Source organism: Akebia trifoliata, chromosome 11 (assembly GCF_017979445.1).
Source record: "Akebia trifoliata isolate Shusen 1 chromosome 11, ASM1797944v1, whole genome shotgun sequence".
In the NCBI taxonomy this organism is placed as follows: Eukaryota; Viridiplantae; Streptophyta; class Magnoliopsida; order Ranunculales; family Lardizabalaceae; genus Akebia; species Akebia trifoliata.
The window spans coordinates 12908486-12980574 of record NC_141385.1 but is presented as its reverse complement, the minus strand read 5'-3'; the positions used below and the strand labels follow the sequence as shown (position 1 = coordinate 12980574).

Here is a 72089-nt window from a genome sequence, read left to right as displayed (position 1 = left end):
TTCTGTGAGAGGGTAAGATTTGATCCTAGGTCTATGATATCACCACACAGACTTTACCATCTCACCAAAGTGGCAGCTCAATTATAGAAATCAGCATTTGCTTTTTAGAAAGAGGAATTGTGCTAGGCCAGTTGGAAGTCCTCCTCCCAATATCTAGTTACATGGCACATGTGAGTCTTCAAGATCCGACAATTTGATGACCCCAGCAAAAAGATTTATTGGTTGACCCCATCAAATAGATTTATATGTCAAGGTCTAGAAACAAGGAAAAAATTGTTACAAACACCCAATCAAGAGACGCTTACAGTCATCCAAGTCAAGTGTTCACCAAGAAGATCTCTATTGTGGGCCTAGTCAAATTGTAATCCCATCCCCATCTCCATGTAAGGGACAGGATGGGAGTCATGCAACAACAACATCTTTCCATTCAACATGACAATAGGACCAAATCTAGCATAAGCCTTGTAGCACATTTGCATATTTAGCATAACCCTCGATGTATGTGTGTGTATGAGATTGGGTTACCAATGGACCACCTATCTATATGGACTGAACATCCATGTAGCACCCAAAAACATGATCGAGTGCCACATGGATGTAGAACATAAACGTTTATGAACACGAAAGGAAAATCTTAGAAAGACACTTTTCACTACTAGATTTAACTTTAGATTTGGGAGTTCTATGGCTGTCCATTTTCAAAGTCTTAGATCATGCCAATTTAAAAAAAAAAAAAGAATCTAGACCATGAACTAAAGTTGTCTAAGATCTCATTTGGACCAATGCGGCAGTTCACTTGGCCCAAATGAGGACCTCAATCCATGCTCTAAATGGTCCTTCGATCAATGCAACCTATTATTGGAAATAATGTAGTTTTCCTAATTTTCTTTTATTTCTATGTAAGGGTATTTATGTCCATTCCCACATTAATTAATATAAATATTTGTCAAACTCTCATTATGAGACTTGACAATTTCTCTTTTACAATTCTTCTAAATATCAGAGCTCCAGAAGACCCATTGCCCCCCCCCCCCCCCCTTTAGGTTTTCCTCTTCATTTTCGGATCTTGAAGTTCCATCTCCTCTCGTTTCTTCCCTCATAAATTCTCTAGATCTTGAGACTTAATCACCTAATAGCAGCTTCATTAGAAGATCTTCCCTTCAAGATTTTTTTTTATTCATGTTCCCTTAATCGCATGTTGCGATAGGGATTTTATCAATTATCACATGCTAAGATAGATTTTTTGTGTTGTGTTTCTGCCCTACGATAGGGATAGGTTGTTTGATTTGATTTCTACCCTACGTTACGGTTTGTACCTGTGATAAGGTTGTTGGCGTATTGTTGGGTACCTACGATAGGTTTCTACCCAACTACTACCCGATGAAAGTGCTACAGGGTAGTGCGACATTACTGCTAGGATGTGTGCTACCTTGCGATAGCAATAGAGCTGCTGCTGGGCATTGTTACATTACTATTGGGTTGTGTTCTACTCTACGATAGCAACTGTTGGGTTGTGTTCTGCCCTGTGATAGCAACAAGGGCACTGCTAGTTATTGCAGTAGTGTTGTTGGGTTGTGTTCCACCCTACGACAGCAAGATGGGTGTTGTTGGGAGTTGAGACAAGGCTTTTTGGTACTGTGAACTGTTGTTGGGGCTGTGTGTTGCCTTCCGACAGCGACATAGGTGACTGTTAGGCTGTGTGTTGCCCTGCGAAAGTAACTGATGTGCTGTTGGGTGTTGCAACAAGGCTGAGGTATTGAATTTCTAGGTATTGGGTTGAGTTTACAAGAGATCTCCATCAAGCTAAAAATTATTAATTTCTTGTTCGTTGTGAGGGATGACATCAAATCAAGATATCAAGGATTCCAATACTATTTTTGAGAAAAATTCCTTAGACCAACAAATTACTAGTGCCCTATTAGATAGTCAAAATTTTTAGCATGGTCTCGATCTGTGAGACTTTATTTGAGTAGTAAAAATAAATCTGGATAGCTTTTGAGCACTATTAATAAGCCACCCCTCACTGATCCCAAAATTGAACAATGGGAGATTGACAACTGTACTATTCTTAGATGGCTATTTAATTCCATGAAGTAGCATATCCATACCATGTTTATGTACCATGTGACTGACTCATTTTTATGGTCAACCTTCACTTGGACATATACGTAGGCTAGGAATGACTCAAGGATTTATGAGCTTTATCGAAACATTACCCAAGCTACCCAAGGGACTTAGATTCTAGTTAATTATTTTGGGTTTTTTCAGTCTTGTTGAAAGGAGCTCTTTCATTATGAGCCTATGGCTAGGTTGTTTGCAAAGGTAGCCGAGTATGTGATTACGAGGATTGCTCGACATCAGACATACCAATTTCTCATGGGTTTACATCTTAAGTTTTAGACACTTTAGACCCAAAATTTTAACACCACTCATTTACCTTCTTTATTTGAGATATTTACGATCATTGATAGTAATGAGTGTCGCCGTCATATAACTCCTTCTTCAGGCCCCTACTATTCTTTCTACTTCAATTACAGATTAGATGGCTCTAGTAGTCAATTCAGTTTCTTTTAACCCTCGTGCCCAAGGATCTGGGAGTTGTGCCAGTAGAGGTCGTGGTTGTGGTAAAAGGAGTAATCTTACTTGTAGTCATTTGTTGCGAACTACTGCCACTTCTTCTTTGAGGCATTCTACTTCCCGTTCTGCTACTATGGAGTCATTTCCAATTCATCCCACTGATCCTCCTATTTCCCTTGATACTATTGATTTGCAATAGCTTCAGACCTAGATTGCCACTATTGTACAGGATCAGATTCATGTTCATACTCACCCATATTTGATTGTGACCTCAAGTACCACGCCTCCAGGTATATCCTCTACACTTCATGTTACTCAATTTGATTTTTCTTCCCTGACATGGGTAATTAATTTTGGTGCCTCTAATCACATAACCTGTGAGTCTAGCCATTTTACTTTTCCTATTTTTCTTATTACTCATAGGAATTTTCGCATTGTTGATGAGTCTCTTACACCTATCCACAGCAAGGATACCATCCGTTTATCTTTTGATTTTTTCTTTGATTCTATGTTTCATGTTCCTCACCTATCTCTTAACTTTTTGTTTATGAGTAGTATTACCAAATCTCTAAATTGCTCAGTAATCTTTTTCCTACTCAAGGTATTTTTCAAGACCTGACTTCAAGGAGGATTTTAAAAAGAGGTATGAGAGGGATGGGTTGTATTTGTTTGGGTCTTAGCCAACTGCTGCTCAGATTTCTATGTTTCCACTCTCTAGGAGTGATACTTTTTCTTCTCAGTCTTTATATTTTTTGGCATGCTAATTTTCAATTCTTATATTCTTTATTTCCTATTTTAAAAAATTCTTATTGTGGACACAAATTTCAATGCTCTGTGTGTAAACTTTCTCAACACACACGTATTTCATATATTCCTGGCATGCATCAATTTAATGCAATGTTTGATTTAGTTCACACTTGTAAAAATCTTGATTTTATTGAGAATTCTTGGATGAATATTACATGAACCATGACAAGATATTATAGAGATTACATCAACCAAGATAAGGAAACTAGCCAACATAAATATACTAATTTATTAGAATTTCCTAATGTAGAATATTCTAATTGATATTACTACATAGATTATTCTCCAACACTATCTTCATTTTGGGATGAGATACATAGACATGATACAATGTATCTCATTTATCATAATATGATGTATCATATTTTCTTACAACTCTGATATGTGAGGGGGCTTTCTATTGTTACTATTTTTACTGTTCATCGATATTATGTTACATTTAGAGATGACTATTCTAGTTGTACTTAAGTTTACTTGATTCGTTTTCACTCTGAGGTGCTTCATATTTTTGTTAATTTTTTAAAAATGATTCAGACTCAGTACAACATCACTATTAAATCTCTTAAGTCTGCTAATGGTTGGGAATATATTTTTGATGGGATTCGTTCTCACCTTCATGAACATGGTATGCTCCACCAGTTGACTTCTCCTTACACTCTTTGAGTAGAACGGGGTGGTGGAACACAAGAATAACCACTTGATGAATATTGCCCACTGCCTTCTTTGAGGAATGCATATTTCCAAGTTATATTGGAATATAGTAGTCCTTATTGCGATTTTCCTTCTTAACCGATTCTCAAATCGTACTTTAGGGAAACATGTTTCCCTTCATGTTCTTCGTCCTGATAACACCCTCTTTCCTATTACATCCAAAGTCTTTAGGTGTACTTGTTTTGTTCACGACAAAATCTCTCATTGCACGAAATTAGATGACAAGGTCATTAAATGTGTATTTTTGGATTACTCATTTGTGTCAAAGGGGTATCGATGTTATGATCCCATTTTTCATCATGTTATACATTTTCTTCATGTCACTCTTTTTGAAAATGTTCCCTATTTTCTTACCACATTTGTTTTGTAGGATTTTTTTCCTTTTTAGGATCCTTCCCTTATAATGTTATTTCTTCCAATCTTCTCTTTATCTTCATCGACGTTTCAGATTTACTCTCGCCCCTCTCCCCTTAGCCAACCTCTTCTTTGGACTCAGGTATATTCTCTCTTACACCTATTCATATCCCTTCTATATCTAACTCTCACTTGCCTATTGCACTTCGCAAAAGTAAGTGAGGGTGTGTTGTCATCCTATTACCCAATTTGTTTCCTATCAAGGATTCTCTCTTTCTTATCATACCTACCTTACTGCCCATTGATCCTATTCGAGTTATTCAATTTGTATCAAAGGCTTTACGAGATCCTCAATGGATTGGAGTCATTACTACTGAGATGGATGTTTGGTAGAAGAATCACACCTAAGAGATTGTTTTCCTTCCCTTTAGAGAGAAGATAGTTGGTTGCAAATGGGTTTTCACTGTCAATATCTCACGGATGACACAATTGATCGATACAGTTGCTAAGAGATTTACATAGACTCCTCGAAAGGATTTTAGTATTATATTTGTCCCTGTCACTAAACTTTCCATTGTTTGCCTCTTCATCTTTCTAGTTGCATGTTACTCATGGCCTTTTTACCAACTCGATGTGAAGAATACCTTTCTAAATGGTGATCTGACTGAGGTTATTCACAAAAATCCCCTCCTAGGTTTCTTCGTCAAGGGGAGTATTCTGGGAAGGTATGTTGTCTTTTCAAATATTTGTATGACCTAAAACATTCTCCACGGGTCTGGTTTCATCATTTTTTTGAGATCATTTTATCTATGAAAATTTTCAAATTCCATTTAAATCATACTTATTTTATTCGTTGAGGATTAGATGGGCATTACGCCATTGTTCTGGTTTATATAGATGATATTATCTTGACTGAAGATGATGTCTAGTGGATTGACAGGGTAAATATGATATTAGGTCGTGTTTTTGAGGTTAAGGACTTGGGTCCTCTCAAGTACTTTTTGACTATAAAATTGGCTCCCGCTCACCATGGTATTTCTCTATCTCAATGTAAATACACATTGGATTTTCTATAGGATACTGATAAACTTTCTCTCTTATGGATCAGAATCATCACCTTCATACAAAATCTAGTGATTTATTATTTGATATTTTTTCTTATCAAAGACTCATAAGCCATCTGATTTATCTGACTAACATTATACCAGATTTGAATTTTGCGGTTAGTGTGGTCAGTTAGTTCATGTATGCTCCACACACATCTTATCTTGACGTCGTTTATCATATTCTTCACTACTTGAAATTGCACCCTGATCTTGGACTATTCTACGCGTCTACTGCTCAATCTCAGTTGTCCCGCTTTACTAAGACTGATTATGTTAGTTCTATTATAGACAAGAGATCTACTATTGATTTTTGTACTTTCCATGGTGGTAACCTAATCTACATAGTGTAATTTCCCATTCTTCTACTGAAGTTGAGTATCTTATGATGGTCCTTGGCACATGTGAGCTTATTTGACTTCAATTTATGCTGATAGAACTGGGATTCCTGTTTCTGGTTTCTCACATTATTTTATGACAACAAGTCTCTATCATGCTTACTTTTAACTCAATTCTTCGTGAAAGAACCAATCATATAGAGGTTGATGTTCACTTTGTTAGGGAAAAAGTTTGATCTAGTGCCCTTCAGACAGTATTTGTATCTTCTTCAGATCAGGTTGTCGACATGCTTACGAAGTTTTTTGGTCCTTATGTCACTCATTAACTCTCATCTTGTCAAACTGGACTTAGTTGATATATTTGTCCCAGCTTGAAAGGGAATATTGGAAATAATGTGGTTTTCTCAATTTTTTGTTATTAATTTTCTATTATTTCTATGTAAGGGTATTATGTCCCTTCACACATTAGTTGATATAAAGATTTTTCAAGTTCTCATTATAAGATTTGACAATTTCTCTTTTTCAATTTTTCTCTTATATAATTTACTAGAGTTTGTCATTGTCGTCCTTTTTGGGGTTAAAGGAGTAAAAGAGGAAAGATAGTAAAGTTAGAGCGATATGATTGAAAGGGGGGGAGAAAAGGAAATGTAATAAAGTTGAAAGGGGAGAAGAGGAAAGGCAATAAAGTGCGATTATATGGATCTCACTCCTTTACCCCAATCTTAATACCCCACAAAATTGCAACTGAGAGGGTCCACCATTGTGTTTATTATATAAATATATTCATTGCAATAACAAAAGACAGTAAAATATATTGGATATGGTTGTACCTGTGGAAGGGGAAGAACTGCAAGAATGTCAATCAGAAAGTAGGACGACAAGTATCGTTTAGCAATTGTCGAAAGATCTTCAACTAATTCACCCCTTCCAAATACTCGAGAAGAAGGGGCAATAAAACCAGTATGGAACTGAAAGATGATATGAAGTATATAAAAGATATCATTAAAGGAACGCATAACACAGGTGATGATCATCAACTTCTTATCCAAACCGAGGCAATTCTTTTTGACATCAAGAACTGGGGTGTAAAAGAACAAGGCATCCAGGGTCACCGCAATTCCACATGATAGAAAAAACATCTTATTCCACCTTTGCAGCCATGCACTTTGCGAGTCAAGAATTGGCTTCCCAAACCACTTGCTTATAAAACGGGAGTTGAATAGTTTCCAAATACTTCTAATACATTCAGAACCCTGCAGAAAGCCTCTTTGTTTCCTTTTTGAATCTGAGCTTAAGTTTTTTCTCATTTTTCCAGAGTGCACTCCATCAGGTAGATTTGACCTTACTACAGCAGACATGATATCTTCTTCTACGGGCTCCTTTAAGTTATCTTTAGATGATTGACTCACAAACTGCCCCAACTGCTCACTAGCATTTGCAGTCCTTGTCGTGCACTCCGCTTGATATCCTAATCCTTGAAGTTCTGGTCCGGTGTCTAACTCCAATATTTCCTCTGACCGGTATTCAAGTGCACCACTCCTAACGAAATAATTTAGAAAAAAACGTGAGCGTTAATGTGATGTGATACCAATGATAAATATATAAATGTCTGCTTAGATGTAATACCTAGGCAATGATGAAGGAACATTGGATGCACTGGAGTACACGTTGATGACAATGGATTCAATGCCACTTGCTGAGTTGTTTTTGATTGCATTTCTTTCTGCTGGTATACTAGCCATGTCATGCAAAGATCTAACACTCAATGAGGAGGATGCTGTCTCGTGCCTAAGAGCATCATAAATTTATTCATTTTTTATTGTTTATAGATAGCATCATAAATTTATTAGATAGAGCAATATACTTTTTTTTCATTGTAAAACAAACAATACTGTTAAGTGTATGTCACACCTATGAACCGATATGTGCTGAATTCCATCACAATTCTGTAGATCATCGTGTGTTACAGAGTCACTGGTGCTTCCAAAAACTGTTCTATTAAAAACTTCCCCTGAAACTTCTCCATTATCATGTCTTGGCCATAAATCAGATGGATGATTGCTGGATAGAGTTCAATGCATGTTAATCATATGGTATAAGAACCCACCCCTAAGGGAACAAAGAAAAAAAGTAAAAGGTTCATAATACCTTTGGGTTGTGGTGATTGACTTTTGAGCTGATTGTTTTTCGATATAGGCGACAATAGCATTACAAAGATGAGGGTACAAATCCATTATGATACTTAATGAGTTTTCATCATCCATGTGCATGGCAATTGCCGTGTGTTGGTCAAGAAGATACCGACATTTGATATTGATAGTCATCTCCTTGGGTGATGACTTGCATAATTCATATATCTTAAGAACGAATTCTGGGAAGCTAATATCCTTACTGATCCGATCTACTTTCATGTGCCCGCCAACATATATAGGATTTCTAGTATCATGTTCTAGCTCTCCATCATAATAGCACATTAATGGCACATAAGTTGTTCCCATGTCTGCAGTCATAGTAATCTATCAAACATCAACAGCCTTGACATAGTATATGATACTTGACACATGAATTTCAGTAACTTAAAAATCATTTACAGAATTATTTTTTCAACGTTAGATCATTTACTAGTTTCCAGTTTGTTGCCCATTGAGATAGAGATTCTGAAAAGCAAATGATTTTGGCAGCAGGTTACATGACAAACTTAATATCAATGATTGGTTATAAATATAATACAGTGGATGAAGTAACACAGCAAACTCTGGAAAGTTTCAATTTATAAAGTAGAAAAGAAGTGGAACAAAGAAATGAAAAAAAAATGCAAAACTATAAGAATTGTGCCTCCCACCATGACTTTTACTTCTTCCATCTTGGAAAAAGTTTAAAATTAACAAATACCAAAATTCTTTCTCAGCCTTTTATTTGGGCACATGTAGGTTGTCAATGGATTAGCAGGCCAACTAATGACCCAGTCCATAGTTTTAAAATAAGTTTGGGGCATATACATCAAAGCCTGCTTTAGGATGCGGCTTCCTCAAATGCCCATGCCTAATTAGAAAAAAGTTTTGAAGTTCATTAGACACATGTCTCATCTACTAGAACCAAGGCTTTAAAAAACATAGTTCTTCATGCATTCTACACTTTTTCTAAGCCTTGTGTCATGGGGAGTAAGTTCCCTGCATTTGTTGGTGGGTCTATGTTTTGGAAACTTAAATAGTTTAGGACCAATCCAAAACATATGTAATGCAACTTTTATCAAAACACTTCGAAGGATGAAGCACTAGTTAAGATTGGCTAACAAGCAACCCTCCAAAGGGACAACTTTCATTGTTTAGGTTCATTTATATATAAATATGAAGCAATTGGTGAAGTGTGAACCATAGAATTACTGTTGGATGGATAAAATGGAAGAGTAATTTTAGAGGATTATATGATCATCATATACCGATCAAACTAAAGGACACAATGAGATCAACCGTGTTTTATGGAACTGATATTTTATTTTCATGGAGCAAAAAGTTCATAACATGAGCATAGCAACAATGAGGATGTTGATATGAATAAACAATAAGGCTAAGAATTACATTGAAGTAGAATTGCGAGGATTAAAACAAAAAAAATATGTTGATTAGGACTGGGCATACTATATTTAATGATTGGATCATTCATGATAAATAATAATAATTAATTATTTAATAATTAAAAGGTAAGACAATTCCGTTTCGACAAAAAACATACACCCAATCTTTGGGTTTGCTATCCTGATCAAGATTTTCCTACCCCCAGATTGTGAACTATTTGCGATTTGTGTCGATAAAAAGTCCATAGTTTCTTAAAATGTTTTGATAGAATCGTTTAACGGCTTTCTTATTTTTATATGCATCTCCACCTATATAATATTTCTCTTACATGTAAGGTTAGTCCCGAACTCAAACTAGGTAAGAGTTAATGTAAAAAAATTTGCCTCCCCCAATATGGATCTAATCCATTGTTTTATTTGTTCATGATGATTAAATGAGATTTTTTTAGGAGGGCGGACACCAAACTTAACTATTATTCACAAATTCGCTCATAAACTTCATAAGACTCTCCATTTCCAACTTTTTCAAATTCATTATTCTTTTATGTGGCCCCATTGCGTTATTTATTTTACATGACATGTGTCCCTTCTAATCATATTTGACATGTGTCCCTTCTAATCATATTTGACGGAATTAAAGAATAGGGCATGGAAAGGGGAAAGTAATTTGAGATTATTTGGGCATCAGCAAAGAATATCGACAACAAGACCTATGAGAAATGTTTTGTTGCAAATCGAGCCAAAAATGACATTGATGCAGTACATAAGATGTGAAGGAATATGCCTTGACTGAATATATACTTGGTGATAGAGTTAGTGGTGAAATAGGACTCAGGCACCGATGCTGATTGAAATAAGGTGAACATGATGCTTGTTCGCTTTGTACTCTTCTAGTTGGCCTTGTCAACCACTTTATTAATAAATTTCATTATCTATCAGAAAATAAATAAAAAAACAAAAAAACATGATGCTTCTTTCGTAATACCTTATTAATGATAAGTTAATCTAGATTATAAAACATTAATAGAAATATTTCTTTTCTCCTAAATCAACTTTTGATTTTCAATATTTTTGTCGAATTCTTTTTTTTTTTTTTTGTCAAATTCTTTCATCTACTAAATTTATCTCAATTATGTGCTAATTTTTTTGATGAAATTATCAAAAAAGTAGAAGACAATTTTTTTGGGGGAAATTATCAAAAAAGTAGAAGACAAGTGTGAAATTCCTATAAAAATGCACTATTCATTTTAATTACATAAACGGAAAATTAGTATGTTTTTTTAATTTCAGTTTTTACCTAATATGACAAAAAAAAATACTTTATTAAAATACCCCTTATTAGACATCATATTTTGAGAAGGGTATTTTTGTAATTTAACTTAATTTTTTTTCCTTGTTTGGTAAAAAGTTTGAGGCCCTCCATCAAATAGACGATTGAGACATTTGGAAATCCCAAGAAAAAGTATCTGTACATACATATAAATTATTTTAATTTCTGAAAAAAATGAATCTCTAAGAAAAAAAAATTGGAGAGTAGAAAATTTTATTTTTCCTCTTATCTCAAACATGGTTTTAAATATCATTCGAGACTGAAATGACTTGGCATCGTCCATGAGTTAGACGATGGACATGGTGTCCCACGTTTGCATAATCAAGCGAGACAAATGGGATGATTCTGTATTTTGAAAGTCTCATATGAGTCAACCGGAATTTTCTATATTTTAAGTAAAATAATTATTTTTAAAAAATTTAATTAATTATTACCTAAATAAAATATGATTTTATCACTAAACATTTTCTAATCTACTTTATTTTATAAAAAAATTACAATTATATATATATATAATAATGCATAAGCATGGTTTTTAAACTCGTCCAAGATCGAGGAGTATAACTCGGTATCGGAGCTGAATGAGACCAACTCACAAAGTATTTTGAGACGACTACGTATCGTGAGATAAGCGAGTCGTCTCAGAAGATATTTTCTAATATCTCGGGCGATACAAATGAGACAGCACAGAAACTAATTAACTCATGAGTTAAACGGCACATATCGAACAAGATTTTCAAAATCTCGTTCGAGTTAATTGAGACAAACTAGTTAAAGCCTCAACCCTCTATTCTTTCATCCTCAAATCGATTCTTTTTAATTTTATATTTTTTTGGTTTCATTTTTTAATAGGAATCATTTTTGAATTTTTTCATAAATTTTCAGATTTTTTTAATGGTTAAAAACCATTGTCTCCATGTCGAACGAGACGGCACGTATCATCCATGTCAACTCAGTATTGGAGTTGAATGAGATGAGACGTGATACTGAGTTTCAAAACCATGTACATAAGTGACTGAGTTAAATGATTTATATCATCTTAGACAACTCGGTCTCTTTCATGAACGAGATGATAAAACAAATCGAGTGTTGAAACCCTGATCTCAACCGACTATTTGATAGTTATTTTTGTAATTTAACTTAATTTTTCTCCTTTGATTGTATCGAGGACTTGAGACTCTCTCCATATTGATCAAACGAATGGTTGAGATGGGATAATACTTCTAAAGGAATTCCCACAAAAAACAGTACTAATCCTTAGAAAAGCAGATATAATCTCTATAATGTGTACATCTAGGTTTAACAAAAAATAATTGCTTATAATAATATAATTCGCATTTGGTTACTAAGAAAGAAGAAAAGGTTTAAGAGATAAAGCGCACCTGAAGTTCAAATCAAAAGTCTCAAAATCTGAAATCAATTCCAGAGAACTTGGTCGGGTCTGTAAAAGATATCATATCATTCAATGCGCCACTATCAAGAAAGTAAGTGAAATGTGAAATGAGACTTTTCTTCCTCAATATGATTACTTCATTGGGAGATTTAACTGACGTGTACCGACAGAGATTCGTGTTTTTCCTCTTTTTTTTCTTTGTTTTTTCCTTTTTTAATATAATAAATATAGGCGTTTGACTCCCCACTTTTGTGATTCTTAAGCTTTTAAGTTTTAAATGAACTGCAAGTTGTCCCTTTTAAGTAAACTAAAAACAACAAGTTGTCGTTTTTAAATGAATTGCTAGTAGTCGTCGTTTTTAAATGAACTGCAAGTTGTCGTTTCTTTGATAATTATTGAATGGGGTGCGCTATTGGCTTCCACTTTTTTCCTCGCCACACCCACTTATAACTTTAATCCTCCGAACGTGAATACTTTGGAACACCAATGTCACCAAATTTCTTAAGAAAAGTTGTATGCATTCTGTAAATATATTCTTAATTATCTCATGATTATAAATGTTCACAAAGTGCAAAAATACGACTTGCAGACCTCCAAAAAACTCGTTGACAGACCAAATAAAAGTTAAAGACTCACAAGCCAAAACAAAGTATATGACTAGTAAGCAAACAAAAAATGTATTAAAAAAGGTAAAATACATACATTAGTCTTACAGAATATCTATCGGAAATTCACAAATATCAATTTTAAAGTGTTAATGATCATTGACTAATCATCTTCATTTAAGTCCATCAGGCGAATATATGATTACTGTAAGACATCTCTAAATATTTACAAACTACTTTTACATTACATAATTCACTAATAAAATATAACGAAATCTCGCAGATCTTAGTTGTAATGTTACTCCCCTATATATCTCATACTACATAAGAGTTTATCATCTCAATCGTACATCATAAGACAGTATGTCATTATAAAATTAACATAATAAACTATCCCTTCAGATAGTCATATACTTTTTAACATATCCAAAAATAGTTGCCATAGAAGTAAAATCTTGGATGTCATCGATTCCTCGAGATTTACCTCTAATAATCGATCTTCATTGTTCTTAATGCACAAAAATAATCAAAATCATGTAGAAAAATAATCAAAGAGAAAGGAAAGAGAGAGAAGACAAAAACAAAATTTGTTAAACGGGTTCATCTTATAATCGAACTATGTCCCTGGGCTTTGAAAAGCCATTCCACTATTCTTCAAGCCATTACAAGATCTACACCTAGCCTCTTCTACCTTTTTCATTTTCTCAAGAGCCTCCCTTCTTCTACCTAATAGCTCTCCTTATATAGATAAAAAATCAAACCCTAAAATGAAGGTAAAACAATTCATAATTCTCTACAAATCTATCCTTATCTAGAAATAAATATTCTCTAGTCAATTAGGAGACTTTTTGTTTTTGGATAAGATTATAATCTTAATCAAATAAATCTAATTCAAGATATACCAATCAATACATTGAGATACGTGGTAAATCTTCTATATGACCAATGTTCGTCTTATTTACATCACGTGTCTAATACCAATTTTACTATCTATAGTTAGTACCCTCTAATATTACACTTACGAGAATATTACACTACTCTCGCATCTGCACTTTATTTTATAAAAATAATGTTCCCTTCACTTCATCTAAGGAAACAATGGTTATTACAAAATTTTAGGTTTTTAGCGATGGTTAAAAGTCGTCGTAAATGCCAAAAAACTGTTGCTAAATTAATAATGACGGTCAAGGAAAATGCCACAATTGATAGTGTAGCTCAATGCTACATGGACCTTTATAGTACCGATTGTGATCGTCACTAATTGATTTTATAACTACAGTTATAAGTACAATTTGAAGCCTCTGGTGGCAGTTGTGGTCGTCGCTAATTGATTCTATTACCGCAGTTATAAGTACATTTTGAGGCCTATAGTGGTAATTGTACCCGCCGCTAATAAGATTTTTTCTATTTTTTTATTTTAAAATTATTTATAATTAAATACATATTTTTATACAACTTGTTAATTAAACACAATTACTTAATAAACGACGAATGATAACAACAAAATATGAGTAATACCTATTTCATTTTTCATATGGTAAAATAGTAAGTCAAATTAGTAAAGAGACAAATGTAACAAAATAGTAAGTCAATTGAGTTAAAAGTATCTCTCGAAATCTTGTGGTCACTCAAGACATCTTTTGTCACCCATGGCAAAGTAGTTAATTGGGATATTGGTCATTTAGGGCCCTCATCCTCTCATTACAGAGCTATCACTTGAGACATTACTCATTCAAGACCCTTAAGTTACTCAGGGTTGTTCTTTCACTCAGGATATCTTGGCCGCTCATAACCCTTATTCACTGAGGACTATCCTGCCACTCAGGACAACATTCCCACTTGGGACAAAATTTAATCGCTTGGGATCCTCTTAGAATGTGGATCAGACTTTCTTCATGAGTCTGGTTTGCTAAGTGTTTTTCCTACAACTTATAATTTTTAAACAACACTAACAACAACAATTGTATATTAGCAGAACATAACAGAGTCATTAGCCCCAAGTGATAATTTAATAATTTTATTTCATTAATTGGATTAAAAGTGACTCCCAGTGTATACTACTTAACTCGATGGAACAAATAAATTGAAACAATTAATTCAACAGAGCCACTGCACTCGATCAAGTTGGCCATAAAATTAGTCCCCATGTCATTTTTATGTTGAGTTCACTCAAATAAAAAATTAAGTCACATGGTACCCTTACTATGGGCGTGAATTTGGTGAGTCAGGTTTCACTTAAGCCCCCAACACCAATTTTTATTGAGTTGACTCAACTGATTTTATTGTCACTGCTACACTCAGTTGATTGTTAATTAAATCGGTAAGGTTTTGAAATAGATGTACCACAATGTGAAAAAAGCTCAAATTTGATAGCTTTAGGCCATCAAATTTCATAAAAATTCGACAGACTAAGAGGTCGAATTGGAGTCAAAATTTTCATTATCAAATATATTTTTTTTTGATAAGCCAAAACTGTCAAATTAATGAAGGATGGGAGAAATTCGACAGCTCTAAGCCGTTAAATCTGGGAACATCAAGAATTTCGATGGTCCTAGACTGTCAAAATTCAATTTCTAAAATTCATAGGCCTTGGCCTGTCAATTTTCTCTATCAAATTTTCCAGTTTTCACATAGTATACCTTTTTGGTTGCTTTACTGTGTAAGCATAGAAAAATGTGCATTCTTTTAATATGTCCTATTGTAAGGAATGGATTGGGCCTGGCCCATAAACATGTGAAGCCGGTTATAATGTCCTTAATGCATCTTGCTTGAAACTCAAACAATGGGGCATTGATATTTGACCATACGCATGGTCCTATCGATAAAGACCTCGCAATATCCATACCAATAAGTTGTGGATAGATACCGACAGTAGTCTTGTTGGCCACATTTTTTTTACTAGGTAAAATACCTTGGTAAATAAAGATTTGGTGAAACATCTTGCTACATATACTTGTACATATCTACCAACACTAACCTGACACATGTCTCTTCTTTTTTATTTAGGTATGCTTCCTTCCTGGCATAGTTTTCCTGTACAAGCTTCATAGTCATCTCACTCTTCTTTCAATTGTGAGAGCCAAACTTCTTTTTCATCTTTCCATATTATTATATAAACATCGCGATTTATAGATCCAATCAATAAATTCCGAAGGTTAGATCAAAAAGTCTAAACCCATGAAGGTTTCATATTGGGGCAACCTACAATTCTTTATTGAATCTCGATCGTTAACACGTGATTTTTTATGCTTTTCCCTCTTCGATTCCCACAAACGATGCCAATTTGTAGAGGTAAAATCTCATATGTCATCGATTCCTCAAGATTTACCTTAATAATCGATCTTCATTGTTCTTGATGCATACAAATGATCAAAATCACATAGAAAAATAATCAAAGAGAAGGGAAAGAGAGAGAAGACAAAAATAAGATTTATTTACGGGATTTGTCATAAAATTGGACTACATCCCTAGGTTTCAAAGAGTCATTCCACTATTCTTCAAGGCTATGACGCTCTTAAAATACTAACACAAAATCCTATGTCAAATCTCGTGGCACTAGGTGTCTCCTCGATATATCGGCATAATTTTCTTAGTTTATGTTAGTATTCCAATGCACTCAAATACTTGTTTCACCTGATAAACGATATCAATAATATCCTGTATATACATACATAAATAAACAATCAACAAGAGCCTATATATATTTACTAACGTAAGGTAAATAAGAGTGTAGAATAAGTAAATAATATACATGAATTTATTGAAACATCTTTCTTTAACAAAATCCTAACGCTAAACCAAAACCTATAATTCAACTCGGATAGACTAACGTTGCTAGAAGGTGTAGCCCTAATGCTCACCAGGTAATGGACTTTGGTTGTCCATCTAACTGACTAGATAATCCTTACTAACGTGCTCTACACCTGCCTCATCAAGTGTTGGATTTAAAACTAAAAACAAATGAAGAAGGAAAGGGTGAGTAACATGGGTTACCCAACAGGTAAATAAACAATTCCGACTAATAACCTTTCCTAGCATGAACGAGTAAGTATTCTCAATCCTTTCAATATATGCAAAATTTTAAAAGATAAATTATGATTAATTGATACATATAATCAGGGATGAGCAACTAAACAGTTAAAATTCACATTACATCAACATACTTAATGTTTATCAAATAAAAATAAATAATTAAATACAGATTTACATCATAATGTATATATGGCATTATAAATCTATTAAGCAATTTCATCTCGTAAAATATTCATATGAATAATCAAATCATCATCAAACTTCATTTGGTGTCGTATTAGACGTGCATTCTCTATCAATGTTAACATTTTCATCTTTATATTGTGTAAATCAATTATCAGTAAGTAATTGTTGTCAGATAAAATTATATAAGGTCATACGCACACATACAATACGTGTTTGAGTTATAAAGGAATATGAAACCATCAATTTCAAAATCAAAAATCATTTTTTCAGTACATTGAAGCAACGCTCAATAATTTTGAACACAAAGAGTGATAATAATTAAGCTACTCCTTTTTCATTCTTGGCTCATTTTCTCTATAAAAATCATGTATGTGATACAGTGTATTTTAATATAATGCAAGATATCCTCGCATATTTTGGTAATCCGCTCAACCATGTAATAATTCTTAAGACAATTAAAATATTTTTTTAATAAATTTAAATTATCTTAATGGGTATAAAAAATATCAAAAATAAAAAATAAAGTAATGTTTTATTACTAGTAGGATGATGCGAGAAATTCAAATTCGAATTGCTAAACGTAGATTGAAAGACTTACCAATCATGTGTCCAACCTTCCCACCCAATCAAAATAAAAGTGCATGTATGTCAAATGAACAAACAACCAAAACATTCTATGCACATTCGGTATTTCTTCCTGATCAAAATGATATTTATTTATCAAATGATATGACTATAGGTATATGAGTCGTGTTGATTAGACCCACGCAATTCTATTTCATTTAAAAATAAACATTAAATAATTATTATGTTATTGATTATATTAATTCAAATATTAAATAATTAATTATCTTAAATTATGAAAAATATCGTCGGTCTGCTAATATTTTTTGTGATTTGACATTCAAGTTAGGTACTTTTATTAAATCATGGGCAAAAACATATAAAACTTGCAACACGTGATGAAAATATAGGATTATCGTCTTACTAGAATATTGGAACTTATCTTGATTATTTCTATTTCTAACATTATATCCAATTGTATACAAAAAGATTAGAATTTGTTCTTCAACTCTCATTCTTCTAGTATTTTAAAGTAATATTTTATTTCTCATAAAATAAGACAATCTATTGAAAGCATACTTATCCATATGAAAATTATTGTAGCAAGGCACTAGGTTGTTTGAATGAAATATTTCTCGGACATATGAATCACTAGAAAGTAGTGAAATATGATATGGTTACTTCTTGCATCAATTCTTTATACAGTAGTAATGCCATAGAAAATAAATAAATAAAATTTCTTCTTTATGTTAACATCCATCTGTTATTGTATATATACAAATCATATGATTATAAACATATCACAATTTATAATCATACAATCATATAGACTTTAAATGAAAAATAAAAAAGTTAAACACAAATATTTTTTCTTATCATATCATAAAATCAATGTATTGTATACCAAACATAATTTAAAACTATTAAGTCAAAAATGCGTGTAGAAAATTAATAAACGAAAATAATATCTTCTACCAACCATGGTAATAAAATAAATAAAAATAATAGTATTATTCTATTATAACATCTAAGAAATTATAATCATAAATCTATCATATCCTTAGAAAATTATCCATTATGAGATCCCATGAGTTTCTTCAAAATTTATTTTAATCTACTCTGAGATAGGCATGTGGTCAATATACATCAATTCAAGAAACATCTCTCTATTTGAAGTCTCTTTAAACAATTTGACAACTAAAAACATCCATAATGGTTCTATACCGATTAATGTCATGGAATGTACTCAATAGTTGATGCATGATATAATAGAAGTGTGTTTGTTTGCATTCTACGTCATTTCTTATTTTTTTTCAAATCGACCTCTATACTGTCTATAATCACACTAAACATTCTATGGATTTCAACATTACCCATTTTTGCACTCTTTTTCGCATTCAAACTCTTTTTCAAACTACTTCAACATAACATTCCACCAAAATTTTATATATTGTTGAATCCCAATATGTCTTTTCTGATGGTTGAGTAGACATTATCTTGATAAAAACTACAAAAACACAGTTTATATTTTAAAAAAAATAAGAAAAAAAAAATTGTGTATGTATTCTCTTGAGTACAACATAGTATCTACAAAATGGCCAGAAATGCAATCAACGTAACCAACCTAAGTGAAAGAAAAATTAGTTGGTTCAAATAAAATCATTATTTTGATATAAATATAGTTTAAAAAAATAAAAAAAAAAGAAGTAAGCTTCTATGCGTACCTCAACTTTTATTTATTACAAAAGTTCTTTACAATTATCTTTAAGCTCATATAAAATTTTAAACCTAAAAAAAAAAAAAAAAATTAGCAAGAGACTAGATAATACACATAGGAAAGTCGTAACAAAAAATATTAGATAACGTAAATTGTGCCACCACTAAATAATAATCTGGGAAGTGTTACAAAGATTTTTAGTATGTTTTATTGATAAACATAGTTTTCTTTCTTTCTAGTTAATCTGACATGCTTTTAAGGAAGTGTCAAATGATGTCAAAAAATGGCCTAATTAGGCATGGCAGATTTGTAACATACTTAATGACAAGAAGAAATGATACAAAAAAAAAAAAAAAAGGAAATAGAGTTTATGTGAGAAGAGAGAGAGTTTGAAGAATAAAAAGGAATAAAATAAGAAAAGCTAAAACTAGTGAAAGAGATACAAAAATGAGGATGAATTTCCCAGATCATCAAGTTGGGTAATTATAAACGCAACCCCACAAAAAATCAGTCATTCCGAAACTTCTAACCCCGTCAAAATAAGTTCACAAACCATAAATCATCCATGTTTTTTGTAAACCAATTTTGATGGGGTTAGCAGTTTCTAAATGGGCTTATTTTTTGTGACGATGATCTCCTAAAGATAGAGATCATCCACACTAAAAATCAGCTTATTTCGAAACTTTTAACCCATATAAGATAAAATAATGACTGGATTGCCCTTATTAATTCGTGTGGTGTTTTTATAATTACTCCATCATGTTTCCTACTCATCACCGTTACTCCTACACTTCTATTTCTATTACTTATAATAGATCTATCCACCTAAGGAAAGAATAAAAAGTCAATCATACATATCAAGAATAAAAAAAAACTCATACAAGGTAAAAAGAGAAGAGAGAAAAAAAATACCTATTTTCCAATTACAATTTGAACTAAATATGTAAAATCTAACAAAGAGGATGATTTTCTCTACATCAATACGTCCAAATTGCATATCTAATCCAAGAAGAACCCAGATCTTAATAAAAAGATAAGTATAATTTAGGGGCAAGTGGAGAGAAATCATGAATACTTAAGAGATGTTTGGAGGAGACGAAAGCAATACCTGGGAAGTGTTATTGGATGTGACTAAGAAAAAGGGAAAATCTTAAATTAAAAAAAAAAAATTCTGAATGTACAGTTGCTATTAAGTTGAAAAAAGAAGAAGAAGAAAAAGAAAAGAAAAACTCACCTAAGAGCAAGGTCAACATCTTCAAAAAAATCAAGAGAGATTCGATGAGAGAGAGAGAGAGAGAGAGAGAGAGAGAGAATGCCAAAAATATCTTAAAAATCGATGATACTACATGGACTTTGTGGAGCGTCACCCACTTGTTAGAGGTTGAGAGGTTTAGCTGAAATTTCTGAGTGAATCGACAACCAAAAAGATTTTTAGGTCCTTTGCACGGTAATAACAAAAACACTATTAATAATTTGTGGTCTTTTTAGTTTTAGATGGAATTGATTTAAAAACAGATTTGAGTAAGTTCTAAGACTACAAACATTGTTTGAATTAAATTACTGCAATCTACCTAGTTTTCGGATTTGAGTTTACTCTTTAGACTCCAAAACTTCAAATATAGAATTAGTACTGCTACCCCAAAACAACTACTAAAAATGTTGCTTATTTTTTTTAATGAAAAAATGAGTCCCTTAAATCAATTGATAACAGTAATAGCAAGGTTAGTTTCATCATCATAGTTATAATTAATCAAGTTTGATTTGATTAAATTATCTGGTTTGCCTAAAAGAATTTATCAAATGGGGACAAATTGTACGATTCTGGTTGAGAAGCTCAATGTTTAAGGAAATGGTTTAGGTTCCATATATACTATGTGAAAAAAGCCCATATTTGACGGTCTCGGTCCGTCAAATTTGGAGACATTTGACATACGTGTCAAATATTTTGTTGTAGAATTTTTCTTTTTTTTTTTTGACATCCTTAACTGTCACATTATCGGAGGAAGAGCTTCGAAAAAAAAAATCTATAGTCTATGACCATCAAATATGGAGGTTTAACAAATAATAAGACGGTCATCTAATTCACCAATAGCAATAATTGACTTAGTAAAAAAAAATCATCAAACAAAGATTATTCATAGAAACCAAATCTTGACCACCTATGAAACTCAATTCACATTAAATCCAATTAGAAATCAAACACAAAACGTATCATTGCAATATCAACTAATTCACGAACAACAATTCTATCTATTCTGGATAGTTTTAAAAGTTAAATTCAGATATTTGAAGATATACCATCTACCTGTATCTATTGAATACAGATGTCTCAAGAGTAGACAAACCAAATCTACCATCTTCAACAATTGGACTGGGTGTACGGGTTGGATCATAGCTTGTCTGATGAGTAAGGGAAGAGCTGGCGACTGGAGGGAGTTTTCAATAGACATCTAGCACGGATTCAACAAACCTACTATTCTGAAAATGATTGGCAAGAGAATTTCCTTATTGCTATGATTGAAATCATCATGCATAATTCTTCTACGTCCATGCTTCCCCCTCTCTACATAATTCTTCTATGTCCACTGCCTTGTCTAAGAACTTATTCCTTTTCATCCTTATCCTAGCTTCATTGCTATCCTTAAAGCAACTGTATCCACCACTTGCAAAAAAAAAAAAAATTTACAGTTTAAGATGATGAAGTGAAACAACCCAAGATTTGAAATCACTCTAACTCATTAGCCCCAAAATAGAACAAAACTTCAATTCTGTAGACCCCCAAAAAATATTACCAAAATAAAAGTAAAAACATTCAAAGATAAAGAAAGGTAAAATGCTGGACATCTAATACAAGTGTGTCTCAAAAAGATATAGCTAAATTGTATTTTGCACCACGATATTGAAATCCTCAATATGATATTATGTCATGTATATTCAAAATCGAATCTTCCTAATTAAAAGGTTCTTCTCAAGCTACATTCTACTGGTTAAAGATCCTCCTACACATACTACAAAATATACCAGCAACAAGGGAACAAATTTTAGTCAATTACACTTAAAATTCAAAATGAGAACACCAAAATCAATAAACAACATGTATAAAATTAAAATTCTCATCATAATTACCTTCAAAACAATAATGTCGGCCACTTACCTTGCTGAACACTAACCCTTGCAGATGGAAGAGCAACACCAATGCCTATGGAAGAGCAACACCAAGCTGCCAAATAAGTGAATAAGTACATGAATTGTGTAGGGAATTACAGAATCACATTAAAGGCTTGAACTATTTCAACATCAATACTTCCAGCTAACAAATGGTTGGTTGTAGGTATAAGTTCACCTTACCCTTCAAAAGGATGTTGACAAATTCTCAGCACAACGAAGAAAAATATTAGATTGAAGGCTGATTTTGAACCCATTATCTTAAAATTGTATTACGATATGTGGGGATATTGGCTTACTCATAATTGCTCTACTATATAACTTAGTGTTATAGGAAAAGATAATAGATACTATTTTTAGCATAGGTTCCTCTAGTTTCAATTCAAGTATTGATAATTTCTTGTAAAGATCCCAATGCACATTTCTCCATGTTTTCTTAGGAGGAAGATGGCAATCCATACAAGAACATTCTTGGTTTGTGTTCCTTACAGAGGTAACTATTTGATGTGAGTCACCCAAAATGTTTGGCAGTGTTCCCATACTTCATGGGTATGTGATCAAACAAATCCCACTCTAGGAGTACTAGTGTACTAGCAATTACTAAAACCTCTCCCTCAATCTGGTGGCATCTAATGGGACCATCTATTAGTTTGAATTTTGGAACACCAGATTTTCTAGTCTAAGCCCAATAGTTGTATGGCCCGGGTCCTTGTGCATGTTCCTATCAATAAGGTTGAGTGTCCATAGAGTTCTATTTGGAAATGTTATGGTTGTAACCTGTAACTGATCATTCCCCTATTTTTCTTTTGCTTATTATGTTTTTAAACGTTTAATGCATTTTCACAACACTTTCCTAAGTCCAAGGAATCTAAATCCTCGTCTATCTACACTGGAACGGATGAATAAATTGCTTATATTTAAGAGGAGGTCCCTTGGTGCATGCTGCTCGCAGTCAATGAAGCATTGATCGATGAGAACATAAAGACAGCAAATAAAAGAACAAGACAATGTGAGAGATGCCTTGGAATCCAAGGGTTTTAGAATAGATGAGAAGAAGGCATGGTATCTAGTATGCAACATTAATTCATGCATAATGTTCAATCATAAAACCAAGAGAATTCATTTCATGTTATTGAGAAGAAATAAATTCTAATCAACCTTTGCCTGGAGAAATATCTAATAGTGATAATGGATCGTGAAAGATAAAGGAAATATGTTGGAAGTGTACTTGGTAGCTTCTCACTCTATTTTTCCATTATGATAAGAAGGGATAGTTGAGTTAACACAAAATCAGGGTGTCCTATTTCAAGGGAGGCTTCCTAACTCAAGCCCCTCCTCTATACTGGAGGAGCATTCCCCTATCAGATGGCGGTCATGCAAATTGGTAGTGTACGATATAACCAAGTTGATATCGAAATACATTTTTTGTAAACCTAGTGTCCATACAAGCTGTCACCCACAAAGTTGTTGGACACCACATCGCCTTCGGTGTAACCCGGGATACCCTACAAATTACCTTCAGACCCCTCCCTGAGAACCCAAAAATGATGTATAAAATAAAAAAATCAGAACAAAGAAAATGTACCCCAAACAAACAAGTCCGAAAACCTTAAAACTATTCTGGACAAGCAAATAAGAAAACAGACCTACGACCACCATGCATCTATTTTTTTTTTACCAAGCATCTATGTTTTGTTTATAAGATTTGAACACCTACTTCATAGAAATCCTCTTAACTAATTCATGAAGGAGTTCGTGAAGGAAATAATTTTTGATGCCTACTTGATAATAGCCTTAATCTTCTTATAAGTAGCCGACTTTTCCTGCCTCACAATGAGATCTAACACTGAGATGTCCATGGTAGGGACACAGAAAGCCATTTCCCGAGTTTTCAATTTCCCATTCAGTGAAGGGAGTATTTTCCCAACAGCCTACACACAAAAAGTTAACAAGAAGATAAGTGATAGCCCTACCACAAAACAGAGCCACTATGCATCAGTACAATTGATTAGAATTTAGAAGCAATTACCAACATATAACAAAAAACCCAAGAGTTGGCATGGATAAAGTGGGGATTTTGACATTTTAGCGTCTTTTGGTAAAAGTTGAATATTTAACTATCAATGCGTTTCATCAGAGAACCTTTACAGCATTGTTAGGAAATCTAATAACAACATATTCTTTTACGTATACTATTGGCAGAATCATCTCTTCCCATAATTATGGATTGCACAAGATCGGGGATTTCTTATTTTAGACAATATTGACAGAATCATCTCTTTCCATTCACATAATTATAGATTGCATAAGATCAGGGATTTCTTATTTTTAGGCATCTGTTACAATAGCATATTTCCATTATTAGTTTCATTGTAAACTTATATATTCTGTAAAACAGAATACAAAAGAGATATACAGAATTATTGAAATACATCTCTTTTTCTTTTTAACATGGTATCAGATTAGAACAAGGTCTTGCAACGCCATGGCTAAATCCTCCAACCCAACTCTCCCTTCCCTCCCTTCCCCTTATCTTCTTCATCCCTCAGATTCACCAAGCTTAACCCTTGTCAATGGACTTCTAACCGGCGACAACTATCCCAAATGGCAAAAAGCCATGACCCGAGCCCTCAATGCCAAAAATAAACTTAGTTTTGTTGATGGTACCCTCAAACCTCCTGAACCTAACATACCCGAATACCCACAATGGAACCAAATGAAGGATATGGTTCTTACCTAGATTCTCAATTCAATTAGGGTATGTTTGGTAACACTTCTGAAGTCTGAAGTCTGAAGTCTGAAGTCTGAAATCTGAAGTCTGAAATCTGAAATCTGGAATCTTATTCTGGAAAAGTTGTTTGTTTATAACTTTTAAGAGCTTCGGGTTACAAATAGAATTTTAAAACATAATGGTCATTTTGACAACATTACTCTTTTATAATTCTAATAAATTGTTTTTACCAAAAACCATAACAAGTTACGCATAATGAAACCATCAACATATTTCAAATTAAATAATCCAAAAGTATTGTTTATAAATTGAATTCATACTTGAGAAATTACATTCTAATAAAGTAATACTCAAACAATAAACAATCATTCATTTTCTAGTTGAATTGCAATTTGATCACGTAAAGTGATCATATTAGCTTGTGCTTGCGATGAGAATATGTCATTATAACATGGTGGATCATGTGATGGTTCGGATTCTACTAAAGAATTACTCTCTTCGTCGACATCAACTTCATATTGTCGAAACAACTCATCATGGAGAGAAACACGACGTAAGAAATTGTGTATTGCCATGCATGCAATAACAATGTCCCGTTGAGTGTGATAATCATATGAAGGCATTCTGTTCAAAATTGGGAATCTTTTTTTCCATACACCAAAGGTCCTCTCAATTACATTCCTTAATCGAGCGTGTGCATGATTAAATTTCTCCTTTCTACCCATTGCACGCGTTCCTCGATATGTTCTTAGCCAATAGCGTGTGTTACGATATGGAGTCATAAAACCTCTAGTGTGTGTGTGTATGCAGCGTCGCATAAATAATACATATCTGCAACAAATATAAAACATATGTAAAATTTATATTATTGATTATAAGATTAATTTCAAAAATATAATTTGAAAATACATACCTGGAGGAGGCATTGGAAAATTGTTAATCGGGTTACGCAGTGTCTCATTTAATACCCTCGAGTCATGTGCAATTCCTTCCCATCCAGCCATCACATATATGAACTTCATATCAAAATCACACACCGCCATTACATTTTGAAAACATTTTCCCTGTCCCCTTCCTCTAAATGGGACTTGTTGATCAAGCGGAATGTGCGCATCAATTAGTGTGCCATCTAATGCACCGACAGCACCCTTAAATGGCCCTTCTCTCAAATGTACATGAGATCGAATTTCTCCCATTGGCTTGTCAAATGCTGGGGGGACTATTATCTCTCGTGCAAACTGTATCATTGCATCCAACACTTCATGAAAATACCTACTTACGGTTTCTCCAGAATGTTGGAATCGATATTTTACTAATCGATTCCGACAATTATGACATATTGTCATAAAAAACATTGCCATTTTCTCTTCTACGTCTATATATCTACTATCATTTAATCAATTTTTATCTCGAAAATATTGACATAATTGTACAAAAGCATTCTTCTCCATCCTAAATATCTCGTACATTTGTGTTGAAGATCCTTCCAAAAGTTCTCGCACATATGCCTTGCCAGAAAGTGATGATGTGCGCAACCTTTGTCGAATATTCATACGATTTTTAAGTTTAAGCATAAAAAGTAATGTTACCAATCTCATCAACAACCATTGTTTTGGCGTCATTATCACTAAACACAATGAAAAATTAAAAAAAGTTAGTATTAATTGAAACTGTAAAAAAAGATTTTTCAAACATGCAATCTATTTAGTAAGTTAAAACATGCATATTCGATTAGGTAACAAGATAATAATTCTAATTAAACAATCAAAAATTTTATAATATCATCAATGATAATAACTCCAAAAAAATCATCTATATTAACTATAAAAAAATATCAAAATTTAAAAATAACCATCCACAGTAACTATCCAAAAATATCAAAATATCAAAATAACCAATACATCATTGGTTTTTATTAAAAAAATGTTTGACTTCAACTAATTATTTACAATAAACTCCAAAATTTGAACCCTCTCTGCTTCATTATCCAAGTCCATAAATGCGTATTCAATTTCGGTAGTTGTGCAAATTTCAATATAGCAACATGATAAGTATGAATACTTATCACTCCTAAGTTCTTCAAATCCTTCATAACTTCATTTACATCTTTAAAACAAGGTCCCTTGTTAACCTCTTCTTTATTAATCTGTTCTTCGATAACATTAATAAGCCTTTCCAAGTTTTTTTCAATAGTGTCACCACTATTCGAATTCCTACGTTTCTTCTTCATCGGACCTTGTGATGTATTCTCTTCAAGTGGGGTATTAGGGGTGCCTTCCACACTTACACCTTGGAAGTATGTATCCCCTTCCCCTAAAAATTAGTCACCATAAGTGTCTTCAGCGTCCAAATTTGTGTACTCCATAGGTTCAGGACCATTCACATCGCTATCAACAGTAGGGCGCGGGATCGATGAGAAGGGGCTCCATGCTTTATCGCCATTTGAAAGAGTACTTTCAAATACACCCATCATCAATTCAGTATCTACAAGAGGTTTGTTCCTAAACTTCTTAGCTTCGGGAATTCTCTATTTCAAACAATAATATAAAAATAATTAGACTAAGTCTAGTTAATCAAGTTAAAAATATGTACGTAAGATTAGAAACTTGCCTCTAAGACATCATCCCACTTCTGCGGAGGTCAATTTATAGTATTGATATCCGCACTAAGCCCATGCCCGGACAATCCAACAAGTTTTCGCCATATGTTGTAATCAGCCCTCAAGTAATCATATTGATTCTTGAACACTTTATGATTAAAATTCACTCCCCATGCCTTATTGAATTCAGATTCTAATCTTTTCCATGAAGCACTGGTAAGAGATACTCCTCTGTACCCTTCTTTGTTCACCTCACTTAAGCACAACTCAAGAAAGTGTTTCCTTTTCGATTGGTCTGTAGAAAAGTCTGCTCTATCAACACTCTTTTCTTTATCTTTATTTTTGTGAGCCATATCTATGAATAACAATGAAATGGAAGTATAAATCAAATGGAGCCAATACCACAATAATATATCTAATGACCGAGCTTTATGCAAGAAGAAAAACAAAAAAGAATGAATGAAATATGTTAAAAAGGGTTCGATTTCTACTTTTTATTCGATTTCTCCATAATAGGTTCGGTTGGTTGTTTGAAATTTTGGGATTTTGTTGAAATTTTGATTTTTGTTATTGTTTCATTATTTCACAATTACAAATCTTAGAAGATTTTTATTTTTAATGGATCTTTGTTTTAATTTTTCATCGTAAATTTATATATGTGGGGAGTTCAAACTTTAACATGATGATCTCAACAAATAATAGATATTGGAATATAGGAAGAATCCCAATAATATTCAAATTTCAGGATTAATTTATATATGTGAGGAGTGTAAACTTTAACATGGTGGTCTCAACAAATAATGATATTGGAATATAGGAAGAATCACAATAATAGACATGCACATTATCATAGATGATTTTCACCCATATATTAAGAAAACACATATGTTTTCTATGTATGGCACGCAGCCCATACATATGTCAAGCCGTTTTATATGTATGGCACGCAGCCCAATATGTTTGTTTTTCCAATAAATACTAGTTATGGTTAAAAAAATCTGAAACTATGGTTATGGTTAAAATATTTGAAATTATGGTTAAAAAATCTGAACCAATTCTTTTTGGATTGTTTTCCAATAAACACTGGTTAAAAAATCTGAAACTATGATTATGGTTAAAAAATCTGAAGTTATGGTTAAAAAATTTGAATCAATTCTTTTTGGATTGTTTTCCAATAAACACTGGTTAAAAAACCTGAAATTATGGTTACAAAACATGAAACTATGGTTATGGTTAAAAAATCTGAAACTATGATTAAAAAATCTGAAATTATGATTATGGTTAAAAAATCTAAACTATGGTTAAAAAATCTGAACCAATTCTTTTTGGATTGTTTTCCAATAAATACTGGTTAAAAAATCTAAAACTATGGTTAAAAAATCTGAAACTATGATTAAAAAATCTAAAACTATGGTTATGGTTAAAAAATCTGAAACTATGGTTAAAAAATCTTAACCAATTCTTTTTGGATTGTTTTCCAATAAATACTAGTTAAAAAATCTAAAACTATGGTTATGGTTAAAAAATCTGAAACTATGGTTATGGTAAAAAAAATCTAAAACTATGGTTATGGTTAAAAAATCTGAAACTATGGTTAAAAAATTTGAAACAATACTTTTTAAATTGCTTTCCAATAAACAATGGTTAAAAAATTTGAAACTATATGATTGAAAAATCTGAAACTATGATTATGATTAAAAAATCTGAAATTATGGTTAAAAAATTTGAATCACTTCTTTTTGGATTGTTTTCCAATAAACACTGATTAAAAAATCTGGAAATATGGTTAAAAAAATTTGAAACTACATGGTAAAAAATCTGAACCAATTCTTTTTTGATTTGGCTTTCTCAATATTAGATTCACATGGTGTGATTAATCAAAGATAGAACAATAGAGTGGTGGTAGATGCACATACCTGCGTAGGTCTTGACGGCCGAGTTGGAGAGGAAGGAGATGAAGAAGAGAGAGGAGGTAAGGGTTTAACGTTTTTTTATAAGAAAGGGATAATAAATAGAAATATATTTTTTTATAAGGGTTCCGCTGAAATCAACCACTTTTTCTGAAATCTGAAATTTAACAAACATCTTTAACAAAGCTGAAGTCTGAATTTGAATGGTGGACCACCTCCATTCAGACTTCAGAACTGTTACCAAACATAGTCTTAGTCCCTCTCTTGCCAATTCTCTTGAATATCATACCAACCCACGTGATGTTTGGGTTGATCTTTCCTCTCGGTTTTTTCATGGCAATAATGCCAGAATTTACCAACTCAAACAGACACTCTCTTCCCTACACCAAACCACAAATTCAGTCCATGATTACTACAACCAAATCAAACCAATTTGGGATGAACTTAGTCACCTCAAACAAAGCACTGACCTCAAAGCTTTAAAGCAGCAAGCTGATGATGAACAGGTGGTCCAATTCCTCCTCGACCTCAACGATTCCTTTGCCTCCCTCTTAGCTATGGATCCACTCCCACCCATAAGCAAAGTATTCTTTATTTTGTTTCAAGAAGAGCAAAAAAGGCTGCACAACATTCGACCATCTTCATCGGAAACCATGGCCATGGCAGTTCGATCTGGTGGACGCCCAAAACCCCCTTCAAGTTCACTACTTGCAGCAAAGACAGACACACCCGAGATCATTGTTGGACTCTTGTGGATTATCCCCCTGGTCGCAACCCGCGACCCAAGACCCAGCCATCCACTCTCAGTCAGCCCCCATCCAGCATAAACCAGATCGTCGCTACTTCGTTGGACTCAAGTCCAATACCTGGTTTGTCACCGGAGCTTTACCAGAAGCTTCTTAGCTTACTCGCACCATCTTCCTCTCCGATTGAGTCCTCTGTTAACTTCATTGGTAATCTCTTCTCCCCTTTCCTTGATTTTCCTCTCAATCGGTGCCTCCATTGGGTGGTAGACAGTGGCGCGAGCCACCATATCTGCCACCACAAAGACGTTTTCACTGATCTCCAACGTCTAGCAGCCCCCCACTCCATTCGGCTTCCCACGGGTCAGGATATTCATGCCGAAGGTCTTGGCACATGTGTTTTATCTCCCTTTCTAATCATAATTCAAGTTTATTTTGTTCATCTTTTAACCTTCAACTTATTATCTATTTCCTAAATTACCCTTCACAACTCTTGCATTATTACTTTCTCTTCTAATAATTACTTATTTCAGGACCCACAGTCGATGAAGCCGATTGGAGCGGGTGAATTCTGCAATGGGCTTTACGTGTACCGTCCCGAACCCCCTATGATTTTTGTTGCTCAATCCACTGCTAATAAGACTCTATGGCATCAACGGCTAGGTCATCCCTCCAGTTTTATTATTCCTAATATTTTAGATTCCCCTTGTATTCTTTTTTATTGTGATGTTTGTGCTCGTTCTAAGCAAACAAGATTACCCTTTCAAACTTTTGCTAATAAAAGTGTTTTTGCTTTTAATCGAATTTTTTGTGATATTTGGGGTGGATATCATACCTCTTCCTTATCTGGAGCACATTATTTCCTTACAATAGTGGATGATTTTTCCCACACAACTTGGATATATTTAATGCGTTTTAAATTTGAAACTTACATTCATTTAATGCATTTTTTTGCTCTTGTCCAAAATCAATTTAATACCAATGTTAAAATCATTAGAACTGATAATGGACAAGAATTTCTCTCTCATCAATTTCAAACTTATCTTCTTGACCACAACATTATTCACGAACGTACCTGTGTTGAAACTCCTCAACAAAATGGTGTTGCAGAGCGTAAACACCGGCACCTTCTTAACGTTGCTCGCAGTCTACGTTTTCAAGCACACTTACCCCTTCCTTTTTGGGGTGATTGTATTCTCACTGCTGCATACCTCATCAGTCGCACTCCCAGTCGTACTTTTCAAAATAAATCACCCTTTGAGGTTCTCTTTAACAAAATACCCAACTACGATCATCTTCTTGTGTTTGGGTGCCTCTGTTATGCACAAACTCTTCGTACTCACCATGATAAATTTTCTTCTCGTGCTACTAAATGTGTCTTTCTCGGCTACCCTAGCACTCACAAAGCATATAAACTCTATAATTTTGATACACGGTCCACTTTCTATTATCATGATTTCACCTTCCATGAACAACAATTCCCTTTTCAGGATATTTCTGACACCTCCTCCTCTCATTTTTCATCTCCAATCATTCCTCTTCCCGTTCCTGAACTCATTTTACGTACTTCTCAAACACCTCTAAACCCTCCTCGAACTCGACCCTTTTCATCTTCAGCTCCTCAAAATCCAACCCCCTCATCTTCACCTCCACCTATCTCTCATCCCCTCCACCATACTACACGGCCTCCCTATCTCCATGACTATATATGCCCCACCTTACATACAGAGCCCACGACATCTTCACCTATTATAATGGCTTTAGGTACTGCTCATCCTTTATTTGCTTTTCTTTCATATTCTCACTTTTTTCCCTCCCATATTATTTATTTAAATGCTCTCACTTCTTGTGTTGAACCCTCATGTTATTCTGATGCTCTCAAACATCCTCATTGGCATGATGCAATGTCCGCCGAGCTCCAGGCTCTAAAAGCTAATTCCACTTGGACTCTTGACCATCTTCCACCTAGTAAGAAACCCATTGGCTGTAAATGGGTTTTCAAAACCAAACTCAAAGCTGATGGATCCATTGAGAGATACAAAACCCGACTGGTTGCCAAGGGCTACACTCAAGTTGAAGGACTTGACTATCATGAGACTTTTGCTCCGGTAGCCAAAATGACCACTGTCCGCTGCTTATTGGCCATTGCTGCTACAAAAAATTGGATCATTCATCAACTTGATGTCAACAATGCCTTCTTGCACGACGATCTTGATAAAGAAGTCTACATGAACCCACCTCCTGGCTATTGCACTCAGGGGTAGACTCGTGTTTGTCGACTCCAAAAATCCTTATATGGTCTCAAGCAAGCCTCCCGCAACTGGTTTTTCAAACTAACTACTGTGCTTCTTGATGTGGGTTTTCATCAATCTCAGGCTGATCACTCCTTATTCACTCTTGTTACTCACACAAGCATCACTATTGTTTTTGTATATGTTGACGACATCGTAGTTGCTGGCAATGCTCTTTCCTAAATTGAGTTTTTCAAGAATCATCTCTCCCTCACTTCAAAACCAAGGATCTTGGCTCTCTGAAGTTCTTTCTTGGCCTCAAAATTGCACGTTCTTCTACAGGAATTTTCCTAAATCAGCGAAAATATGCTCTTGATATACTTTGTGACAGTGGTCACTTTGGTGCTCGGATCGCCTCTTTTTCGATGGAGCAACATTTGAAGCTTTCCAATGAAGATGGATCTCTACTTCTTGATCCTAACATTTATCATCGTCTAGTTGGTCGTCTCATTTACTTGACCATCACTCGACCAGACATTGTTTATGCCGTCAACATTCTTAGTCAGTTTATGCATGCCCCCCGTGTTCCTCATATGACTGCTGCTACGCGTGTTCTCTATTACATCAAAGGGAGACCCGGCCAAGGCATTTTTTCTCCTCTTCCAGCACCACTCAACTTACAGCTTATACTGATTCCGATTAGGCCAGTAACCCCACCACCCGTCGTTCCACCACAGGTTACTTCATCCAACTCGGTACCTGTCCGATCTCGTGGCGTACAAAAAAATAGACTACCGTTGCTCATTCTTCCTCTGAAACTGAATATCGCACCATGGCTGTCACCACCTGTGAGCTCACCTGACTAAAACAACTTCTCACTGATCTTGGCATCCCTCATCCCGAGCCTTTCCATCTCTACTGTGATAATCAGTCTGCATTTCACATTGCTCACAATCCAATGTTCCATGAACGTACTAAACACATTGAGATCGATTGTCACATCATTCGCGACAAAATTCGCTCAGGTCTCCTCAAAGCAATTCACACTTCTTCACATAAGCAAATTGTAGATATCTTCACCAAAGCTTTAGGCCAGGATCTTTTCTATCATTTCTCATGCAAGTTGGGCATTACGGATCTTCATCCACCAACTTGAGGGGGAGTATTGACAGAATCATCTCTTCCCATAATTATGGATTGCACAAGATCAAGGATTTCTTATTTTAGACAATATTGACATAATCATCTCTTTCCATTCACATAATTATGGATTGCATAAGATCAGGGATTTATTATTTTTAGGCATCTGTTACAATAGCATATTTCCATTATTAGTTTCATTGTAAACTTATATATTCTGTAAAATAGAATACAAAAGAGATATACAGAATTATTCAAATACATCTCTTTTTCTTTCTAACATATACTATCAAACTCATGCAGACCCAATAACTCCAACCTAAATTGAGTATGACAATAAAGTTTTGCATTAACAAGAGAGCTATTAAAAAAAAAAAAGAATAACTATCTGAACTATCCAACAATTGGCCTAATCTACACCTTGAGTAGCAATTAAACAACATAAGAATTCGTTAAAAAAAAAACAAATATATATGCTCTAAGTTGCAAATAAACAACATAATCATTCACATAAATCCCTCAAAAATAAATCTATGCTCTAAGTAGCAATTAAACAACAAATCAAATCATTCAGTTAATTTGCACCAACCCATGTGTTAATTAGTTGCCAATAGTCCTTTTTATAAGTTTTTCTCAGTTGAACTTGACTTAGATTGTTGGTTAATACATGTAGTAGCTACATCATGAGATACATTTTCATAGAAATCATGTATCTATATCTCTTGTCAATATGAATTTAGACCAGTTGAAGCTTCTTCCTTATATTTGTTTAGATTTTTTTTCCAGTCTTTTTAGGTTTCCTAAGCTCAATAACTTAAACAAACATAAAAAAGCTTTCAATCACACAAAGAAATCATAAAGAGCATCAAATTTTTGGCAACTCTACAATGTTAACGCCAATCAACTTCCATGGTAGAATGACTTTACTTGATTTGAAGGTCAGAAACCTAGTTTTTTAAATCAAATAACAACATGAACCCTAATTTATTAATAAAATTGATGCAAGGGAGCAACCTGAAACCAAACTCGTTCTCCCAGGGATTGAAGGGATTTCAAGAATGAGGTTGTGAACCAGGTGAGATGGATTGCGGCTCGGTCAGCTTCTAGAATTGATCTTCTTGTGATATTTCAAAACCACCACCAAAAGTTTTCGGATTCGCTGATCTCTCTTTCTTCATCCCTATCTCGTTCCACAAAATCAAGCTTAATCACCTTATTAACCATCTCCACCTCCAAATTTTTTTCTTCATCAACCTTCAAATCAATTTTCTTCAAAGCGTCGTAACTCGATCGCAGCATCGATTTCATCAAATTGATTTCTAGTTTAACTTTTATTTCATAAATTGCATATTGAGATGTTCAAACACATCCATCTTCTTCTTCATTATTGTCTTACGATGAAGTAAAAAAAAATTATGAGTTGGGCTTCAAAAAGAAACGAAATCTTCCTCTTGGTTGTCAAAAGTAGAGGCTGAAAAAAATTCTAGAAAGAAATTACAAACGAAAATGAGAGAGAGATGTGTGAGATCGAGGGATAGAGACAATTAAAACTCCATCAATATGAGATCAAGGACATGTAAGGTCGAGAAAAAAACCTATGTTTTGTAAGTTAGGGTTTCTTCTCTTCGTTTTGTAGGTTAGAGTTTCAATCTACGTTTTTATTCTTCCCTTTCTCCTTTTGTTCGCTTGGTAGTTTATTTAATACATTTATTTTATTTTTATTAAAAATAAAATAAACCCAATTCGTCAGCCTGAAGCCCACAAATTGAACTTAAAAAAATTTGACGGCTTGCTGTGCACGAATTATGCTGTCAAATTTGAAAATTTTCACGTAGTGATAGGAAATATACCACACATCTCTCTTGGAAGCAAGATCAAGTTTTGCATGGCACTTAACACATGTTTGATTCAATAATAACATGATAGAGGACCACTGAGCTAAGTTTCCCCTCAGGATCACCTGATGAAATCATCATGATGAGTTCTGTAGTAACCGATATTTCTAAATTCAAGTTTAGAAATCATCAGGTTGAGATAACCCCTTCGTGAATTCAAAATGATCTTTCGTTTCTCTTTTAGGGTTTGAAATAACATACTGAGAAAATCAATTCTCTTATATTTTCATATACATTTTGCAGTAGTTAAATACACATACGGGATAACAAACACTTGTTTAAGATCCTAAAATATAGGACAGTTTGAAATTGTTTTCTAACTCTAAGGAATAACTATTTTGAATGAATCCAAAAATAGAAAAACTAATGGGCTGTTACAATCTTATGACTTATGATATGCCCCCCCTCAAGATGGAGCTCGAGATAAAAGTCCAATCTTGGATTTGAGATCAAGAAAGTAGGCACGGTGAAGAGGGCTGGTGAGTGCATCAGCAATTTGATCTACTGAAGATACATCACGAACACGAAGGACACCATTTTGTACTTGGTCCCCGATGAAGTGAAAATCGATGGCAATATGTTTCATTCGGGAGTGAAACACAGGGTTAGAGCAGAGTTAAGTAGCACCAACATTGTCACAGTATAAGATGGGACAACAAGGTAGTTGAACAGCAAGATCAATTAGGAGATAACAAAGCTAGTTAATCTCAGTAGCTAAATTAGCTACTGACCTGTATTCAGCTTTAGTGGAAGATCTTGCCATAATTTTATGCGTCTTAGAACTCTAGGAGACTAGATTGCGACCAAGATAGATGACACAAGCACTAGTAGATGAAAAATCATCCTTGTCACCTGCCCAATCTACATCTGAATAGGCGTGTAAGTTTAATGGCGACTGGCGATGTATTTGGAGGCCTTCATTAATAGTGCCATAGAGATAACGTAATAGACGTTTAACAAAGCTCCAATGGTCGGTTGTTGGTGTGTGCATGTACTGGGAGAGCTTGTTAACTGGCAATGCAAGGTTTGGTCGTGTAATCAAGAGATATTGAAGGCTGCTAACAACTGTCTTGTACTCAATGGGATCAAACAAAGGAGAATCTGATTTTAACATCAGAGGTGGGCAAGTTGGAATGAGAGTTAGCACGGGTTTGGCATCAGTCATATGAGTTTGAGCCAGAATATCTAGAATGTAACGCCTTTGAGATAGTAAAATACCATATTGATTTGGGACTACCTCCACACCCAAGAAATAAGATAGCTATCCAAAATCCTTAATTCATAATCGATGAGCAAGAACATCAACAAAGGAGTCGATAATTTTAGTGTTGTTACCAGTGATTATTAAGTCATCCACATATACAAGTATATACATAATATGTCCAGTAGTAGTGAGAACAAATAGTGGGGTATCTGTATGAGAATTCTTGAAGCTAGAGTGAAGAAGGAAAGTGCGAAGTACATGATACCATAGTATAGGTGCTTGTTTGATGCCATAGATTGCCTTTCAAAGTTTACAGACATAAGATGGATGATCGTGATCAACAAAAGCTGGTGGTTGTTGCATGTAGACATTCTCGGAGAGGTGTCCTTAGAGAAAGGTGTTGTTGACATCAAATTGGCGTAAGGACCAACCCTGAGATACAACAAGGCTGAGTACAACACGAACTGTGGTTGGTTTTATAACAGGGCTGAACGTTTCTAGGTAATCGACTCCTGGTCTTTGATGAAATCCTTTTGCGACCAAACGTGCTTTGAACCTATTAATAGAGCCATCAGAGTTACGTTGAATTATGAAAATCCATTTACACCCAACTATAGTCTGTATAGAATCAGGTGGAACAAGTCCCCATGTTCCATTTCTAACTAAAGCATCACACTCATCAGACATAGCTTGACGCCACTTTGGATCAATAAGGGCTTTAGTCACAGTTGTTAGTTCAAGGTCGTTGGATTTTGAGAGTTGGGTATGAAGGTTCATCTTAGTTATTGGTTTATGAATGTGGTTCTTGGCTTGAGTGGTCATTGAGTGAGTTGGAAGGGGATAAATTTTGGTTGGGTTAGGATGAGGTAACGTTGGGATATGTAGTGGCGGGGTTGTATTGGTTGAGGATGGCAAGGAAGCTGAATTTGGGTGGATGGGTTGGTTTGTGTTGGTTGATAGAACTTGTACAAGAGGGTTTGTTGGAACTGCACTTAGAGGTTGCTGAGGGACGATCATTTCAGATGGCATAGTGAGTGATAGCTGGGAAGAGGGTGAGATAACTCTAATTGGTGCAGGAATAGAAGTGGCGATGGTGTTCGGATGAGGACTAGAGGATGGACTAGATAATAAAGAGTAGGGAAACTTATATTCAACAAATTTGACATGTCTGGCGATATAGATGAGGTTCAAGGGTCAAAACAATAGTATGCACTTTAAGTGAGAGAGTACCCAAGGAAAACACATGGCTTGGACCGTGATTCAAGTTTGTGCGATGTGTAAGGTCTGAGCCAAGGGTAACATAAGCAACCAAAGACCCTTAATTTCGAGTAATTTGGTGCTGTTAGAAATATTTTGTGGTAGGGTAAGGAGAGATTTAAAGTGGGAGTGGGCATTCTATTGATGAGGTAGATGGCTGTGGAAAAAGCTTAAGTCCAGTAGGAGAGGAGTAAAGAAGCATGAGTGAGGAGGGCAAGGCTTGTTTCGACTATATGAAGGTGCCTTCTTTCGGAGTAACCATTGTGTTCAAGTGTGTGAGGAAGAGTGGTGAGATGAGAGATACCATTGGTTGAAAGAAAGGTAGCTAGGGAGATGTACTCACCACCATTGTCAGAGTAGAGCGTTTTGATGGTTAAATCGAAGTATTTTTCTATAATGGCTTTGAATCTTATGAAAACTTCTTTAACATCGGATTTGTGTTTGAGTGGGTAAAACCAGATATATTTAGTGAAGTGATCAATGAAGATTACATAATATTTAAAGCCATTATGTGAGAAAATTGGAGAGGTCCCTACATCTGAAAATATGATTTCAAGAGGTTTAGTAGAGAAAATTGTAGAGTTGGAGAAAGACAATTTGTGACTTTTATTGCAAAGACAAGCATTACATAAGAAATCAGGGGATAAAGAGGAAGATAAGCCTAAATGATTGCTAGAAACAATATGTTTGAAAATTAAAAAAGCAGGATGTCCTAATCTATGGTGCCAGTCGACGCAAGTGATTTTTATTGCGGAGAAGGCAATCAAAAGGGAAGAGGTTGGCCACTCATAGACACCATCTTTAGTTAGTCCTTTCAGCAGTGTTGCCCCAGTTCGAAGTTCCTTCACAAGAAAAGTGGATGGTAAGAACTCTATGAAAATATTGTTAGAATAGCAAAATTATGATATAGAGATTAGATTCTTTTTCATAAATGGAACACAGAGAACATTGTTTAATGTAAAGGTATTGTGAGGAGTTTTGAGAGAGGTGGAACCAGTGTGAGTGATGGGAAGATTGGAGTCATCTCCGATCATGATGTCATCAGTGCCAATGTCTGGAGCATGCAAGGAGAGATTGCTCAGATTAGATGTGACATGATGTGAGGCACCACTGTCCAAAAGCCAGGATGGCATGGTGGAAGGATTGGTGGCAAGGTCAGCTTTTGGTTGCCATGGTGTGCCTTGTTGGGAAGAGCTGGATGTGGGGGGAAGTGTGAACTGGTACGAATCGAAATGAAGGGCACCATTTGGTAGTGTGACCCTGAATCCTGCAAATTTGGCAATGACCAAGGTATGGTCTAGGAGGAGAACGAGGGCCCTGTGATGAATGGGGTCCTGCATTGGTTGTAGTAGGTGCGCAGTTGGTAGAGTTGAAGGATGGACGCTAGTTGGAGGTGGTAGTGCCTTGTAGTAGAGAAGAACGCCAATTTTTGTTGTTGGTTCGGTATGTGGGATTTGCAATAGCTGGAAATTGGTGTGGCTCGAGTGGGATTGTTTGAAAAGAGGCTTCAAAATTGAGGAGTTTTTTGGGAAGTTCTTCAAAGGTGATAGAGGTATTTCTTGCTTGGACAGCGCGAACTAATTCTTTGTAATCATCACCGAGACCATCTAGGATTTTGTCTGTGATTTCTTTTTCATCAATTGAGGCTCCAAGAAGAGCAAGAACATCTGATCGGGTTTTTATAGTTTGCATAAACTCACTCAAATTCATTATAGAAACCCAATTACAAAGGTTGCATGAGGGTTTTGAGTCTTACCTTCCATTCTAGATAGGTAATGATCGAGTTGAGTCGACTCATGCCATCGACTCCAATCTCGGTGTACAAACTCGAGGAGCTGAGACAATTACTTTCCATTGTCGTCCTCCTTAATTTTATTACAGTCCGAGCCTTCTCGGATTAAAATTAAAATTAAAGTCTTAAAAGTAAATTAAAAATTTTTAAAAAGAAAATTCTAATATAGTTCTATTCTAAATAGAAAGAAACTCTTGTTTCTTCGACAAGGAATCCGATCTGAGTAGTAGAATAAAATTTTCCAACTACGTTGCTCTTCGTCGAATCCTTCCATTGAAAATAGAAGAAAAATCAAAATTAGAATTCTAAAAAACTTAAGTACTCATTAGAATCCAGAAGTCTGAAGAAAGATTGTACAAAATTTTGAAGTATGAATCTCGAGGTTTGACCGATGTGCCTTAATTGATTTAGGCGCTACAGAAATTCTGATGAAATTAGCTCAAATTTTAAGATTTTGTTCATACTAACTTTAGGAATCTAGTGGTACTTTTTTCGAATTTTTCTAAAATAAAAATTTTGATTGATAGATATCTGAATCGGATTTTTGAATAAAAGATGTTGGATTACACCGTTATCCCTAGCAGTGGTGCCAATTTGTTCGAGTTGTAAATGATAATAAAATAAAGAACAAAAGAAAGCCTTGGAAAAAAAAAGATCAAACCACATAGACAATGTTAATCCAAAAAACTTTCTACTTTAAATCCAATCCAATTTAAATAGACGATTTAAAATAGTTTTCAAAATGGGATTATCTAAAATTAACTACTAAATGAAAGATTTAAAAATACGATAAAGAAGTGTAGATCAATTTGATCACCTTCACAAGTTTTATCAATGATTTCTAATTCTTTATTTATCTTGATCCACTAAACAAAACTAATGTTTGTAGATTGAAATATCAAACAGTTATAATAGAACGAGATCGAAAGTATGATATAAATTAAGCCAAGATTATTAGATAAGTATTAATTATGTTCTGTGAAGCATGGTTCATCTTGAACTAATCAAGGAATGAACCATCAAAACTTTGAGAAACATTCAAAGTTTAACCTAATAATAATTACTTAACAACTATTACAATAAACTATGAAACGATTACGATAACAATAAAAACATTGACAACGTCTTGTTCTGGCTTTCTCAACCTATTTAACCAAGAAGTTAGCCGATAATCATCGCAAGAACATTAAATAAAATAAACATAAAAGAAAAGATAATAGAAATAAGGGAAAATAATTCTTCCTTATTACTCTTGATTCTGAAACCGACAGAGTCTCCTTACAAATTTTATACTAAGAAAGAAAAAATATAAAAACCTAAAACTAAAAAAATTAAAAAAAGAGAAGTTGATATCAAGGAAGATGAGATATCTCCGGGGGAGATGAGATGTCCTTTAATCTGATCTCTTATTTATGGAGATTGGATTAGGGTTTCTAGGGTAATTAGGATTTCAAAAACTTTCCATAATTATAATAACTCAAAAATCCTACTTCAATATGAATGGTTTTCAATCGCCAAACTCCTATACAAATCTTGAGGTTTGACTCATGGACATTACCGCGGCGCCGACGTTGACCATGGTGTCACGGTCCAAGTGGGCCCAAATGACTTGAATTTTGGGCTTGGGCCTTGTTTTGAATCCTGAATCACAGTGGTAACTTTGAATTTTTCTGATTCATCTTGAAATTTGTAAATATTACCTATTACATACAAATAATAGTAATAATACATAATTAAATTGAAAATAAGAATTATTATGGACTAATAATGAACTATATTTAATTAGAGGGTTTAATGTATAATTTACTGATAAAGTTTATGTAATTAAAGCCTAATCAATTTGATAGATAGATGGATGGATAAATGAAAATGACAGATGGATGTCACTAGAGAGCACTACCGAACCCTATTTGTATTTTCGATAAAAAGAAACCAATATATATTACAAAACAAAAATTATTTGTTTACTAGAAAAAAGTTGTAGAAAACCTACAAAAAGTGACGCATTGTTGTATATTCGGAAACGACGGGCCAATCTAGGATAGCACTAGATGTCCTATGCCCTTCGGTAGTATAGGATGCCTTAAAGCATATTATAACTTATGAGATCCGATAATTTCTTCTACTTTTTTCTTAGGGAACGTTGTATGTAAAGGCGATCTCTATATAGTGTAAAGAGATGCAGGGTTCATATGTATTGCCTCTTGATAGGTTTCGATGAGAGGGGTTTCTTAGACTAGTAGTGATCATCGTTAGTCTACAGTCGTCAAACGGTAGGCCTTACCATTAAGTGAATTAAATATTGGCACTACAACAAAAATGGAAATTAGGAACGGTTTATAACTGTTCCTAAACGACTATGAAACGATTGATCGACCGTCTCTAATCGAGGCGTCGTTAATGAATTTAAACGGTTGGAAGTCGTTCGAGATCTCAGGATTTGGAACGACTAAAAACAGTTCCAAAAACTCAGAATTTGGAATTGCTTAAAATCGTTCCAAATCTGAAAACACTAACAAAAAAAAAATACCTTAGACATCGATTAAAATCCGATGTCTATAAGACTGATGTCCTAAGTCTAAGACTTTGGACATCAGTTACAAACTGATATCTAGAATTTTCACAAACCGATATCTAAACTTTTGAAAAAAAATTAGAGATATGCCAATATGGATGGGATTTGACAAACAATGTGGAAGCAATATTTTAGAGTACGGATAAAACTTACTAGGCCTATGGATATCTACAACCTTATTTGCACAAGCTCGACCAAAAACAACAATGTCAAGCAAAGAATTTGTACCAAGACGATTGGTGGCATGAACTGACGCACACGCTGCCTCTCCAACAGCCATTAGTCCAGGAACAATTGCATCAAATAATTCAACAAGGACTCCCCCAACATCAGCTATTAGTCTTCACCACATCGAGTGGAATCGTCAATGCAACAGTCAAAGCCCCAGCAGCAATCCCAGCTGTGTCATGAACCACCAACCACTCATCGTTCACATTCTCTATTGTGGACACATCCATCAAACCCCTCTTGGCCGCTTCATACATAGCAAAATGAACAGCAGTAAATGGGGCATTCATCAAAACAGTAATCCTATAAGATGCATAAAAACCCCATGCAACAGCATCAGGACCCACCAATCAATGGGTACAACCTAAGGACCTTTCAACTAATAATTATCCACACCTTTGATCCTAAACATCCTGAAATGGAAAACAACACTACAAAAGACCAGACATGTAGGTTTAGTAGAACTAACAAATAAACATTCTCTCTTTATTTTTTTCATATGTTATATAGAAATAATGAATGGCATACATAATTAACAACAGGAATTTCTCTATATGCACCACTTCATAAGACACAACAACATATTCATAGCTCTTATTGCTTTACATGCATATGTTCCACAATAGAAGAATTTCCAACATCAATCGGTCGCCAATTTCTATAGAAAAATGCAAATCTAAGTTGGAGATATCTCAAGAAACAATAAAACAATAGAAATAGTGGAAGGGCAGTCATCAAAGCAACAACATATTCATAGCTCTTATCGCTTTACATGCATATGCTCCACAATAGAAGTCACAAGAAGAGGGGATAACAGTCATAAACAACCCTTAAACTGTGCATCCTTTCCTTACACACTACAATATATACTCATCAAAATCTAGGGTCCTATGTTGAAGGAAATGACCTTTCTTTCCTAAACTCAATCTAAGAGTAATAATTAATGAAAGGTTCAGACCTTACCATACAATGGGTTGAGTACTAAAATCTTTCAGGTCAGAACTTGAAGATATTAAATCATATGATCACGTAATACAACCATCCAATTTGTAAATATGTATCTAGAGGTTTGCTTTTAATTGTTAGGTTGATTTATATAGGCATTAGAAGAGAATGAAATGTTGGTTACCTCCTGGTTCCAATTGGTTTTCCAAATGACTATCAAGAGAATCAAGGTTCGTAGAACAGTTCCACAAAGCATGCCAGCCCAGATTCCCTAAAACCATAGCACTACACATTAGTATAGAACTTGATATACTCCAAAAACTTTCAATTGCTATATTATCCGAAAGCAAATGTGGCAATGAAAGTGAAATTTACCTCAACTCCCTAGTTCAATTTGTTGCCTTGAAAGAACCCGAAAAGGACCCCAAAAACGTAATAACAAGCTAAGTTAATATAAGCCACCAATGCTTGCCACCCACCCCCAACTGCAACACCTATACAAGAATATATATATCAAATGGTATTTTAAAGCTTATTATTATAGAAAATTTTTAAATAAAATTTGAAGATGTGAATATTGAGATATTTACAATAATCAAAACCAATGATCAATGATATAACAAGATGCATTTTTGCATCATATCATATTTGAGGGATTTCTTAGTTCAAACCAAAGAAACAATGTCACTCGATCAATCATTATCAAACTGAGTTAGAGATATCTCAAGAAACAATAAAACAATATAAATAGTGAAAGGGTAGTCATCAAAGCAACAACATATTCATAGCTCTTATTGCTTTACATGCATATGCTCTACAATAGAAGTCGCAAGACAAAGTGATAACAGTCATAAACAACCCTTAAACTATCTATTTCACATCACTAAAATGTCTATACATGGTTCCATATCAGAAAAATTATATAAAAATTAAGACACTTGAGAATTCCTAAACCACAAATTATATAAAAGTTCTGATCTAACACAGCACCATCATCCTTTAGATCATTAAGATCTAATTGAATATGAGCTTATGGACACTAACTTCCCATCTATAACATCTTGCAAATAGAATTAAAGAAGACTGCATTAATTTAAAAATTTATGACAAAGTTGGATTGGTTGGTTTCACATTATTGATCTGTTTATGACTCCAATTCACATAAGATTTTAACATGCTTTGGGTAATTTCTAACCAAGAAGCTACAACAAAAACTTCCCTCGATGACTGTGATCTTAAGATTCTTCCTCACCAATTTCTGTAGAAAAATGCAAATCTAAGTTAGAGATATCTCAAGAAACAATAAAACAATAGAAATAGTGGAAGGGCAATCATCAAAGCAATCAAATATGATAGAATAGATCAATGAAACAAATAATTAGAGATTAAAAAATAATGAATGTACTAAAATCACCAAGGAAACAAGGACTAAAGCTTGCCAACAATAAAATGCAAAAGCACAAAAATAGAAATGAACATTTTGGTGACAATGGTGGATGTCAACATTAAAAAGAAATATTAATTTTGTTTTATGTTTTCAAAGATGAGAATTTGATTCGTTTTATAGTCTTTTGTATTTAAGGAAGCAATGAAAAGAAACCCACCTTATTTTTCTTGATGAATATATTAAATATAATTACTATTGTTAGAATGAAGTGATTTTTATGTATTATTAGGTTGTCAAAAAAAAAAAAAAGTGAAAAGGATCAAGTTCCCACCTACAATGTTCTGAGCTTGATATTCCTATCTTTAGGTAAGATAAAAATATGAACTCAGCAAAGGTCCTTTGAAATATTGAAATAAAATAAATGTCATTTTTATTGCTCAAACAGGAAAGATGGGCAAAAAAAATCAGGTCGCACATTCTAGACTTACCGGAGACTAGGGAAGTTGAGAATAAATAATTTATGGAATTCATTAATGGTGCCAATAATGATGATTATTTACAAAGGCATGAAGATGAAAATAGCCAACAAATAACTTTAGTAACAAGTTAGATAGCTTGTGGAATTGAGTTGCACCTGTCTAATTTTCTCGATTCTAGTTGCAGCAATGAAATCAGGGAGTTGGAAAGGTTGTTTCTTGATACCACACTTTCCCTACAAAGTAAATAAAACTGATGATACACAAAATCTCCAAAATGTGTTTCTTTATTCAATTCTAACCAAGCTAATTATAAGAATAAGATTTTAATGCACCATAATCCTCCAAATATCTGCAATAGAAATTATGAATTCAGTCCAAATATTATGCACAATGGAAACAAACTCCATGCATAATCCATATAACCTCAACCTTTCAATGGTATTCTAATGTATAGCATGTAAAACATGACATCTAACCTAGGCCCCTTATGTGTTTGCAAAATGTGGCACAATGCACAAATAAGTACACTCCCACCCAAACTAGAAAGATGTTAAAAGATAAACCATTCAACAATCCCCTTTAGAAAACACCAAGAAGTCATGGTTCAATGATTGTTATAGCCGATCCCCTGCAAGAACCATGTCTATATATAAGAGGAGTGAAAGCTGATCAACTTTACCTTCTCCCAACCTCTTATTTGAACCCATCATGCTGTATATGCCCACCAAGCATGCAATGCGTACATAGCCCCACATCAAATGTGCGTTAAATGAATGAACAAAAAAAATGTATGTTAAAATGCCAGTCACCTATAAGAACTTCCTATTTTGACACCAATGTCTTGCAATGGGAACAATATTCCGGTAAGATTTTCAGAAACACCAGCAACTTTGAGTCTGCTATTCTTGTATCCCATACCTAAAAAATTACCAGGAACAATGTATAGACATTTTTATGATTGTCCAGCATCCTTGAGAACTCCTTGAGAACATGACGGCGCTCTTGTGCTCCGTTTGAAACCTGGTTGTTTTTTTTTCAATTTTCACCAAAATTGATGCAGTATTTATAGGAACAATATATGTTAATTTGCAAATTGATGCAGGATTTATTGATGAGAATGGCAAGATCAACTAGGGTGTTTAGCTTTTATTTGTATTTATGTGTGTGTGTGTGTGTGTGTGTGTGTGTGTGTGTGTGTGTGTGTGTGTGTGTTTATATTTTATTGTTGAATTTCATTGTCTCCAACCATGCGCCCCATGAACACTACAAACCTCATGTGGCACAGCATGGATGACCAGAGTATGCAATAGAAAATTAAGTAAATTTGCTCAATAATGTACATGAGCCAAAAAGGAACTAAGAATCATATTAAAAGAGATGCAAAAAGTAGGCAACTAAAGTATTACCTGTTTATAGGAAAAGTTGGGCACATGGGGTTTGTTCAACACCATTCCTTAGGGCCGAGCTGGTAAACAAGAAATCCACTAATAGAGAGCCCTATTAGTGCTCCAATGGAAGAGCTAAATCCACACAAGCTAGTGCCCTATTATTTGGACAATGTTATTTGCATAAAGATAATGTTTACCTTGTATACACAATCAGGAGGATATAAGTCCATCAAATTTGGATCACTGCATTCATGTTCCCAAATAATCCCCTCATCTCTCCTTGTCGATAACAAACTATTATACATCAAGAAAAATAATTAGTATGTTGAAGATTTAGTTCCACATTGTCTACAAGTTTTGAGAAAAAAGAGGAAGAAAAGCAATACTTGTTAGCACTTTAATACTCTTTGGATCATCATTTTCCCTCCTCCTTTATCCGAGCTTGGGACCGGCAGTGTAAAACATTAATTTTACAATGACGGAGTTAAAAAGGGGTTAGTTAACACAAAAAAATAATCAGTTATTACTTAAATAATATAACTAAAAAAGTAAAAGTATTTTGTAGATAAAGAACCTTGTAGTGAGAAGAAACATTACTAGTAGTAATAGTAAAACTTTAGAGGGGTTATCCAAATACAACTAGTAGTACCTCTTAGTATCTAGACATATGCCAAAAGAAGGATAACCAATTCACATTGCAAGTAGTACATAAAACCATACACAAAACTATTGCGAGATAACCCTAATAAAACTTTTCGGCCACACGGTAAATCCGCCTATTCCAACTTCTACTAGAGTCACTGCAAAGTTGGTTCGTTGCGTAAAAGGGTTGTTTGCTATATGAATGATGTCAATAAGAACCTTAACGTCGTCTTCACCCAGAGGATGCCCATGTACAGTAGAAGGCGTAGTATTCGCTTTTCCAACTGCAACAACATTTCTTTCCCAATCAATAGTTCGCATGACATTTCTTTTGTAGAAAATCATGGTTGTGCAATTAAATACGAATCAACTATTTGGGGTCTTGAAAGTATATGCTATAATAAAGATTGATATCAACTTCTATATATATATATATATATATATATATATGTATGTATGACTAAACAAGAAAATGTAATAGTATATACCTCAATGTTCCGAATACTTTCACGTACATCCCCAACGTCTTCCCGTAAACCTTTCACCTCAACTTATATATTCGTTATTTCCTTAGTTTGCCCAATAATTTGCTTATCTTTTTCTAGCAACATTTATTTCGCAACGGCTTACCCGAGAATCCGTGTTTTTGAAACATTAGTCCCAACACCACGAACACGTCCCCTCTTATCCAGACCAAACACTTTAGTCAAGGGATCATTGAGAAGGTCTTCAGAACTATCATCTTCAAATTGGTTCTTCATTATTTCTTTTATTTTATCCTGTAATATTAAACAAACAAATATATTTATACAAACTATATAATTTATATAGCATTCAATAAACATAAGTTTAAGATGATGATTATACCAAGTAAGGGGCGACAGTACTTGAGCTAGCACCATCATCCTTTGAATGCCCTCTAATCCACACCTCGGTCCTCAAAGGGGGATCACTACCATATCCTCTTTCATGTTTCTATACTTAATTAAAATCCCAAATTTTTAATTCGTATCTCGAGGAAAAAATAAATAGTGGAATTTTAAGAAAATCTTAAAAGTGGGACTTAGGGATAAAATTTTAGGATGTTTCTAATCATTTTTAATGGAATCTGACCTCACCATTGGATTCAAAATGATCGAAAAACATACTTTAGCATATAAGCACGCTTAAATGCGAGTCCGAATATAAAAGTTACAAAATCCTCGATTATCGGGTCGGATCAGGCTAAAATAGTGACTTATTGGTAGAGAAAGAATTATTAAAATTTGATCATACCATTGGGTTCGTAACAAAAAATTATCAAACATGGACCATTTATTTATCATTTTTGAAGATCAGAAAGTCGAATTATCGTCAAAAACGAAAACGACATCAAGTTTAGGGGTCACCTCAGGCCAAATATGTAAATTTTTTATGGAAACATAATTTGTAGAAATTGACTGTACCATTAGATCTGGAACGAAAAATTAGGCGAAATAGAGTATTCATTTATCATTTTTGTAGTCCGGATGATCAAATTATCGTCGATCAAAACAATTGACAAAATACCGATTTGGTCCCAAATTTTATATAAATAAAATTTTAATAATTTCTTTTTCAATTCGTCTTCCCCAACTCGTCCAAACAACCGAGACTTACAAAAAATGAAAATTTTATTTTTCTTCTGATCTTCCACCTCAGATCTCTCACAAACGGCTCACCGTCGACGAGTACCGCAGAAGGAAAAAAGATCCGCAGCTTCGACATCTATAAAAACCACCCAAGAACTCTTCATTTCATCTTCTCTTTCACTCGGTATCATCAAAAATTAGTCGTATTTAGATACAGAAATTTCAAAACTTTGACCTCAGATTTCGTTCGTTTCTAGGTCAAACCGTCTTCCGACGTAGAAGGGAGAAATGTTACCAGCCTCGACATCTATAAAACCCACCCAACCTTTTTTCATTTCACTTTCTATTTCACTCGATATTGTCAAAAATCAGTCGTATTTATATACGGGAATTTCAAAATTTTCGACCTCGAATTTCATTGGTTTCGGGGTCAAACCGTCCTCCATCGCAGAAGGGAAAAAGAATGACGGCGTCGAGATCTTCAAAATCACTAGGCCAGATTCAAAAATCAGCTACTTCGAAGTTCGATCCGTCTTGATTTCCATGTCGATCATCTTGATTTTCGCGCACGTACTTCGATCCTTTCGCCTAGAGATTGTAAGGAACTCTCAATTTCTATTAGTAATCATAGATTGTAAAAATTGCATTTAGGATTTTATCGGAAAAATTTTGATGTATTTCCAAAATATAGAATTCTTTTGTTATTTCAAAAAATTCATGCCAGAAATTACATGTTTGATATGTTTAGTTGTATTTTTAACAAATTATACGTGGGTAGAGTATTTTAACGGGTTATTTTCATAAATTAGGTCTTATGCACTGCTCGGACCCCGTTTTGATATAAAATTTGTATTCTTTTTCAATATTATTGATAGAAATAAATTCGATAGTTGGAAAATGTGATTTAATATTCAATGAACTCATATTGAGTTGATAAATATCAGAAAATTGATATTTTAATGAAGAGATTGAAAATTGTAAAAATTGAAAAAAAGGAAAAAGGGTATGAAACGGTAAAATGTCAGAGTCACAACCGAAGGGTGATGTCTGCATTTTATGTTGTTGTGTTGTGTGCAGGTTGGTGAATAGATATCCAGGGATAATATTGTTGGTTGCATGTTTATTTAAATTTCTATTAGCGCGAGGCGCTGTTTACGTTTCCGTTTTGTTATTTATTTTAGGCCGGATGGCCACACTTGCATGGTAAGAAACTGGATATCTATTCTCAACCTTGTATTGTTAATTTTTCTTTTGTTTTCAAATGAAAATAATATATATATATATATATATATATATATATATATATATATATATATATATATATATATATATATATATATATATATATATATATATGTAACTATTTTGTGAGCTATTAAAGAGTTTGTGAATGTCTAAAGGGATAGTGCGTCATATCATCTGGAGTGGTGTACTATCCTGGGATGTACGGTAGGGACCACCAAGCTCATACGTTGTATGGGACGCGTATGAGAGTGGAGTCACAACTGGAATCCGGGATATTCCTCTCTATCTTTACCAATGAACTTGTAATGTAAAACTGGTCGTATACAAATGGTTTGTATATTTGGGAATCACATGCACGCCTGATAGGCATAGACGAATATGATTAGTCAGTGATCACTAACAATCTATAGTAATCGAACGTTCTAACACATCGAAAAGATACCCATTGCTTACGGTTACGTCAAACGGCCAGCCTAAGTCGGATAAATGGTCAACCAAACGTGGTAAGTGCAGTGACCGGCCACAAAATCATGAACTTAAAGCCAGAGAAAAATTGTAACATCATGTCCCAACTAGGAACGATCCAGTCGTGAATCTGAACTCTCTAATTCTAATACTCCACCATTGTGTATTATATATCTGTTGCTTATTTTGATATATAAAATGAAATCCATGTTTATTGTTTTTATTTGATCAATTAGATTTGTATAAAAAGATAATGTTATAGTGAGTACTGCTGATCGATGTAATGTGAGTTTTAAAATGTTTAGTTGTTCATCCTTGGCTATATGTACCAGTTAATAGTAGTTTCTTCTGTAAAATTTTGTATATTTTAAAATGATTTAGTATGTTTATTCGTTCATGTTAGAAGAGGTTCTTGGCAGAAATTGTGTTATTCCTTACTGGGTAACCATTGTTACTCACCCTTTCCTTCTCCATTTTTTTTAGTTTCAGATCCGAAGTTTGGCAAGGCAGGTATAGAGCACAAGTGAGAATCATCTGGTGGGTCAAATAGACAGTCAGAGTTCGTCACTTGGTGAGTATTGGGGTTATTACCCCTAGTAGTGTCAAATTGTCCAAAAGTATTATAGATTTTGTTCTGAGCAATAGGATTTATGTTAGAATGAGAAATTTTCGTATAATCCTGTATTATAATTTCTTCTTCCACGCTCTGATCTTTCGTACGTTATTAGACGCATATAGGCTTTCGCTAGTATTATATTTTGTTTGTTATATGCAGGATTGTATGTCGTTTATCAGGTGCAGGTTGAACGTCTTATAATGCTAACATAAACAGAGGAGACCATGCCGAAATTTCGAAATGCCACCTAGTACCTCGAGATCTGACATGAGGATTTGTGTTAGTGTTCAGCGGGGCGCCACAACTTGCATAAATTTCAAGGTATTAATTATGAAGGGCATAACTCAAAGTAAAATAATTTCAACGTACTTGTATTGAATTTAATGACACGTACTTACCATTCGCTCCTCTAATCTTGCATGGCCATGCCTACCAGTAATATGATAGATGTTCAAATTGCTCCTATTTATCGCATTTCTCTTCCTAATTTCTACAATTTTGTATGCAGCAGTACAATTAACAAATGTGACCCAATCTTCCTACTTAACATTTGGAGGACAATTTTTCAATCTATCATCCATATTATTATAACAATCGATATACTTGGTCTTCAACTTAGCCTTGTATTTTCTGAATGTCTCGGACATACTTCTAAAGCATTGGTACTTGTAGGATGGACGAAAGATAAACTCTCCCTACATGAGAAATTCAAAAAAAATAAAGATAAATATTCATAAAGAAAAAATATATAATAATTAACTAAGATTAATTCAATTGTAATATTATATTGCAACTTACAAGTAGTAATTTTCACATCTCATCCTTCTTTCTAGCTGGCACTAAACGCCAATCCTCAATCGAAATAGGAATGTGAGTACGAACAATCTCTCCACATCGTGTAGAAAGCTTTACTGAATGCTCGTCAATCGGTAGAGCATTTGCATTGAAATTGATTCTTATCTTATTATCTATCAATGAACTTACAGATCCTAACCCATACAAAATAGTTAGTATAAAACTATTAATATTTGACAACTTAATGAAAATATAATAAAATAAGGAGAAATTAAATTTACCTAATTGTGAGCTCTGAGTACTCATGCTGAAAGCGCCCTCGATCCGCGGGGTGCGCGGATCCGCTTTTGACCCTTGAGGTTTGGGAGTCGCCACCTAGTTATTATGGTCTAGGAACCAAACTGACTCTAAAACGGATAATGAACTAATCTACTATAGAAAATCTGAATCCGGGGATCATGTTACGGGGTTGGAAGGTGTTAGGCACCAACCCCGCCCGGCCATTGCCGGTCTCTACTTATCCCAAATAAATCTACATTGCTAATGAAAAATCTAGATTAAAAAATAATGAAAAAATCTTACATTCGATCTGCAAAAGTGATATTCCCTCAGATCTGGTGAAAACGGCTCCTTGTACCGTATTCCTCACTTCGTTCTATCTCCGGATCTGATTTCTGATCTCCGAAGTAAGGTATCTCCTTCTTGGATCTGGGTGCTTCGAATTTGTTGTGGATTTTTGGGATGTTTTTTAGAGATTTTTGGGTGTTTTTTAGGCTAAAATCGGAGTAGGGGTGTTAGGGAAGGAGTTGGGGCTCTAAAATTAGGGTTTTGGGGAGGTTGTGTTGGCTTCTTCACCTAATTTTTCTAGGGTTTTTTCTTTGATACGAAAATAAGGTGTGGAGGCTCCTATTTATAAAGTTTTTAGAAGCATTAGGGTTTGATTAGGGTTTCTTTTAGGGTTTCAATTAGGATTTTGACTTAGTCTTTAGGGTTTTAGGGTTTTGACTTTAGTCTTATGAGATTGACTTGATTAGTTTAGATTAGGTTTTTGACCTTAGTCTTATGAGATTGACTTGATTAGTTTAGATTAGGGTTTTGATTTAGGGTTTTGACCTTAGTCTTATGAGATTGACTTTAATACTTGACTCTAGTCTTACTTAATTGACTTTAATTTTGACTTTAGCCTTATTTGATTGACTTTAATATCTTGACTTTAGTCTTGCTAGATTAACTTTAAATTTTTGGAGAACCCCCCTCTATTATATCTTTGATTCTTTGGACCCCCAAATGGAGGGGTCCTTAAAGAAATATCTTGCGAACCATCAACAATTTTTCTTGAAAGCCTGATTGATCAATTTTTTGGTTTAAATTTTATAATTAATTTTATTAATGTTTCACTTTACATTATTTAATGATTTATTTATTAATTTCAAAATTTTTAATTATTAAAATTGTGAAATTACCATTTTACCCTCGAAGAGGATTTTTTACGTTTTAAGTCATTTTTCAATGTTCCAAGATGTTTTGGAATCAGTTTTTCGTAAGGAATTCAATGGGAATGTTGGTTTTTGTCATTTATGAAGTTTTTTGTATGAAATGATCGTGAACTTTATGAGGGGTATTTTCGTAATTTTGTCAAATTTTGTGAAAATTGGCGAAGTGGTTTACTTGGTTTCGATTTGTTGTTTTATGTGTTTGAGTGAGTTTTCCTAAGCGTAATGCAGGCTCTAGGGTTGTTTTGATGTTAGGGGTATTTTGGTAATTTAGTGATTTTTATCGTGAAACTTCTTTTTGGTTTGCAAGATGATGATTTCTATGTTTCTGGGGTCGTATTTTCATAGCGTAGCGTGGTTTATAAGTTTTGTCAGTTCGAGATACCTCATCCGGATTTCTGAAACATATCTGGTAACAAAATAAAGCATTGGAATAGACATCCATCATTGGGAACCTTTACGATCGGGTCGACGACTTGATTAATCAGGCGGATGCAAAAATGGGGTGTCTACACATGCCAGTCATTACAATTGATCTTCCAATTTTCTTATCTATTTAAATAATGAAATCATAAATAAACAAAATAAATTTAACTATGCAAAATCTAGAAAAATAGAAGATGTTTATCATTCAATTTCTATATCGCAAACAATAGACAACTACAAAATCGTGTCCAAATCATCATCATTATGGTTTTTATTACTTTCATTTACAATATCATCCATTTATGCATTTTCATCTACAATTGAGTGGAATATAATAAGATCTTCAAGTGCATCCACTTCTTTCGTCAATCGTTTTGGGACCGCTAGAATAACGGACCATCCAGGCCTTAGTTGATCTTTTGAGTAGAATACTTGACTAGCTTGAGATGCAAGAATGAAAGGCCCATTCTCTTCTTTGTCAATTCCTTTGAATTTGTCCATGTTACACAATATCAAATTTGTGTCAGGGTCAACTTTACATCTGTTAGTCCTATCTTCTACTCTAACCCAATCATAATAAAATACAGTTTGACAAAAATTAGTGTAATCCAAATCAATAATCTTCCTCACAACTCCATAATAAGTGGTCTCTTCTTCCTTATAATTTTTGTCTTTGGCACTTGCTCTATATTTAGTGATGGCTTTCATGGAGACCCCACTATTTTGTGTCGTCTTGTTGATTTCATACTCACTTTGAGTGAATACAAAATCATTTACATGATATTTATTGTAACTTTTTTGCTTTGAATGTTGGTCCATCTGCTAATCGCTTCAATATTGACTCACCATCAATATGTTCCAACTACAAAAGATTAAATAATTTGATATTAGTATCATAGTTATAAATAAATATATCACTCTATGTTTTAGAAAAAATAATAATAATTAAAGTGATTACCTACTTCCTTAACCAAGGGATGAAACCTTCATCTCTATCCTTCGACTCAGATTCCTTTTTTTGCAGGCCTTTTGTATTGATTGATTTCAAATATATTTCATATTTCCTATGTTAACAATAGACATATTTCATTGTAATTAAATATTTATCTAATTATTCAAATTGATAATGCTAAGTAAAATTTATGTACTTACTCTTACCACTCGTAAACTCTACCATAGCAATGTAGAACCCATCTATGTACTTGTTGATATTGTACTTGAGTTAGACATATGTCATTGCATTTTCCTAAAGGTTCTTCATCGATGAATTCATCATCTTCGTCTAAGAATCTTTTACATGTATACCTATGATTTCCTTTTTCACTATTTGGCATGTATTCCATACAATATAAAATAGACTCCTCTACGATATAATGCTCAGCAATACATCCTTCAGGGCATGTAAAATTTCTCACATATCCTTTATAAGTTTTCATTAACCTATTCAGAAAAATGTCCAATTATGAATATACTTCTCAATTTATGCATGAATTGATACATCTTTAATAAAATTATAAAATATATCGTTCAAAAGGATATATCTAATAAAATCTGACTAGACCGCACGATAATGCTCCATCAGCTAGATGTATCATAAGGTGAATGCTGATAACAAAAAAGGAATGTGGGAAAAACTTCTCCGAAACACATATTGCTTCCACAAGACTGTATTTGATAGCAATGATATCATTTACTCGGATCACCTTTGAGCATAACACATTGAAGAACATACATGTCCGTCGAATAGCAGTATGCAGTATCTTATGCTTCAAAAATGCATGTTGTATCAACACAGGAAACAATTGTTGCATAATTATATGATAGTCATGCGACTTTAAGTCTCTTTATTTCAAGATTCTCTAGGTTCACATGATGTTTCAATCTGGAATTATACCCTATAGGGACCTTCAAATCATGTAAAGTGCGGCATAACAACTCTTTCTCCTTGCAGCTTAGAGTAAAGAGAACCTTGGGTTTAACTATTTTTCCATCTATTTCTTTCATCCACAAGTTTTTTCTTATGTTCGTCATTTTTAGATCATCATATGCACTTATGTCGTCCTTCATTTTTTTTTTTACTTTAAGAATTGTCAATAAAAGATGGTCAATAACATTCTTCTCAATGTGCATGACATCTCGGTTATGACGAATATTAAATTCCTGTCAAAAATATTTATGATGTAATATTAAATTCTAATTCGTCAACATAAATATAAATGATCATTAATTTATAATTTAAGAAAATTACCTTCCAATATGGCAAATTGAATAGCTTTGATCTTCTATACCATACTGTTAAATATTTTGTCTCATCGTCATAACTTTTTCGTTTTTTCCTTTTTGATTTATCGATTTCCATCTTAATACCAGCTACTTTCTTCTCAAATTTTGTACCACTCAACCATTCAGGACATCTGTTATCCTCTACTTTATTATTGAAAGGTGCATTTTGGGTCCTGAATACATGATTAGTAAGAAGAAATCTTCGATAACCTTGATAAGAGTACTTTTTACTACTTTTAAGACGTTCAGCAAAAGTTCCCTCAGCACAAGCAGGGTATGCATATAAACCATGTGTTACATAACCTGATAAACTCTCATATGTAGGAAAATCATGAATTGCCCACATCAAGATAGCTTTCAAATTGAAAGTTGTCTTAGATTGAGAATCATATGTTGATACCCCATTAGCCCACAACTCATTCAAACTTTACAATCAAAGGTTCTTAGATTGAGAATCATATGTTGATACCCCATTAGCCCACAACTCATTCAACTTTACAATCAAAGGTTCTAAATAGACATCAATGTTCTTACTTATTCTTTTCAGCCTTGGTATTAATAAGGTCAACATTGAGAATTCTTTTTTCATAAATAGAAAATGAGGAAGATTATAGGGTACTATAATCACAGGCTAACAACTATAAGCACTACTAAGATAACCAAAAGGATTAAAGCCATCAATTGCAAGCCCTAAAAGCACATTGCGTGCTTTCCCAGCAAAATGTGGCCATGTGACATCTATTGCCCTCCAACTTGATGAATCAATGGGATGCCGCATTACACCATTAGATTCTTTCAATCTAACATACCAGGGCATTTGCTTAGCTATCCATGGTGCACTATAAAATAAAGTTTTACGATTCATAATTACGTATCATAAATATCTATTATTTAGTGAGATATTAAAAATATGTTGAAACTTGATTATTACTAACTTGTAAAACCTTTTTAGTCTTGGTTTGAGAGGAAAGTATCTTAAAAACTTCGCAGGGATTCGTTTACCTTTTCTCTGTGCCAAATAATCTAATTTCCATTTAGACACATGATAGATTGGACAATTATTTCTATATTCATTCTCTTTCCAATAAAGAATACAATCATTTGGATGCGCGTGTATCTGCTCATAATCCCTTCCCAAGTCTTTGATCATTTTCTTCGCTTGATAAGATTTATTAGATAACGTGTTTCCATCCGATAAAAATTTCTTAATCAATTCAAGTAGTCCATTAAAACTATTATCTGACCAACCATGTCGTACCTTTAAGTTGTGTAACTAAAAAATAACTGAAAACTTTGTTAATTCCTTTGGACATGAAAGGTACAATGGTTGTCTTGCATTGACACATAAAGTCTTGTATCGTCTTGCTTCATGGTCTTCATGATCATGAGATTCTACTGAGTATAACCCACACTAATTTTCATTTTTTCCCTTATCTTCCATAACAACATCAGCATTTCCACCTATTTTTTCAAATGCATCATTAACAAGTTCACCCATTATTGGAAAGTTATCGTTATATTGATCAAGAAGGTCATTTATAGAATTTGTTATTAATGGTTGTTCTTCACTTAATGATTCATGTTCTCTATGAACAAACCATACAATATATGTTTGATCAATACCATTTATGATCAAATGCTCCGAAATCATTTCAATAGAGATTTTTCCCTTTCTATTAAGACATTCCGTACATGGACATGAAAATAATGTATCTCCACCAGAAATTTTTACAACAAAATCCAAAAATGATTGAACCCCATCAAAATACTCTGCACTTGTCTTAGGTTTAGTCATCCATGCTTTGCTACTTGATATCATTATTCTACAAAGTTGAGATAACATATTAGTGTGAATAAGATTCACCTATGACTCAAAAAAGATATATTTTATAAATAAATGCAACTCCTTTACAAGAATACTACAAGTACTTACAAATATCAAGATTCAAGCTTATAACAAACCCAACATTTATAGCATTGAAATGTTGTTCACAATCTGAAAGAAATTGAAATTAAGTCGAGGTACTCCAAACAAATATAAATTACCTACTAGATATTTGGGGTTGTGTGTCCCTATTATATCCACAAAATCAAAAGTGTCTTATGCAATCTTAAGATCATACCTTTGGATGTTTCTCAAGATTAATAAGACACGAATACCAAAGATTATCATAGAGTATAATACTACTAGATTGTTAGTGATCACTGACTAATCATCTTTGTCTATGCCTATCAGGCATGCATGTAATTCCCAAAATAACACTTCACACGTATACGACCACCTTTACAACACACGTTCACTGGTAAAGATAAGAAAAGAATAAACCAGATTCCAGTTGTGACTCCACTTTCATACACGTCCCATACCACGTATGAGTTTGGTGGTCCCTACCGTACATTCCAGGATAGTGCACCCTTCCGGACGATATGACACACTATCTCTTCAGGCATTCACAAACCCTTTAACAGCTCACAAAATAGCTATGTATCTATATAATATATATATATATGATTTTTTATTTAAAACAAAAGAGAAATTAATAGAACAAGATTGAGAATTGATATCCAATTCCTACCATGCAACTGTGGTCACCCGGCCTAAAAATAAATAATAGTACTCAATACACGCGCTAACATAATCGTAAATAAACATGCAACCCTTTCATTAATAACTTGGATATCATTTCACTAACCTACACACAACATACAATGTAAAATACAGACATCACCCCTCGGGTGTGATTCTGACATTTTACCGTTCATCCCCGTTTTCATTCTCTTGACATTTTTACTTTTCGTCTTTTCAAATCAAACCATTCATTTTTAATCTTTCAAAGTTATTTTTGGTCTTTTCATCGAAAAACATCAAGGTTTATTCAAAACGAGGTCCCGGCGATGCATAGGACCAAAGCTGTTAAAAATAAGGAAAATTGGTAAAATTTTGGCTAAGTGTCGAGAACTTAAATTTTCAAAATTCTCGAAATTGAAAATGGGTTTTTGAAAATAAAAGCCTCGATCACAAGATTCAACACCATATAGTTTTTGTAATCTAATTCAAAGTAATGCAAAAGTTATTACATTTTGAAAATTTGTCGAAAACGTCGAAATCTACGTTTTGTTCTTGAAACCAAAATTTGGATTTTGATCCTTTAAGATTGGGATCTCTAAACCATTTTCATTATTCCAAAATGGGGGGTAAAACCTTAATTTCATTAAAGAACTGAAAATAAATGTCATATTACTTAAGTGTTTTTAATGAAATAAAGGGTGGGAAATCCAATATAACAATGAGGAGGGTAAACCAAGAGTCAGAGTCTGAGTTTGATTTTTGACTCAAAATACACTGTCAGCGGCAGAAGGGTGTTATGTCTGTGGAACCGACGGTTCCTACCGACAGAAGGTAATTATCAGTGGCAGAAGCTTCATTCTATTGGTGGAACCGACAAAATATCATCGGTAGGTGTCGGTGGGACCGACGGTCCTACCGACAGCACTGAACTTCCTCGCGAATTTTGGGTTTTTTGACCCATTCTTTAGATCTTTGTTCTGTTCTTCAAACCCTTTGACCCACATTTTAATATTTAAAATATAAATAAAACACATCAAACTGATATTTCTAGCATTAATTTCAATTCAAACAAAAATTTCTACGATTTAAAACAAACAATAAGTTTTGTTAAAAACAACCTAAATGCACATTTCGAAATCTAAAGTTATTAACAATATTGAAAGTCTCTACATGATTTCTGGATGTCGAAAGTGATGAACTCGCACAATAATCAAAGTTGGTGGTAAGAGAGTCGATGTTGGGTTGAGTTTGGTGCAAAGGAAGCGAAGGTTTGCAACTCTTTCGACAACAGTACTCTCCTTCACTTCTACACTAGAAGACAAGTCCCTAATAACAAGGTGAAGCTCTAAGTTTGATGATACTCTAATTTACTTACTGATTTTTTATGGAGGGTGAAAAAAACGAAGGTGAATGGGTTAACAAGTAGAGTGAGGTTGTAGCTATCGTCGTAGTCGACATCTTTGTCTTATTCGTCGGGGTTCAACGGTCCTTCCTTCTCAATGAATCTTGAGATGAAGATAGGATAACCCTAGGTTGAGAGAAGGATTGATGTGTGGGTTCTTTAGAGAAGAGGGAAACAAATAAGAAAGAAAGAAAGTTTACTTTCTTTTATAAAAAGTTGAGGGCATACTTGTAATTTTCCCATCATTTCTAGTTTCGATCGTAACTTAACTATCCGGACTCGAAAAATGACAAACGAGAATACCATTTCGAATAATTTTTTGTTACGGTCCTAATGGTATGGTCGAATCTTCTTGATTCTCCCTCTAAAGAAAATTTTCTATTTTGAGTCCTGTTCAACACGAAATTCGAGGATTGGTTAACTTTTCCACCTGGACTTGAATTCGAACTTGCTACAGGCTAAAGTATGTATTCCGATCCTTTTGAATCTAATGGTGAAGTCAATTTTTCTTGAAATTAATTATAACAATATTCGAATATTTTACTCTAAGTCCCTCCTTCGGTATTTTCCTCCAAATCTCACCATTCAATTTCTTCAAGATATGAGTTGAAAATTCAGGGTATTACATAGATCATTCAACCTTTTGAGAAGTTTTTCTTTGAGGAGTAATTCAAAGAGGTCCCTAAGGAGGATCTGGTCGATCTCTTACCAGCATCGTCTAATTGAGGATTAATAGAGAATCTTAGTGATTACTTGATTGTAGACAAGAAAATGTTTGTTTAAGAATTTTCGTAATCTAATGTATTTATGAGATTAAGGATTTGGATTATAACTATGTTTGATGACAACTTCCACATACTCTAGATCTTTATAGGTCTTAGTTATTTTGTTGTTCTACTATATTATATTTGCTTAAATCAGATAGTATTGTGTTTGTTATGTAGAGAATGAGTGGTATTTTCATCTCATACCTTACGGTTTTAATTGATAAATCATCGAGATTCGTATTAGAATTTCGGGGCGTGACAATTATATTTTATGCTATGCAGGACAATATGCATAATTCTCAAAATTCTTATTCGGATACTGACACCTAATTCGTTTAATCAACCATGCCATATAGATAATTGGTTTCGCTCGGATACTATACCTAAACAGAACGACTTCACTCAGAATAGTCAATTTGATAACCATGAGAATTTATATATATACAACACCTCGATGATGAATCCCACCATAATGACCCAACAACCCTATGATTCTCAACAATTTTTTTGCATATAGAACAATAAAACTATAGTCAACATTCAATCACTTATGTTTGTCCTCTCCTCCATCTTCGTCATTAGAGTCTATGAGGACTGAATTGTTAAATCAACAACAACAGTTCCATTAGCAACAACAAGACATAGGTTAAGTCTTAATCAACCTGGAGAAAATTGATCATTTCGGAATTGAGGATATCTCAATTTTAAAAAATCCACCATTCTTTTAAAATAACCTTAGTACCTAGTTTCACTCTTTTGAAGATTTCGATAATTGTCTATCAATAACTAATAACCCCTTCTAAATTGAAGTTCAAACACAAATCAATGAGGTTATAGTTCCAACCGTAGCAATGATAGAAATCCAACAAGTTCAACTTACTGTACCCTTAAAAGAAAAAAAGAATGATCAATTTTCAAATGAGATAATCTTCGAGAATTAAGTTCTGTTTCAAATTCCCAATGAGCAAAATGATTGTACATATTTAACTAAGAAAATTGATCCACCAACAAATAAGACTTTTGTTTAAGAAGAATAAGGAACAACTCTGATTTGTTAGTCACACCAATTCTAACCACTCCTAATCCAATTTCGTATCTCATCCAACCTATCATTTTACAAGATTATAAGACCCTGTCTATCTTACAATTTTCATTCTTTTAGGGAATACGATGGTTGAAAATTATTTCGAAAAAGTGGTGACACTAAGAACTGAGAACAAACAAGCAATATTGATCATTTTACAAAATCATTTTCATATCCTTATGATGATCAAAATCTGTCTTAACTACATTTGGGGTAAAAAAATGATCGTTATGTCCATCAAATTAGATGCTAGGAAAATACATAAGAATCCAATCTTTTCATAGGTCCGCTAAAGATGATAAACTTAATGCTGCTTGGAAGGCAATAGTAATGTAGTAAAGATTTCTTTTCCTGTAATTTTAGTCTTCCACGCTCACCTTAGTCTTCATTCTTTCTCTCAATTTAAACTCACCAAAAATGGGTACATGAGTTGAAAGTTTTAAAGAATTTTTTTCAAAAAATTTATCTTCCACTTTGAAATTTTTCTAAAATTTTATTTTCTTTGGATTTTCTAATGGAGAAAATTTATTTTCTTGGAAAAATTCAACTTAAAAATCTTCAAACCTTAATCTCTCTCTTATTCTTTTTTTCCCCAAGCCAACTTTCAACCAAACCAGTCAACCAATGCTACTAGGACTACAGACTAGTCAATATTTCTTGATTGAACAACAAAGACAGATGTTGGCCTATATTAAGGAGAAGAAGGCACTTGCGAGTGCACAGGCCGCTGAAAGTCGGATTCAGATTAAGATGTCTTAAATTCTTAGATTATGATGTTTTTAAGTTGTTTTTCAATTCTTAGGTAAGATATCTTTTATAGAAAATTATTTCAGAAATTATCATTGTTATAACTTTCACTCTTTTAGATTATCTGTAACCTAAATTTATACATTAATTTGTTTCAGGTGTGATCTAATATTTTTTTCTCTTTTCTTACTGCTCGCATATTAAGGACAATATTTCATTAGGTTTGGGGGTATTTGGTTAGTTTACAGTTGTATTGTTAATTTATTTTCAAATTTTCAAAAAAATGAAAAATAAAAAAAATATTTAACACTTTTGAAATATTTCCTTCAAAATCTTTGTATGTATTGTTTACATATGAGTTTCAAATCTCAGGCTCATGTCCTAATTTTTTACCATGCATTTTTTGTATTCCTTATCAAGAAAATCAAAAAATTATTTTAAAAATTCACAAAACTTCTGATTTAATAAAAATAAGATTTTACAAAACAATAGTCAATCCTCTTCTTTATCTAGAATGTTAAGGAAAATCGAGTCTAGTAAACTATGACTTCATTGTCCTTTGATTGAATGGTTAGAAGAAATACAGAAGTGGGGTTAGTATGACTTGAACAATAACCATAGGATTAGACTGGGTACCTTAAAAAAGATTACCTACTTTTTTTTTAAAGCACTAGAAAAATGGTCAAGTGTGAAAAAGTTGAAAAATAAAAAATAAAAAGATGTGAAAAAGACAAAATCAAAGCAAGGATGCTTGTATTAAAAATGTATAAAAAAGAAAAAAGAATCCAATAAGGTGAAATCTTGTTCCTGAAAAAGATATTGTTTTTAAAAAAAAAAATCAGAAAAATTGCATAGGCACTCAAGTTATTCTTGAAATTTTCTAAAGTAAGAATGGAAAATAGAATTTTGCTCAAACGTAAAAAACCTTTAACTAATTTGTGAAATGTTGTTATATTCATCTTATATACTTTGATTTTGATTTTGTGTTTTTTATAAAATATTTAAATTTTGTAGGTATATTCACTGCAAACCCTCACAAGTCAAGCTCGTTCACTAGGAGTAACCTAAGGGTTTAAAGGCTTGCTGCATCCGTTAAATGCAATCATGTAACTTATGAAAATGGTCTGTGCTTTAGGTTTTGTTTTATTTTTTACTCGAAACTAATAAAATCTAGATTTGGGGGTGTAATCAAGGCCTAAAAGAGGTTTCTAGAGCCCTAATTACATAGATTTTATCAGTAAATTATACAATAAACCCTTTAATTAGAAATAGTTCATTGTTAGTCCATAATAATTATTGATTTCAATAAAATGATGTATTTTATAATTAATTACTATTATTTTCATGTAATAGGAAATAATCGTAAATTTTCAAAAATATTTCAGAAATTTTAAAGATACCACTATGATCAAGGACTCGAGAGAAGTCAACTGACCAAGACTCAAGTCAATTGGGCCCATTTTTTATCACGACGCCCAGGTTGACTAGGGTGGCGCGGAAGTCGGTAAATCAAACCTTGAGATTCACATAAAAGCTTTGCGATAAAGATTGTTCCCATTGAATTAGGATTTTGTAATTTTTATGTTTACAAAAGGGTCCCGAACTCTAGAAATTCTTATCTGGTCTCTATAAATAGGAGACCAGACTAGAACTTAAGGGATATCTATAAAATAGGGAGATCTATAAATATATATATATATATATATATTATATATATAGATAGAGAGAGAGAGAGAGTTTTAAGAGCTTTTTCTTTTGTTTTTCTTTTAACTTTTTATTTGAAGAAGAAGTTGTAATCAAAGAAACTCTACAGATTTCAAAATCAAGAGTAATAAAAGAAGACTTTTATTCTCTCAACTTTACTCTCTTTTGCTTTTATATTTTCGTTTTATTGTTCTTGCAATGACTGTTAGTTAAACTCTCCGCTAGATCGGTCAAAGAAGCCTGAGCAAGTTTCTATTAGCTCTTTACTGTTCCCATAATAAGGCCTTATTGTTTTATTGTATACTCTTAAGTAAATATTATAAGAATTAATATAAGTTGGTCCACAGTTTTGATGGTTTATTTTTAGATAAGTTCAAGCTAAACCATGTTGTACAAAGAATACTTAATATTTATCCTATAATCTCAACTTAATACGTTAATCACATAAATTGAATTTTCTTTCTAATATAACAGTTTAATTTTCCAGTCCATAAACATTAGTTTTGTTTAGTAGATCGAGATAAATAGATAATCGTAAAACTATTAATAGAACATGTGATGGTGGATTAGACTAATCTACTCTTTTTCATAGTATTTTAACGCTTTTAATTTTATATTTTTTAGATAGTTTATTCTTGCAAATTGTTTTTAAATTAGTTATGTGAATCCAAATCGGATTGGAAGTAAAAATAACATTGGATTAACGTTGTCTCTGTGGATCGATCCTTATTTGCCAAGGTCTTTATTTTGTTCTTTATTTTTTCATAATCTACACATCGAACAATCACCTTCTTTTCTTGAATAGGCGTGATCTATTCCCCTAGTTGTGGGGCAGGATCGTCTTGTGATACCAATTCTAGTTAATAATTGCAATTGGTGCAACTTTTGATTATATTTACCTATTAATCTCAAGGGCCCTAAGGTCCAGGTCAACAAAATTTTAAAATTAATTTGGTATGTTATGTAAATTTTATTTTTCTAGAATGCAAGAAATCAATGATGAAATCCGATTATTATCTTGTCAATGTCATCCTCGTAAGGGTGCTCACTTTAGTAAGTGCGTATTCAAGTGTATAGAAATAATTAACTAAATTCAGTACAAAAACCCACTTGCATTAGTTTCGTAGGAGAACGAGTCACACCTCTTGTTCTGGATGGGGATGTTCGTTCTTAGTCGACTCGAACCATTGACACCAAACTCGATGTATGAACCCAATGAACCAAGACAGTTGTGTTCCATATCGTCTTCCCTTAGAACTATTATAATCTAAGCCTTCTCGGATAATTGTTAATACTTCAAATTTTATTACAAATGTAGTCCTATTATAGGTTCGATCTAAGAAATAAAATAAAAAATATTATTGAACTAAAAGTAATCTGTTGTGGTTGGTTTTCTTATCTGGATTCTATCTTGATTGACTAAAAGAAAGACTTCAGCTTTGATCTCCCCGTCAGATCCACCACTTACAAGTAACAAAACAAATTCATCATCATATCTCTAAGAATTAATGAATTCCATTACCATCCCAAAAGTATCATAAGACATTCCAAAACAAATTAGAGTCCACGACGGTGAACTTTAAATAACAGAATTTTAAAAACAAGGTTTATTGAAGAAAAATCTATTAAGAAATTTGAAAACATGCAAGAAGTTTAAAAATAAAACTTGAAATTAATTAACATCTTGGCTTCATTTATCTCCCAAGATTAGGAGATTAGCCAAGACTCATTCTAGAAAATCAACAAATAAACAGATGGAAACTAACCTACTTGTTATTGATCTCTGGAAAAGATCTTGAACGAGTACTTGTCTTTCAATTTGCAAAAAATAATAATTAAAACCTAATTATTATGTTTATATGATCTATAAAACAAATAGATATGTCAATATTCGAATCTGTGTCTGAAAAGTATTTGAATATCAAAGAGCATCCAAATCTAATCCCGATATCACAATTTTTTTTTGTTAATAATTATTCAAGTTTTCGACTATCCATTGAAACACCTAAAAATAGCACACCCATCAGCCCAATATAGTTTTTAAATATGGTCTCAAGTAGATGAAACAGTCCATATTTACAGCCCAAACCTTCAAACCTCTACCATGGATCCATCCTTGAGGCCAAACATCGACCCTAATTTGGGCTCAGTCTAACAAACCCTACAAGACCAAGCTCCTAGTCAGGCTTTGGAGCCCTTTATTTTTTGGCCCATCAAAATAGTAGGCCCCAATCCACAAGGCTGAGCCATTAGGGCTGTCAATGGAGAATCAAATTTAGGTAGTGCTATTAGGCCCATTTAGTAATTGGTCAGTGAGGCCTGAATCAATTTTAGTACTGGACCTGAGCTCGGGAGCTAGGCTGACGATGGGCCATCCTGGCCAGATAACTTATATTGTGATCTATTTTTAATAGGTTATAAATATCTTATTCGATTGACTCAAGAAATAACACACAGTATCTACCTGGTCAAAGACTGAAGTTGTGTTGTTCCTTGAGTCAACAGATACCAATCCATTTATTATGAGTCCAACTTTGAAGAGGCCAGCCCACTTCAATTTTCAAATTATTATAAGACACGTGGCATTTTATATTTATTTCACGCCCTTATATTTCAATCAAAATTTTAAATACCACCTTGGAAATGCCATGTGGAATCAAATGGAGAGGGTTCCATCAAAATTTTGAAGTGGGCTACCCACTTCAAAGCTTTTTCCCATTTATAATATTGGGAAAAAAAACCATACAAATTAAAATAAAAACTTGCAGCCCAACCGGCCTGGCCTCTAAATAAGCTTGAATACTTTGGAATGGACCAAGATTTAACATGGGTGATATTTTTGGATGGACTTTTTAAGGCCCAATAAGCAGCAAAACATTTTAAATCCGGCCCTTTGACAGCCCTAGCCATATGCCAATTCTTTAGCCTCTTTCCTTCTCATTTATATGGACTTGATCCTATAAATCGTAGCAATTATCCTATAAGCTCATACATGAGTTACTGCACCTAAATCATTGACACGTGGCTGGAATAGTTCATATCAGACATGACACCCTGGTTTTGACCCACATAGACATGCCATTTTGGGCTAGATTCACATTTTCAAAGCCCTGAACTGTGACCCAAAATCCTAGCCCGTTCCTTGATCTATGAACCCAAAATTAATACTCTAATGTCAGTTCTTCTAAAATAAAGGGTAATTTAGATATGGACCAGATTCAACAGCCAAATTCTTAAACAAAGTTTTATCTTATATGGGCTAAAAATTTCAGAATGGGCTGATTTTCTGTTAGATGATCTGTATTGTGAAGAGATCATCCTCACAGAAAATCAGCCCATTCCGGCCATTCTAACCCTAAGAAAAATGGTTACAAACTAACGGTTAAAAATCAACAGTCCATAATTCTTCAACTTATTAACTAGGGTTAGAAATTTTATAATGGGCTGATTTTATGTGAGGATGGTCTCCTCACCATAGAGACCATCATCACCAAACATAAACCCATTCCGAACTTTTAGCCCATATAGGACAAAACACTTTAACTAGGAATTTGGCAAAAGAACACTACCCAATAAATATACCCTTATAATTTCAGTAAATATTTGAGATACCTGAGTGCTTACAAACTTATTTAATGCCCCTTGACGGGTGGGGTCTTCTTTTAAGGAATAACAGTAAATGACCTAAATCCCCTGATTTGCACGGCCAAATCCCTTATTTTTTTCCTTTAAACTCATGGTCTTCAACCTCGTGGTTAGATTTTACCCTCGCCTTCAACCTTGACAATCCTTTACTAACAGAACTCAAGAATGAGATAGGATTTTGGTTGAAGTTCAAGATGATGGCTTTTCGAGAAAAAGAATCAAGGGCTTTTTGGCAAGAGATTGAAAACAACGGATTTTATTTTTGGGCGTGTTCAATGAATGCTAATTATAATCCCACTTAGAAGAAATATGCAAGTTGACGCTATAAAAGAGCAAAATGAAGCCTTGAAAGAATGGATTGATAAAGCGGAAGTGAATATAATTCAAGGAACATGATTGGTTTACTCTACCAATAGTCTCTCTAAATAAAAAGAGGTGAACTCGGCACTAAAAAGTAGTGAACTCGACAATAAATTAAAATTTTGCACTCGACAATAAAAAGTAGTGAACTCAACACTAGGAGGTAAACTCGACAATAAATTAAAATGTTGCACTCAACAATAAGAAGAGGTGAACTTGACACTAAGTGGTGAGCTCGACAATAAAAATGTTGATTTTGACAATAAAAGTGGTCGGCTTGACACCGTAAATGTGATTTAAAATTTTATTTTTTTCAACTATGGTACTAGATAGATCTTCCCAAAATACCTAAAATATACATATTATAGTTGTGAAATGGAGACTCGAACAAATGTTACGATGAAATTTTCAAAAAATTTAGAATCTCAACTTCGTTCTTCATTTTTTGTTATAAATTGTTGAAAGAAATTAAAAAAAAAATTTAAATGTTAAAATTAGAAGTATATATTCTCCATTTGTCATTTGTAGTAAAAAATTTTGTCAAAAGTAATTTCAATCCCTATTGGAAACCCAAGTATGAGAAGAAGAGAAAAAAGGTAATTTGGGTATTTCAAAAATATTATATCGTGAGACAAGCCTCGCTGACTTTTAAGAAAACAAAAGTTTATTGAATGGAATATTTCGAGACTACCCAAAACTTAATAACTATTTAGAAAGAAATTCTTTCACCGGGGTCCTTTAAGTAATTTCTCCTTTTATTATGAGTAATGATAATCTAACACCATTTCATCCGAATAGAAAATTGCACAAATTTATGGGGATGTGCAATTATATCCGAAAGAATAAAGTCTATGGTTCTAGAACATACCATGCTATGAGAGTATTTTGAGTATGTATTCAAGTTGTAACTATGAATCAATAAGAATAATAATCAAACAAACATTAAATAATATTGGCAAGTAAGGATCGATCCACAAAATAACGTTATCCAATTATCTTTCTAACTCAAACCAACTAAGGATTTTAGATAACTAATTAAAAACTAATTTAAAAATATTTATCAATCAAACTAATAGAAAGGAAAGATTAAAACTATAAGAGAAAAGTTAAATTAGTCAAATCCACCCTAACAAGTATAGTAAATAAAACAAGTTTCGGATATTTTTTTTTTATATCAATCTACTCAAATAAAACTAAGGCTTGTAGATCGAAAGCTAAATATGGTTTAACACATATAATAATTAAAAATTATGATTCCTTTCTTAAATGAACAAATATCAAAATCAAAATCAAACTACCGGAACTAAGCATGATTTAACTAGACCTTATCTAAGGTTAAACCATCAAAACTCTCGACAATTAAAATTGATTTTCAACACTTATAAATAAAAAGTTGATCACCTAAGAACTTTAAGCAAGATAGATTCAAAACAAGTTTATTCACTATATGTTGCTTTGGCTGTATTGATCTCTCGAACGGAAGTTTAGCCAATAAACATTGTAAAAACAATAATTGAAAAATAAAATAAAAAAGAGATAAATGAAAAAAGAAAATTTTATCTTTATTGATCTTGAAAACGAATATGGCAGAGTTTCCTTACAAAAATCAAAAGTAAGAAAGAAATAACTGAAAATATGAAAACTCTAATTCTCTAAACCTAATTGTAGAAATATCTAACGCCTTTAAAGCTCTGGTCTGGCCCCCAATTTATAAGGAGACCGGATTAGGATTTTAGAGTTTCGAATAACATTTTGAATTCACACGACTCTAAAAGTTGATTTCAATCAAAATTCTTTTTAGCCACCAACATACTGTACAAATCTCGAGTAAATTCACTCTCTTTTCATCACGCTGCCCTACCCAACCTGGGTACCGTGGTCCATGTGGGCCCACTGGATCTAGGTCAGTGAATGCTTTGACTTTCTTTTATTCGTCTATAAAAATTTACAACTTTTTCTTGTTACACGAAAATAATTATAATTAGTTTAAAAATACATCATTTAATTAAAATCAATAATTATTATGGATTAACAATTTATTATATCTAATTAGAGGATTTACTGTAGATTTTAGTCATAATCTATGAAATTAGGGCTTTGAAAACTACTTTTTAGACCCTGATCACACCCGCAAATCTAGATTTTGTTAGTCCTAAGCAAAAATTAAGTAAAAACTAAATTACAAACTACTTTCGTAGGTTTCACAACTGCATTTAACGAATGTAGTAAGTCCTTAAACCCTAGATTAATCTTAATGGACATTTGACTCGTAAGGGTTTGCAATGAATATACCTACTAAATTCCAAAACTTTAGGTAAATATCAAAATCAAAATCAAAGTATATAAGGTGAACATAACGACATTTCACAAATCAATCAAAGAACTTTTATGTTTGACCAAAGTTCTAAGTTATTATTCCTCAGTTTAGAAAATTTCAAAAATAAGTTGAGTACCTATACAATTTTTCTACTTTTAAAAATAATATCATTTTTAGGAATAAAATTTCACCTCCTAACTGTTAAGAATTTTCATTTCTACTCTAAGTTCTAACTCAAAACTAAGCATCCTATCTAGAATATTGAAAGGTATGGATATTTACTTTAATATCTCTATAGGATTTTATATGTGATATTCCAAGTTACTTGCATTTTTACCATTGATGATTTTTACACCACTAAACTATTTTATTTGGTCTTATTGAACTCTTTTCATTTTTGTACTTTTTTAATTCAAGCATTTTTACTTTGAATTGATCTTTTCACATTTTTCTGCTTTTTATTTTTTAATTTTTTTACACATCACCATTTTTGTGTGTGTTTTTTTTCAAAAAGCAAGTAGTTATTTTCAAGGCACCCAATCTAATCCTATGATTGTTGTCCAAGTCATACTAACTCTAATTCTGTTTTTCTTATAACTAACTAACTAAAGGACAAGGAAGTTATAGTCCACTAGACTAGATTTTCCCTAATACTCTAGACAAAGAAGTAGGTCAACTTTTGTTCCAAAAATCTTATTTTTTTTAATAACTCAGTCAGGAGTGTTATAAAATTTTTAAAGTAATCCTTTTATGATTTTTTTACGAAGAATAACAAAAAAAACTTATGATAAAAAATTAGGACACGAGCCTGAAATTTGAAATTCGTATGTAACCAATACATACAAGGAGTTTAAAGATAATATTTTAAAAGTATTGTATTTTTTTTTTTTTTTGAGAAAATAAATTTTTTTTTAAATTAAAATGTGTAATTTATAAACTAAAATATGCAATTATAAACT

The 72089-nt window shown here is 33.4% G+C and overlaps 1 long non-coding RNA gene and 1 pseudogene across 4 annotated transcripts in view; both read right to left on the bottom strand.

The window, feature by feature from the left end:
- Positions 1–8388, bottom strand: part of LOC147390981 (cyclic nucleotide-gated ion channel 1-like) — a 60171-nt pseudogene extending 51783 nt beyond the window's left edge. Inside the window, exons 1-4 of the transcript XR_015182947.1 lie at positions 8039–8388; positions 7802–7951; positions 7517–7678; positions 6721–7429 (exon numbers count right to left, since the gene is read on the bottom strand). The product of XR_015182947.1 is annotated as a cyclic nucleotide-gated ion channel 1-like (transcript). The remainder of the gene's footprint in view (positions 1–6720; positions 7430–7516; positions 7679–7801; positions 7952–8038) is intronic.
- A 13038-nt stretch (positions 8389–21426) lies between these two features.
- LOC147390980 (uncharacterized) lies at positions 21427–35430 on the bottom strand. 3 transcript variants are annotated; one of them, XR_015183158.1, is made up of 3 exons: positions 34825–35430; positions 24239–24387; positions 21427–23986 (listed from the first exon to the last, which is right to left on the bottom strand). It is a non-coding gene; the product is annotated as an uncharacterized LOC147390980 (long non-coding RNA). The 3 variants fall into 3 exon arrangements; XR_015183159.1 differs by lacking the exon at positions 34825–35430 and adding an exon at positions 30167–30247; XR_015183160.1 differs by lacking the exon at positions 34825–35430 and having other exon boundaries at positions 21427–22511; positions 23903–23986; positions 24239–25176.
- Between the last annotated feature and the right edge of the window lie 36659 nt (positions 35431–72089).